Below are 72,089 nucleotides of genomic sequence, written 5' to 3'. Positions count from 1 at the left end.
GCCTATGTCCGTCCTTTTTCCTTCAGTTTGGTTCTGCCAATTAACCCACCTATTCCAAACTCCCCTTAGCACTAGCAATGATCCCAACACTAGGAGGTTAAGGATTTAACACACATCTCCTCCGATACATGCATAGCCAGCCACTGCCTCTACATCTTGGAGGAAAACACAGGGTCCCCAGCTGCACCACACTAGCTAACAGTCGCCTGTGGCAGCCAGCACTGATAAGGAGAGAGCACACCATCTACCCACCCATGAGGGTGTATAGTCAATTGTGCTCTCTCTGACTCCGGCCACTGATGGCAAAGCAGCATGGCTCGACCACACGGCATGGCGCTTACAGCTCGGTTGAGTACAAGTGAATTTTACTCCTATACTCCTATAACTTTAGGGGGAGCCCAGGAACAAAAAATACCCATTTTTACATTAAATAAAGCTTTTAAAGTCTGGTTAGTTTTGGCCATATTAATTTAGATAAACCTATATTAGCAGTAATTTCAATTTTTTTATAAATATTGCTCAGAAAATGTTCATATCGGTCTGACCCGACTCTCTGCTGGCTCTTTAACTGCAGCTTTCTGAGGGAGAGTGTAAGACGAGTGTGTCCTAATCTGCGTTTCTCCTAAACGTTCATTTCCCTACACTGCAGGTGCACCATGTGTCCCGTTTTCTCATGCTGGGAATGGCGAGCGTTTGTGTGTGAGTGATTTTTGCGCTCTGGATTTGTGCTCATCTCCAGGCGGTTTGACCTTGGAGCATGTTCCCTGTTAGCTTGCGTGCAGTTCTGCAGCGCCTGGCTCCAAGCTCTTTAGCATACTGCTGAGCACCTGCGTTCACTGACGATGGATTTACAGTGTGATAGGAAATCATTAGAACCAATATGTGGACCGAATTCATGAATTTGATCATTTAGGCTAAAGGAACACTGTGCGTTCGTGGCGTGTCAGGCCTAAATGTTATTATTGGGGGTTATTAAAGGGATGCTGTACCGGAAATCAGATGTTTTTATTAGGGATGCAAAGAAAGATTAAGCAAACCTTTAAGAAATTGTTTGCACATGCATTCAGCTAGTTGAAGACGGATTGCCAGTAGAATAGGACTCTCCAGAGCAGATAAACATCAACCTACTGTCACCATGCCCTAATGCCAGGTGTGAGTTATAGAGGGGTGTAAAGCCCCCCAGCATTGAGCTGTGGAGCAGTGGAAGGACTGTGTTCTCTGGAATGATGGATGGTGCTCCTTGCAATACTTCTGGGATGAGGTGAGGTGGTGATCATCCAACATCCTGGCCTCACTAACGCTCTTGTTGCTGAATGCAAACAAATCCTCACAGCAATGCTCCTCAAACTAAAGAATTTTAAGAATCTAAAGCTTTTGATTGGGCTTCATTATTCCTGTGAGTGTTGGTTGACACTTTCAGAACTGAGCCTAGCGCTTTAGAAAAGCAGCTTGCTGTTGTGCAGTGTGTCTTAAGAATGGCATAAATCTCTGAATAGCGGGGAGGTACAGTAGTGGAGCGTTTTCATGTCAGGCCTGCCCTGTTATGGCCCCGTCCACTCTATGAGTCCGTATCTGTGTGGGTCTGAAAGCTCCTGTCTGCTGTTTCACGTCTGCATGGGAAGTGGAGCATGAAAACGATAGTCAGTCAGAAGGAAAGTACTCTGAAAAGAAGAGAGGCTCTTTATGCATGTTATTGTGTGTGTGTGTGTGTGTGTGTGTGTGTTGGTGTGGGCTGGAATGGTTCTTCATGTTTTGTGAAGTGTGTTTCATGTTTGGGTGGGTTCGGGTGGGCTGTGTGGTTTATGGGTATACAGTTGTTGAGCGTGCATCTTTTTAATGCTCATTAGAATTAGATTGTGGTGATATTGTGCTAGTTATGCTTTCTGTGGAAGAGCATTGAGGATGGAGGTTAAGGGACGGAGGGAGAGAGAGAGAGAGAGAGAGAGAGAAAGAATTTGTCCATCTGTTTGGACGTCTGAATGACTTAGAGTAGTCTAGTGACTGAGAAAAAAAAAACCCCGAAAAAAAGTAATGGAAAGTTTTCCTTCTGTCTGCTTCTTAACGACTGCGGAAAGGCACTCTGACTTTCTGACCGTGTGAGATGATGGTTTACTTTTTATTGAATGAAATCGAGACCATATTTCCATAAATCCATAATAATCCATTGTTTTTTATTCATTGAGAGCTTTGTTGTGTTAGGAAAGGAGTAAAGAATTGCAGATATGTGGTGTAATGGTTCAGTAAATTGATGGGTGCTGTGGATATGCCTAATTATCCGATGCCCAATCCAGCTAATTTTGTTAGTATCACACCAATATCTGATCGTAGTATCGGATCGGATGCATCCCTACTACTGTTGTTTAATGGGTGATGATAGCCTGCCTCAGCCTTCTGTAATTGCTCTGAAAGTCTGAACCATCCAAAACACCACCATGCTTCAGTTTGCATGAGAGAGAGAGTACCTCTTTTTTGGCAGGCACCTTTCACACCTGCTATTTTGGTTTCTGAGCCCTGGACTGAAGTCATAAGCAAACGTTTGGGCACCTCTGGTGAAATTACCTTTGTTGTGCATGACCTGTATGACCTCTTATCCAGAGCTACTTACAGAAGTGCTTCACTGTCTAGAAAATATCCCTAAGTAGTGGCACTAGAGTCAGCTCATTTTTACTCATTTTCTGGTTCTTTTTATTCTCGTATTCAGAGATTCACTGACTATCCGGCTTGTCTCTGTTCTGATACCGATTCATAAACTTTGTGTCTGATCTGATACCGTTGTTAAATTACTAAACCATATACCATATACCGCACCATGTGGGAGAGACTTAAGACATCAGGATTGACTTCATCATTACCCACATTAAACATTAACATACCGAGTTTCTATTTATTTGTCACTGAAATTAATAACTGTGCTGAACCTTGGCACAGTGTTGTCTGAGCTCAGGGCTTTTATTATTATTTATTATTATTTAAGTCTGTGAGACTAAAGAGGAGCGAGCAGCTCCTCCCTTCTCCGTTCTCCATCATTACCCCTCCTCTTCGTTCTCAGCTGTCCTCCATGACAGGCTCAAGTCTCCAAACACCATATGATCGAGCAGTTCAGCTCTGGTCTCTCTCTATTGTTGAAAGATGGCAGGAAACAGCAAAGCGGCTTAAAAAAAAATGACGGGGATTAAAATCTGGAATTTACTGATATTTAATTAAAAGAAAACATGGATTACTTGCTGAGATTTGATGGCAGGTTGTGACCGGGCGCTGTGCTGTGCTGTTTGCTATGATATGTATATCATGTTTGTAGGTTACTCTGATCCTGAGATATGAAGCCTAGAATACCAATGGGCAGGAAGCAGGTTCAGTAAATTGATGAGTGCTGTGGATATGCCTAATTATCCGATGCCCAATCCAGCTAATTTTGTTAGTATCACACCAATATCTGATCGTAGTATCGGATCGGGGCATCCCTACTACTTTTGTTTAATGGGTGATGATAGTCTGCCTCAGCTTCCTGTAATTGCTCTGAAAGTCTGAACCATCCAAAACACCACCATGCTTCAGTTTGCATGAGAGAGAGAGTACCTCTTTTTTTGGCAGACACTTTTCACACCTGCTATTTTGGTCTGAACGTCTGCTAAGTCAGAAGGTCCAGACCAAACATGGTAGACCTGAAAGCACCCATAAGTGCTCTTAAGAGATGGGACTTCAGTTGCTATAGGTCCAAACCTTGGTGTGATCTGGACCGTGACTTTTGTGTACCACTGCACCCTTACTGTAGACATCAGCCTGTTGATAGTTCATATAGCTCACATATCGAGAGGTTTCTGAGCCCATATGCAAAAGTTTGGGCACCCCCGGTCAAATTACCGTTGTTTCTGATTTGTAAATAAGCATAAATAATTTGTAATATCATCTACAGAGATACCTCTGTACATTGTGAAGCACAACCACTGTTTATTTGCTTAAGTTCATTTAATGTAGCAAACATAAACATTAAAGATGGCCTGTGCAAAAGTAATGACGCATTACATAGGTTATGTTATAGGTTAAAACACGCAGTGGGGGTGAAGGGACCAAATTGGGGGTGAATTGCCCCTAGGTGTCAGCGAATGGTTGTGTGCGGTACCCTGCAAGGAACTGCCGCCAGGTATTCCTGCGTCCCATGATGAATGTTTTATTATTTTCCAACATGTTCACTTCAGAAAATAACTAGAAATTGAGAATAAACTGTGCAGAAAAACGTCTACAAATGTTTAATTTAAGTAGGGGTGCCCAAACTTTTGCATAGGGCTGCATTTCAGTGGGTGTTTCTGAAGAGTTCAGAAACAAGATAAAACAAAACACACTTGCTGAGCAGTCAGGTCTGTGGCCGGGGATACCTTTTAGTTTTTTTACCCTCTGGCTTGCCTTCCTGCCCCTTTAAGGCATTTTGGCGGAGCATGTGGAAGTCATTTCAGCCCCCGGCCTGCACAAGTGGGTACGAGTGTCATCATATGGAACCAATTAAGCTCTGCATAAGGGGACACAAGCCAGCTCTTTTTTTTCCCTCAATTTTTTTAAACGGCAACATCACTCGTCTGGCCTGCCAGCATGGCTGATCTGCCCACCATCTGACCTGTCCATACCACTTTAAGAACCCCCCCCTTTCCCGAACCCAAGTTTGCTCTTAGAAAAAGGAGCACATGTTTTCTGTCTCGCTCATTTCAATATCAAAGGAGCCTTTTTATTTCAGAAACATATTTACTCGGCCCTCCCAGCCCCTGCGGACTGCACAGCCCATTGAAGCTTGTTCTGGGCTTTCCTGTTCTGGGCATTGTTGTTGTTGTTATGTCACAGGGGCGGCAGCAGGCAGTCCTGAAGTGTTGGGATTGATCGGGCTGCTAAATAAGCGAATCATAACACGGCACGGACACACTATAGGCCCGACACTTTAACACACTGACCTACATAATCTACTCCAGACCCACGCAAGCACATTTCCTCTACTGAACTCTCCTGCTGAAGCTTTTAAAGCTCCAGTGAGAATCTCCCTTTAGAGCTAAATTACAGTCAAGTGATCGCTGCCTATTGAGTGTGTATTAATAAAACAGGCCTATCATAAATAAATCAGCTTCAGGTTTGGAGGTTTGAGAATTAGACAGTGATATTTCTTTAGACTTTTTGTGGCACTTTAGACAGTATGTGGCATTTTGTAGGATGAGCTAAAGGTGTCGGAAAACAGCTCTGAAGAGTAGGGATGCGCAATATGGGCTTAGTTAGATTCCTTGGTTCAAGCTTTATTTTGTATGGTTCTTTACCCAAATGGCCTGGATATTGTAGCATGTAAAGGTTTGGTCACCCCTGGTCAAAATATCTTTTACTGTGAAATATAAGGGCTGCATCGTCAGCACAATGTGGGCTTTCGCAATAGTCACATTTAATAGTCACATTTAATTATGTATTTCAGCTTTCTTCCCTTTGCTTGACATATCTACCAACGGTAGGCTATATCTCCTGTATTTTTAACACTGCATTATATATCCCAAAAAAGAAAATGATTGCAATGTCCGTTGTTTCCAATATTGTGTAGCCTTACTATAAATAGTCAAGCAAGGAAAGAAAAAGTATTTTAAGCAAGGTTAAGAACTGGGTATTGTCCAAAAGCTTTGGGTAGCCGGAATGGTCAGTAGCACCACTTTTTTCTAGTATCGAAGCTTATTAATGTTTTTTTTAAGGAGTCTTTCTGTTCTAGGTTGGAGGGCTTTCTAGGCTTGTTTCGCTAGGTGTCAGCGAATGGTTGTGTGCGGTACCCTGCAATGGGACTGCCGCCAGGTATTCTTGCGTCCCATGATTCCAATTAGGCTCCAGACCCACTGTGACCTTGACCTGGAAGAAGCATATAAGACAATAAATCAATGAATGAATGTTTTATTATTTTCCAACATGATCACTTCAGAAAATAACTAGAAATCGAGACTAAACTGTGCAGAAAAACATCTACAAATGTTTAATTTAAGTAGGGGTGCCTAAACTTTTGCATACGACTGCATTTCAGTGGGTGTTTCTGGCTTGCCTTTCTGCCCCTTTAAGGCATTTTGGCGGAGCATGTGGAATGGTTAGTAGCACCACATTTGGCTAGTATCAAAGCTTGTAAATGCTTTTTAGGAGTCTGTTCTAGGTTGGGGGGCTTTCTAGGCTTGTTTAGACTCTGATTCTTCTGATTTTGTTCTACGAAGGCAGGATAAGTTTGCTTCTGGTGACTCTTCCATGAAGGTCATATTTGTGCACGTGTTGCTGCACAGTAGAAAAGTGCACCACCACTCCAGAGACTGCTAAGTCTTCCTGCAGTCAGCTGGGGTTCACTTGGTGTGGTTTTCTTGGTCGTCCAGGCCTTAACTTGACCTCTACCTTTCCTGCTATTTCCTAATTACATTACAAACTGAGGCTACCCGAAAACTACGCTAGGCATATAATCGTCTGCTGCTTTATGGGCATCAGTTATTTAAATTATTACATTGTGCTAAACAGCTGCTCAGAAGGGGCCAATGGCTGCTGGTTGTTGAGAGAAGGTCAGACGTTCATAATTTGGTTCATCAGAACACCCACTGAGATTTAACTGGTGTGTCTGAGGTTGCTCAGGATGCTCAGCATATAATTAACCATTTACTGGTTGGTTAGAGGACTCATTTGCATATTACCAACGTTGCCAGTGCGACCAGTATTCTTTCTTGACTGAGGGTGTGAAACGACTGAATACCGTCTCACTGTGTTGGATTCTGTAATTAACACTCTGAAACACTGAATGCATTTCAAGAGCATCTACAACCAAAGTGTAACCTGGATCAGATGCCGTTGGTAGCATTCACTCCAGATTGGACCCTGATCTGTAAATAAATTAGCATAATGACACCGCAGTGGAATTCGTATCTTACTCCATTGCTTTTGATATCCCACTGAACACGTCTTCTTCATGTCTGGAGCTTGCACCGATGTGAAAATCATGGCAAAGTGTGTGTAGTATGAAAGAGCTTTTTCTGTATTCGCCTTCTCTCAGCTGTCAAAGAGGACCTCTCTCTAATGCTGTAATCCACCCTGCACCCAAAGCTTGTTCGTCAAAGTCAGCTCGTCAGGATTTGCATTTAAATACTGATATTTTCTTTCCTCTGCTGCTCTCGTTCCACAACCCGAAGTCAAGGAGAAGCAGTCTGGAATGATCAATGATGACTCCATATTGCTGTAATCTTTTAGATCTTGTAGACCTTTTTGTGGACTTTTTGAATCTAAGGATTTAATTTTTACAAGGTGTTCCAGTTCTTGTGTAAATTCAGAAGGTTAACATTAGGAATATTCAGGTCTGGGATTTATAATAGTCACAATAGTCTAAATTCTTTTTTTTTTTTAAATAATCAATAAATGTTTATGATGATTATCTGCTTGGTCACATTATGTAGTCGCGCTTAAAATCCTCTTTCAGTGGAAATCAGTATAAAAAGATTTGGAGCATTTCTATTGGTGCATTCATTAATGTTGACACAGTATAAAGAACAACTGCCAGATTCACATAAATTCACAAAAACAGATATACGTTTTTGTGCACCACTGATGATTAATATAACTAGGGAGGTCTGTGTTATATTAATTTAGTATTACAGTGTTCAATACCAGACAATGTTATGAAAAACCTTAGAAATACTTGTCTGAACACTGAATATTTCCTTGAAAATAGACATTAACCTACACTATGTAGGCAAAAGTATTGGGACACCTGCTTATTCATTGTTTTTTCCAAAATCGAGGATATTACAAGATAGTTTATCCTGCATTTCTGTGAAGATTAGACTGTAGTGAGGTCAGGATGTTGGATGATCATCACTACACCTTATCATCCCTAACTCAGCACCAACCATCATTTCAGAGACCACAGTTCTTCCACTGCTCCACAGCTACTCAATGCTGGGGGGCTTTAAACCCCTCTAGCCCACACCTGGCAATAGGCAACATGGTGCCAATAGCTTCATGTTTATCTGCTTCAGAGAGTCCTATTCTATTGGCAACTCTGCTCTACAGGGAATAGACAAGCTGTGTCTGTCTGTGCACTTGTACATTTGTGTCAGCAATGGGTGCAACCTAAAGTAGTTGAATGCATTCATTAGAAGGGCTGTCCACAAACATATGGATATATAGTGTATTGTTTTTTATGGCTCTTTCTTTAGAATATAGAACTCTTCAAATGCAGGCACAATTTATTGGCAGTCCCAGTGTAAGCTTGTATAATTAGGGTATTGAACTGTTTACCAACTGTAGCATTGGAAAAAGTATTGAAGGGCATACAAGAGCATACTTGTGCATTGCAGCCCTCAGAGAACGTTTCTCTAACAGGCGGATACTTCCATAGTGTCGTTGCCTTGTACTGCTGTTGTAAACGTGCGTACATTTGTCATGGAGGGGGACGTTTGTTGATTGTTAATAATGCCTTTTGTTTCTATGAAATTCTTAAAGTTAAATTGTCTCTCTCTCTCTGCTCAACCTCTGTTTCCCAGGCCCGTCCGCATCCAGTCCTCGGCTCCTGACTAAGAGTCTATCCCTGGAGCCAGGCCCCTGCCAAGGAGACCACGACACCCCTCAGCGCCTTTGCTCGGACCCTGGACCCCTTGGGCCGCAGCTCTGCAATGGCACGAGTGAAAACGGGCCTCAGGATGCACCCCCACCGCCCCCCAAAACACGCCCACCTTTACCTGGCCCCAAACCACAAGGTATGACTGTCAGCTTTCTTTATATTAGAGCGTTTTTTAATCAAACTAAGAAGTGTGGTCATGTGCAATAGTGCCCCAAGCATAGCCCACCATTCTGCATTCACCCTAATATAACACACTGTATATGCACACCTTACTAAGGTCTGTTTATTAGTTCCAGATGTTTTAGGTTAGTGTGGGTCTGAACTCTGCAGGAAGTTTATAGTAGGGTGGGGCGAAAGAATTCCTGTCTGTCAGTAACACCGCTGCATTATAGGAGTCCCTTTGTAATCCTTATGGGGCATTATGTGCTGTAGGTCATACAGTGAATGGTTTGACCTAATACGTGTATTCCCAGCGCATATACAGTATGTGTGGTATTTAATTAGCTATTTGTGTAATTAAACTCTGCAAGTAGAGCATGTTTAAAGCCTTGTAACATGAAACAGGGCCCAGCGGGCCTTTCCTGACTCTGATTGTATGTCTCACTGGTATATGGTCACATGATGTGGCCAGTCTGGCAGTAACGATTCCAGTATTGATTTTGTCTCGCTCAGTGCCCCCGAAACCACCGCATCTACAACAGCAGAGTGCTCGTCGACCCCGGCCCCCAGACAAGCCCCTCCCTCCACCCCCGTCCCGCCCACTCCCAGCAGATCCCCGCCAACCACGGGCCACACTGTCACAAGCTGAGGAAAGCTCCTCCCCTACGTGTGTTCTGTCACTCATCGAGCGGTTTGAGAGGTGAGAGAGAGTTAGTCCTAACCACACTGGTGACTTTTGCATTAGTTGCAGCTGTTCATTATGTCCACGTCGTAATTTGGAGCAAATTTTCAATGTAATACATATTTCTGGATGTGTTTTTTTCCTAATTGTAATCCTTTATAATATTATATACTTAAAACAGGGTAACGGAATTTCTTAGATAGCTGGGTAACGTAAGCCAGAAGTGGATTGTCCCTTATCTTATCTCTCATTGACCAAAATCCAAATTCTCTGGCTTCATTTCAGGGAGCAAATCATCGTGGTGCCCGACATCACAGGGGGAGTGATGTGTACCCCGCGGGTTCCTGAGCCACAGTCCACTGTGGGGGCTTCCACCCCACTGTCAGAGACCATCCTGCCCTGCACCTCAATTCCAGGGCCTTTAGAGGCTCCCCTGGCCAAGGAAGAGCAGGAACAGGAACAGGAGCAGGAAGAGGAAGAAGAGGAGGAGGAGGAAGAGAAAGAGCAGGAGCAGGAGGAGGATGAGTTGGGTGCCTCCTGTTCTGAAAAGCGCCTCTCCATGGAGTCGGGCTACAGTGCCTCCGACAAACTGCTGGACGCCATGGAGATGAGAGACCTCAACCAATCAGAGATCCCGTCGGACCGGTTGTCCCTCCCCCCACCACAGACGGATGGTAAACTGGCCAATAGGGACAGCGGCATTGACAGCATCAGCTCTCCCTCTCACAGTGAGGAACTGTGCTTTGCTGGAGATGAGGACCGCATCGGGCACGAGAGAGAGATGTGTCCGTGTAGTCCCACAGCCACTCTTCCACGTCTCTCCTCGTCTTCCTCATGCGGCTGCGTGGAAGGAGCCGTGGGAGAGGGAGCCGCTGCCGCAGAGGGTGGGAGGGACTCGGAGGGGGACAGCGATTTAGAGGAAGGGAGCGGGGATGAGAGTGAGATAAACCCCATGGCCCTGCAGCCTCTGCCAAAAGCAGAGAGACAGGACTCTGTTGAGGTGAGTTTTGTTGTGGAACTGTAAAACTTTAGGACAGATTTTGGATTTGAACCATATTAAGTTCGTCAACAACGTCCAACAGAAGTGCACTGTGTCATCAAATAATGTCTTCTTGCATTAGTGGCTATTTGGGTACCTACCTATGTAGGAAATTAGGAGCCATTTAAAATTGTATACACCAGTGTTTCTCAGCCCCAGGTCCTGGAGTCACCCTGTCCTGCACATTTTAGCGCTTTACCTACTCCCAACATACCTGATTCGACTCATTAACAAGCCCTTTGAGAGTTACAGAGGTGTGTTAAAGCAGGGAATACACTGAAATGTGCAGAGCAGGGTGCCTCCAGGACCAGGGCTGAGAAACACTGGTATAGACCATGCTATTAAATGGTCATTTCACATTTCATAAATCAAGTTCAGGGTGTTTACCATCATGTACATACGTCAATCAGCCATAACCAAACCAACATTCACAGAATAACACTGGTTATCTGGTTATAATGGCACCTATAAAGGGGTGGGGTCTACATATTAGACAGCTGGAAGGAGGGAAAAAAGCGAAGCGTAAGAATCTGAGACGAAAACTGAGATGACTAGATAACTGGGTCGGAACATCTTCAAAACATTAGATTTGGTCACCTACCAAAAGTAGCGCAAGGAAGGGTCATGCGTGTCTAATTTTGTTGATGTGCGTGGGGAGTGAAGACTAGCCCATCTAGTCTGATCTCACAGAAGAGCTACTGTAGCACACTGTGCACAGATTGCTACAACAGAAAAAAAGCTAATGCTGTCTCTGTGTTGTGGGGTCCATGCCTTAACGGGTCAGAGCTGTTTTGGCAGCGTGAGGGGAACCTACACAGTATTTAATATTATGGCTGATCGGTTTATTAAGAACTTTAAAGTAACTGGTAGTAACGGGAGAATTGTCAAACTGTCACAACCAATGTTAAACACTAAAACATAGACACTTATAAAACACATCAGTCTAGTCACATTATAAATATACTCAAATTAATTTATGGAGATTGTCAAAGCCTAAAGAGCACTGGCCAACTACACATTTCATTACAGAGAGTGTAATTAGTGCTGTTTAATTGAGGAAGAGCAGCAAATATTGACTAGAAATCACTGTACTCAGCATGGGAGAGTATTTGAATGTTTTTAGGAATCTGATGCTACTGATACATTTGAACTGCTTGTGAAATTGCCTTCAAATATTGTGAGGTCATATTTTTACTTTATCACCCAGTCCCAATTAACAGATTGAGGCATATCATTCCTGGGTTGTGTAGTTGTTTCCTGTTCTAATATTCAGAATGCCTGCTGAGATTTAAAACTCTTAAGCTCTACCTTTTATTATGTTCTAAAATTATTATTAAGTGATCACATAGAAAACCAAGCATACTGGTTATTCTTTAATTATGGGAGAGATGAATTTGAGTCTGGACCCAGTGGTGGTTTCATGGATTTTACGAGACCAGTATCTTGATTTAGTTTGAAGCAAGTGTGACTATTTAGACAAGCAATTGATTGGTCTAAGCTTGTAGCGCGGTTAGGATGAACCAGACAAACAAGAGAGTCTTTAATGAAGAAAAGCCAATCCACAGACACGGTAAACAAATCGAACCAGGTCAGAACCAATAATAGAGAAAGCAGATACATGAGCTAAGCAAAATCGTAGTCGAGAAACCAAGCAGATGTCCAAGATCAGATAAACAAAGCAAAAGGGCAAAAAGCAGAAAAGCAGGAGACAAAGGCAGGTCAAAAACACGATCCAGACAAGTAGAAGAGAACGATCGCTATGCTTGTGACAGGTTGACGGCAATACTTCGCAAAGAGACAAACCAGAGAGGGGTTTAAATATAAAAACATAGTGTGAGGCATACACAGGTAAGGGTCATCAGAATCGTAGGTAGTGTAGTCCAGAGTGTTCACTGAGCCCAGAGGTGAACCCAGGAGAATGACCAAGCTTCCATCACTTTACTTCAGTTATAATAGCTTTAAAGCTCCCACACAGAACCAAAGAAGTGAACGTCAGACACCAGACATGCCTTCATCGATCAACTGTATGATAATTGTTCAATTTGATGTGTTAAATTATTGCATAATTTAGTAAATTATGATTCTGAAGGTTTTCAATGTATTATACACAATAAACTATGTCAACTTCCCCTCACCGCCCGGTTACGACCGAGCATTCGCCACACTCTGAGCACTTCAGACAGGCCATTTTACGCTTGTCAGTGCAGATGTATGCCGACTGGCTTCACTCAACAGGAGTTTGTGTTTGTGTGTTATACTGCACAGCTGTCAGTCCAGCAGCGAGTGTTCAACATCGCCAACGAGCTCCTCCAGACGGAGAAGGCCTACGTGTCCAGGCTTCACCTCCTGGACCAGGTGTTCTGCGGGAGGCTAATGGAGGAGGCGCGAGCCCGAGGCTCTTTCCCCTGCGAGGTGGTTATGGGTATCTTCTCCAACATCTGCTCCATTTACTGCTTCCACCAGCAGTTCCTGCTGCCAGCACTGGAGAAACGCATGGAGGAGTGGTGAGTATGAGGGGGGGCGTAGCTAAAGAAACTAATCTGTGAGAGAAGAAATTGTAGAGAAGGCATAATAAGAGAGAGGAGAATGTGAGGAAAGGTAAAGAATGTAGAGGAGAAAGGAAATATGGCTTATGCTGTATATGATTTCAGTCCAGTAGACTTTTTGTGAAATTCAGCGAATGTTTCCTCATGGTTGGCTAGCTCTCTGGTCTGATTCTGGTCTGACTCGCTGGGACAAAGACTGATGTCGGTACTCAGCCCTGGCTCTGTAAGTGGGAAACAAAGAAAGTGGCTCGGGTCGAGCCACACAACACCATTTCAGCCATTTAGCAACAGGGGGGATTCATGCTTGTGTACAGGATGGGGGATAAGAGGGGCAGGGAAAACTGTATCAGGCATGATACTTGTTGAACTACACGCATTATCATGGAGAGGAAAAGGAACAGATCTGACGAACAAAAGCTGAGGAGAAAGTTCTTAGATCAGGCGATTGCGAAGATGCTGTGTAAACACTGGTGAGGCATTTGGACGGTGGAGAGACCTGTGAACATTGCAAAGCATTAAGAGGGATGAGGATGTTACTCTATTCCTGCTGGATAGGTGGGTTACATTGACTGATAGTTGCTGTTTCACAGAAATAGGTCAGTGGTGTCAGTATTGTTTTGTCCTGTTTGTGATGGATAATCGTAGCTGGTTTGCTTAGCATTGAGTTTCATAACCCACACTTACCTGCCATGATGTTCTCTCTGACATTTTCTCATGGTGTTTGATTGTGCAATCTGTGAAGGGTTTTATGGTCACAAAGATCTGAAAAGATGTTTGCTCGCACAGTGGAAGTATATGGATTCAGTGTAGAGATTCTGAATGAGCAGGGGTGTGTTTCTTTTGCTTCAAATATCAGTTCAAACATCAACAGTCATTCTTCAAAATTGTTTACAGCGCCAGTGAGTAAAAATAATCTAATTTAAGAAAGATGATTATAAATATGATACCTGTTACCTTTAAATGCTTCATTAAAAACCCTTCATGTTTATGCATAGTTGTTTTTGGACATCTTGGAAATTTCACATCATTCACTTTTTTTGGAATTGCTCATAATTGTAATCATTTGTGTTAGTTTTTATGTAATAATAATAATAACAATAGATACCATGTATGTTTTAGTGACCAAAAGGCATTTTATGTTTGTTTCCTAAATTATATACTTTCTGTTTGTATTTACAAACTGTTTACCTCATGATTTGATCACTTTTCATGATAAAATTATGATTAATTCTTGAAGCCATGCAGCTTTTTCAGAGCTTTTAAAGTCCTCTGCAACTCTTTTCATCATTCTGGACACATTAAGAATTGTATGGGTGGTTTTACAACTTTTGAGCTTCCCAGCAATTCCTTATTGTAAGAATTACTCAATAGTTTAAAACGCTTACAGGATTTCACATGCTAAATAAATTTCTTACATGTTATCTGTAACGGTCTGGCTTTATATTATTGTAAGCATTGGCCTTAGACCTTTTTAAACAGTGTACTTTTATGAGTGCAGAGTACCCTTTGTTGTTACTTTACTGCTAGATGTAAATCACAGCCTTTTCCATATTAAAACTGAGACATTCAGACAGAATTCAGACTTGTTAACTTCTGAAAACATGCCTCCCTGCCGCAAGCTGTAGAAAATGCCCACAGTGTCATAAATAGAGCACAGTGTTAGTCTTAACAAAGGTTTGAAACTGGAATTGGTTAAATGAAGCCAGTACTGATCTAGATTGAATCAGAACATCCCTAGCAGTTAGACTGTAAACAAAAGTGACAGTAAAAGAGAGAGCGAGAGAGGGAGGGAGGGAGGGAGGTGAGTCTAAGCCAGCTAAATCCGAACAGTGCTGTCTCAGGAAGAAAGTTTTCTCCAGTTCCCACTTGATCACCTTATTTCCTCTTCTCACTCAAAATGTCACACGGAAAGGGCCCCAGGCTTATGATGTACGGGCCGGTTCGTTTGTCCGTAGCTAGAAATATGCAGAGCTTGGATACAGGTGAGGGGAGGGTTTTCCGGCTGCTTGGCCCAGTGGGTGAATGGACAGACAGATGTGCATTGACCTTCTGTCTTCTGCCCTCAGGGATGCGAACCCCCGGATCGGGGACATCCTGCAGAAGCTGGCTCCCTTCCTGAAGATGTACGGCGAGTATGTGAAGAACTTTGACACGGCCATGGAGCTGGTAAACACCTGGATGGAGCGTTCCTCCCAGTTTAAAGCCATCATCCATGACATTCAGGTATGTTGAGGCTGGACCTGCTCACCTTTCATTTGAGCTTTTGGATGGTATATGTAGGGTAAACTACATGTCCAAATGTTTGTGGACACCTCTTATTAATAATGCATTTAGCTACCTTAAGTTGCAACTGTGCAATTGCTGACACAGACGTGCAGATTCACACACACGCAGCTTGTCTAGTCCTCGTAGAGAAGTATTGCCCGTAGAATAGGACTCCGATTACATGAGCAGATTACATTAACCTATTGGCACCATGCTGCCTAATGCCAGGCATGGGCTAGAGAGTTATAAAACCCCCAGCATTGAGCTGTGGAGCAGTGGAAGAACTGTGTTCCCTGCAATGATGGTTTGTGCTCCATCCAAAACTTTTTTGGCATGAGGTGGGGTGGTGATCATCCAACATCCTGACCACTGTAGGGCTATTGAATGCAATCATATCCTCATAGTGATGCTTCAGAATCTAGTAGAAAGTCTTTCCGAGGACAGTAGAGACAGTTACTCCAACAAAAGCGGGATAAACTATTTTTAATACCCCTGATTTCAGAAGAAACAGTGAATGAGCAGGTGTCCCAATACTTTTGTCCATGTAGTATATTTGTAACACTTCAGACACCGTATAGTGTTTCTCTAGTAACTGCAAAGCAGTAAGCCCTTATCTAAATTGTGTTCTGAATATGCGTGTACATGCTTACTCAAACTGTCACAGCACATCCAACAACAAAGATGCAAAGAAGCACAGAGCTCCTTTTATACAGTGATAGAAGTACAGTAGCGCACAGAAAGCTTCAGGTCTGCAAGCTGATCCATTTTACTATGAGCAGCATGGGCATGCAGCTTGCACACTGCTCTGGGAGCAAATTTTAATGAGCTAAAGAGAACAAAGGCTCTGAATGTACTGCTAATGATATGCTACGTAATAACAGTCTCTGAATGCTGAAGTGCATTACTGCAGTTCAGCTTGACTAACTCCACCAGATCACTGATGTTTACAGTATCTGATGTTGGTATAAACTAGTGTTGCACTGATACTGATACTGTATCAGTATCAGCGCCAATACTGGCACTTACACACAGTATTGGTATCGGCAATAGAGAGCACTGATACCAGGAAGCTTACTGACGCCCTAGATTAACATTTTTACATAGACATGTTTGTTTGCAAACTTTATTATGAAACCAAACATTTAAATAACCAGTAAAATCCAGTCATAAACAGTTATAACTATTCAGCAGACATTTAAGGAAACTATTACATTACAGCACTTTTTGTTTCCATGTGGTGTTTTTTTGGTTCTGAAACCGAAGGTTAAGCCTCAGCAGCTTGTTTAAAGGAACCACACTGAAGTTTAGCACCTTTTTTACACAGAGACCAGTACCTGAATGTGAAATTGCTGCACTTTTTGTTTCTAAACTGGCTCTTTTTCACTGCTCTGTAATGTGAATTTTTAACACCGGTTAAAGGCTGTTTGGTGAAGCTTAGTCAGATTTTGCTTCCCTACCTGCACATGTTTCTGCATTGTGGCCATTTTTTGACAGATGTGCAGTTCCTCAACCAGTAAATGCTGCGATTTCAAGCTTATTAAATCTTATTTGGAAAAAGGTATAAAAAAGTACAACCTATAAAAAGGGGAACACTGTAAGTATCAGGATTTATAGCCGTCTATCCGGTATCAGTACTTGGTATCGGCAGATACCAAGATTGAAAATCTGGTATTGGTATCAGTAAGGAAAAAGTGGCATCAGTGCATCACTAGTATAAACAATAAATACACAATATAAACAGAGAATTAGAACAGACTTTATTAGTCGTCTTTCTGAGTCTGTATTCAGTGTTTTTGGGCCCTTTTTTCAGTTTTTTTAATGAATCCAGTTTTGTGAGTCCGGTGAACATTCTTTCAGAGTTGGTCAGCTTGAGTTCCAGCAGGGAAAACATGCTGCTTTTGTGTGTGGGTGGCGAGCAAAGACACGAGAGCATGAATCCTCAGTGGCTTCTGGAAAAGACTAAATGTTTGGCTTGGATGAGTAAGAGTATTACACTTATCACAGATGTGTGAAAGACAAGGAACTCTTGCCAGCTGTCTCTCACACAGTTAGAACCGGTGTTAATTGGATCTCACCTTGCTAAATTCACACCACAGCACAAAAAAGTTAGACTCGAAATACACTTACACTTCTGATAAGAATACTCACACAACAACTGACAGCTAGACACCCATCAGGCGGCCAAGATAGCTTGCATTAATTAATTATGTAATATAATCCTTTTTTTAATTAAATGTTAATTTTGATAAAAAACAATAGGTGCACCGACAGCTCTGATCACCAGCTGCATCAAATAAAGGAGTCTGGACGTTTTCAGAGGTTTTCGGAGGCTATGTAAAGTAGCTCATGGTTAAGGCAGATGTCCATGTTTGAGAATAACAGTATTAACATCTTTATTTATGTAACACTATTACATTTCAAATGCAGCTTATATTGCTGGTTAGGCACAATAAAAAAAAACGAACTGTGATATAGCTGTTGAGAGAGTGTCAGGCAAACCATGAAAGAATCTAAAATGACAGCAAACCAAACCCATCTAGCAGTTCATGCAGGGAACAGAGGAATGATGAGCGAATCGTGTAAATCTTCTTATGAATATGAAGATAATGATTCGCCAAAGGATCAAATGGTTCCCATAGCTCCCTTCATAACGAAGGCTGTCTGGAGAATATCCAATCCAGGGGGAATTCATTCTGCAAGAGTGTGAAGTTTTATCAGTGTAAAGAAAGTGTTTTACTCCAGGCTTTGTGTGCATTTAGGTGTTTGTGATAAAAATGTATTTATAATGTGGTGTTAATCTATTCAAAACAAAGGTTTAATTGCACTAATCACAATTAATCCCAATTTTTGTGATTAATTATGATTAAGTTAAAAAAAAGATAGAAAATGGTAGCACGTCCTTGATTTTTTGGATGGGAGAACAAATAGATGTGTGGTATGCCTAATAAACTGGCTAGAGGCCTGGCGTTTTCTTTTAATAATATCTTGGGGTAGTTTTGAGAGCTTTAGCCTCTAACATGACGGAGCTCGGACACAGAAGCTGTAATAGAGAAAAGGCTTCAACACCTTTTGAAAAGATAAATGGGTGTATTAAGCAAGCTAGGAGAGGTTCAGCTGTGAGGGAGGGTAAGAGAATGAGAATTAGTTATGAGATTTAATCCATATTTCAGCATAAATTAAGTGTAATCTACCCTCTGAGCTCAACAGAATGCTGTGTTTAGTCACTAGGCTCTGTAAGCAGGACTTACAGGAGGGAGCGCTGGGGCTGAACTTGGTGAAATTATTAATTTGCATTACAAAAAATAAACGTGTTAAAGTTTGCAGATTAATCATGTCTGTTAAAACGTCAGTGTTAACTCATGCATTAACTCATATAAGATGTTTATTATATCTTTCATCACAGTTATGAAACGAAATCTTCATCAGTTTTCCATGTGTTGACTTCATTTTCAATCTGGCAGTTGTTCTTTACATTAATTTCATGATCAATTGACCAATAGAAATGCTCCATTCCGAATGACCTGGAATAAAATCCTTCTACATTGACTTTCATTGAAAGTTAAGGTTTTGTAGAGGGTTTTTGATGGCGTATAATTATATATCTTATATATCTAGCTTCTGTATCTGAACCTTTTCAAACGTAGCTTCTGTCCATCTTTGTGCATGAGTTTGTACATGTCTAACTCGTGACTTTGGGTTTCTGCTGCTGGGTGTGTTTCTTTGTGTGCATGTGGCAGAAAGAGGAGATGTGTGGAAACCTCACCCTGCAGCACCACATGTTGGAGCCCGTGCAGCGGATCCCTCGCTATGAGCTGCTTCTGAAGGACTACCTGCACCGGTTGCCTGAGGATGCGGATGACTTTAAAGATGCACAGAGTAAGTGTGTGAGAATGTGGCGTCAACAGACGCAGTTTAATGTCCATTTGTTTTTAAAGATGGCCTGTAGAGCCTACATCTAGTAGAGACAATGCGCTTTGAGCATTAGTCCAAGTATGTCCTGCACTCCTGAGGAAGGATACAAAGGCATTTTATGAGCAGTGTTCAAATGCAGTGCTGTGTTTTAGTTTTATATACTTTTAAAAAGTTCTAGTATTATTTAGAGTTCTCCTCAGATCAACACCTGGTTTGGTGGTAAATCAGGGCTTAATGATGGTAAATCAGGTGAGCTGCTGCTGCTGCTGCTGTTGATGGAGTTGAACACATCCTCCACGCTGTGCTGGCTGGACTGGGGGGCGTCCAGGAGAAACCTGGAGGAACCGAGCTCTGTTCTTCAGACTAGCTCACAGACAAGATCTCACTACTTTCCTTATATTTTCTAAATGAGAAATGTGTGTTCATTTTTACTGTATTTATGTTCAACTGCATCTGTGGGATCTGGAAAAAAACTCTTACTGCTGAGAGAAATAGCTTAAAATACCATGCTAAGGTACCTAAAACATTTGTGTATTACCTCAAGCGCAGTTTTTAAGGAACTAAAATGTTCAATTTAAAGAATAGGACTTCTGAAATGTAGAACACTGAGGTTACCATCTCTGATAAATGAATACCCTCCCATAAAGCATCATACATTACTGTAGGAGCAGTCCTGATGCTATGATGCCTGCTGCAGTATTTCCTAATCCAGCAAAAAAAAGGTAATTCTTTATTTCTTTCCGTCAGAATCTTTGGAGTTGATTGCTACAGCCGCTGAGCATTCCAACGCAGCCATCAGGAAAATGGTGAGTGTTTTTTCCCATGAGACTCGAAAAGCCCACACAGATGCAGCTGCCGAAGGCCGTGTCTGTGCTAAACTCTGAGGTGATGGAGGTCTGTGTGTGCTACAAGCCCTACAACTGCACCCTCTTATTGCACTCTGCACTGCTCCCAGCCCAGGCGAACCCCTCTCAGCGTTTGTGAAAAGAGCCCACACTGCCACTTAGCTGCACCGCTTTGTAATTAAAGACAGTCGCCTTTTCCTTAGCAGGGGCTGCCCAAAGTCTGTCATTTAGAGCTGCTAATTGCCAGTGTTTTTGCTTTCACAGTCTCTGCTCTGTGAGAGAAAAGCTTAGCCAAGTGTAATTGACCCAAACAGGCACCGTCAAGTGTGAACCACTGATTAGCTAAACGTGTCTCCTGAGTTTCTCTTTCATGTAGATGGTTTTAATTAGCTTGTTTGGGTGGAAAGAGTAATGCATTTCTCATATCTGTATTACTGCATGTTACAAGCATATCTGTGTGTGTTGTGTGTTGTGTTCCCCAGGAGCGCATGAGAAAGTTGTTGAAGGTGTATGAACTGCTTGGGGGGGAAGAGGACATTGTTAACCCGACTAACGAGCTCATTAAGGAGGGACACATCCTCAAACTGTCAGCCAAGAACGGAACTTCACAGGACAGATACCTCATACTGGTGAGAGGCTTTCATTTCAGAGCATTAGAGGTGTAGATCTCGGACTTCACAGCCCTTGTACTTCTTTAGGAATGTATAATGAAATCAGTGCATAATCTACAGTTCATAATGAAATCAGTTTGAATACATTGGATACACAGATGTGACTGGAAAACTATGCTAGTTGCACAGAAGTGTAATATAGACAGCAAAAAAGAATATGGTCTCATGGCCTGATAATTTAATTTTGGCCAAGAAATGCTTGCAGTGTTTGTTATTTCTTTTATATATATATTAATATATATATTGCTGTTTTAGTCTTAGAAATATGTGCATTGTTGTATGCAATCATGTGTCTGCCTTTGTATGTGACTGTTTTTTTCATATCTCTCCAAAGTTCAATGACAGGTTACTGTACTGTGTCCCCAAGCTAAGACTGATTGGACAGAAATTTGGAGTGCGAGCGAGGATTGATGTAGATGGCATGGAGGTCTGTCACCAGATATTTTTCATCCACATGCCTTGTTATACCAACAAAAACTTTTTAAATGGCTCTACCAATACACTGATCAGCCATAACATTAGTACCAGTTCTAGTTCCAGGTGCAAATCCAGGTTCCAAGTCCAAAACATTGCTTATCTTTATCTACGGTGGCATCTGTATGGTATTAGGCAGAGGTAAAGATGATAAGCAGTGTTAAAAGCAGGAAAATGAGAAGTGAACAAGCATAAGAATCTGAGCCACTTTGACAACTGGGTCAGAGCGTCTGTAAAACATCGGACCGGTCTTGTGTTTTTTTTCTGGGATGCAGTGATCAGTACCTACCAACATTGGTCTAAGAAAGAACAGCCACTGAACCAGCGACAGGATCATGGGCACCTAATGCGACCCCACCTCACAGCTTACATGGCTTAAAAGATGTAAGGACATCTTAAGAGGTCTTGTAGAGTCCATGGCAGGTGGTTTTAATGTTATGGCTGATCAATGTATATCCAAGTCATTGACATTGTTGGATACTGTCACTGTGGAGAAGAACTAACTGGCCTCTGTATTTTACAGCTGAAAGAGACGAGCAGTATAAATGTGCCACGGACATTTCTGGTGTCAGGAAAACAGCGTTCTCTTGAACTGCAGGCCAGGTGAGTTAATGAACATACTCTCAGCAGTAAGGCCCCCGTCTACATCTGGTATTAACATGCGTCTTGAGGGGCACAAGAGGTCATTTGAGGTGCATCTGTCAGTAAATACACTAGAAGTTCCTCAGGTGCCAGGAGAAATGTTTCTTAGGTTGAGGATGAAAGTCCCTCGACAGGCAAATAACTTTCCATCTGTGATGAAAGTTCAAAAGCTGGCGATTAACAAAGTCCACAGCTGTGCTGAAAGCCCCATAAGCAGTGCTGGGCAAGCTCCTTCATCGCTGAGAAAGTTTCTCAACCGTTTTAAAAGCTGGAGGTGGGCAGACTCCCCACTGAAGTTTCTTAGCTATTAGTTTTGCTGCCTTTTACTATGTCAGTATCTCTGTCCTGCATACTCTCTGGCATGTACCTCTGCAGGCTTTTTATAATGTCTAGAAAGAACAGACAAAGCCAACTAGTGCAACTTGTAAACAAAAAGAGAAGAGAGAAGACAGAAGATACAGGGAAGAATAGAGAAGTTAAGCTGTGGGTTCGTTCTGCTCGAGGTGGAGAAGAATCATGCTCAGCTAATTCACAGATAAATAATGGCCGGTTCCTTCATTGTTATCTGAGACACATCAACATTACAAGCATTTAGACCACAAGTGCAGTGTGTGCGCCACCACTACCTTTTGTCTAGTATGGAACCACTCACTCATGCTTAGATTGGATCACAGTATGCTTCTGGTATGTACACTTAGCACTGACCACTTGTCGTCTAATAACTTGACATGGATTAAGTGCTAATTCAAGCTATACAAGGGGTCTAAAGCCCTATTTGGACAGGAATAGTTTTCAGTGGGGATGTGGGGTAATGTAATGTTACTGCAGGACGTCTGTAAAGTTTATGACTGATTCGTACGGGATAAGAAATCTTGGCATAAAAGATTTACATAACTAGTCTTATAACCCATTAATAGTAATAATAAGTCAAAAAAAATCTGAACATGGCTAAAAGGGAACGGAAGCAAAGTTATAGAAGTCCCTTCACTATTCTATCATTGCCATTTCTGAGAGAACTGCCCCTTAAAAGATGTGCTTATTGTGAATCAAGCTTGAAAAGTAACACAGTGATTATTGTTGTTCATTACAGAACTAATGTTACAGTGCTCTAGCGGTAAATCCCAGCTAATGGCACCATGTATTAGAACCAAACTAGAAAATAATAATAGACGTATTGTGAATGAAAAGCAGCATTCCAGAAAAAGAGCTCAGCAGCTTAAATATAATTACCAACTTAAATATAATTATGGTGAAAAAATCTTTTTTTTTCTTGCTAGGACCGAAGAAGAAAAGAAAGACTGGATTCAGGTAAGCACACAGTCTATTGATTCTCTGTCCTGCTCCCTATCCTTCTCCCTGTTATTCATATATCTCTGTATATATTCCTCCACTCTTCTCTGATCTTCAGCAATTCAAGATTGATCTTTTTCTGATACTCTATTAGCAGCATGTCTTGATTTCATCTCCATTCATCATGCTGTCTCTCACTCTCTCGGTCTCTCACAGGCGATCCAGGCCACTATTCAGAGACACGAGCAGAGCGTTGAGACGTTCCGGATGTTGAACTGCTCGATGCGTGAGGAGGACTGTACGCCCCCCAACTCACCGGTGGGAGCCCTTCTTCTGCTCCGCATCTGTCTGCTGTGTGTCTATGTATGTGTGTGTGTGCTGTGCTGGGTGTTTATTTGACCACTTGTTCTCTCACTGGCCCAGAACTGCACAGAGCTGGGAAAGCGTGCCCCGACTCCTATCCGGGAAAAAGAGGTGACGCTGTGTATGAAGTGCCAGGAGCCCTTCAACTCGATCACTAAGAGACGGCACCACTGCAAAGCGTGTGGCCACGTGCGTGTAACCATAAACACACCCAAACACACCCGTTAATTACCAAATTAAACACCAACCCCACATTCTTCAGAAGACATCAGCAAGTCCAAACACTGAGTAGGATGATTCACACCTGATTAAGACTCCTTTGAGGTCTTCTCCATTCACTGCAGTTCATTTGCCACCTCGTGTTTGTTTTCCTATGGTTCTAAAGCCAACCGTAAACATCAGGAGGTTTGTGTGTGTTGGAGAATATTGAGAGCCAAGGGCCGTAGAGACACATAATGCAGTCTTACCACCCTACAGTGAGAATACATGTTTCAGCAGAAGGAGGCTAACGTAAACTGTTTTGTTTCCAGGTGGTGTGTGGGAAGTGCTCGGAGTTCCGCGCCCGGTTGTTGTACGATAACAATCGGGCGAACCGCGTGTGTATAGACTGCTACACTATGCTGGTGGGAGTGCCGCCTTCTCCAGCCAGCCTGACCAGTAGCACTCAAAGAAGACGCTCCATTCTAGAGGTAAGACACTTAACACACAAAGGGTACAAGCACCATTATACCGTTATTGCCATTTGTTGCCAAGTTAATGGCAACATCTGCTGGTTGATAGCATCAATCCCTCAGCATAAAACACATGATAATAGTCATGATTCGAGATCAGTATTCACTGTGCATTTGACAACATTTCACTATGGGGTCTGCAGCTTAGTATTAGCCATCATAAACACATTCCTCAAGCTTATTCCTCAATCCAAACTTCACTTCTGCTAATACAGGGATGTGATGGTATCCTGATCTTGGCACTTTTGTGTCCTGTAGAAACAGGCTTCTGTCGCGGCGGAGAACAGCGTGCTCTGCAGCTTCTTGCACCACATGGAGAAGGGCAGCGGGCGCGGCTGGCAGAAAGCCTGGTTCGTCATCCCTGAAAATGAACCACTGGTGCTCTACATTTATGGTGCTCCACAGGTGGGAAATGAGCTGAACTATTAATTAACAAGAAAGGAATATTTAATATAAGGAATATAAGTCCCTCTTGCTCTGTCCTTATCAGCTGATGTGGTCAGTGAAGGCTGTTTCACACTTACTGCTTGTGTGTGGTGTGAGCGATGGAGACCCTCTTGGGGACCCTGCTTTTTATTTCAGCACCAGCAATAGAGCATCCCAGACATGTCCCAAAAGTGGTGCGGAATTCAGACTGCTATTTTGTTGTTGTACAGTTTATTACACTTTATTAAAGGTGCCATAGAACTGAGAACTTTATTTATACGTTCTCTCTGCCAGAAAATCTGGCATAACCAAAACAGTACTGTAAAACAGGTCAATTCCAAAGCCGCAAAACTACATAACAGTCGTGACTCGTTTTATTTACACCCCAAAAATTCACAAACACTCAGGCCACTTGCGAAAGCCTTAACACTTAAAGCTGTGAGTCAGTAAAACCCAATGGCAACCTTCAGTGTTTTTGATGTTTTTAGTTTTTGAGTTTTTTAGAGGCTAAAAGCTGTGCTGGGCTAAAAGCTAACCCTAGCCGGCTGGTTTTACCATCTTTTTTCGTCGCAGGAGAAAATATCAGCACTATCTGGTAAGATTTGGGAATAATAAAAAAAATGTTATGCTACATTATGCTAAAAAAAGCTATGCTTTGTGCCTTTTTTATGCGGCAACAGAACTCATGAGTTTATTCACAAGCCCAACATAAAAGCAAAACCAGCACGTGTCATTCAGAAGGTAAAATAACAAGGTGGGAAATAGACTTGCTAAATGGCATTTTTGCTCAAAAAGCAAATTCACATACTTACATAATTATTTATACATCAGAGAACAACTAAAATACTCAATAAATGCATTCTCTGGCACATTTAATCTAAATAGTTGACTGTTTAGTGCTGTGTACATGGTTTTTGGCAGATCAGCAGACTAGTCACTTTTTTTATGAATTATCTTATTAAGCAAAACATATATACACCTAATTATTTGATTGTTTACCTATTTGGGAAAGCCTGTGCCTGTAGAACTTGCCTACAGCAGTGATATATTCTGGTGTAATGCCCGCTGTACCCCACCTCAGCACACGCACTGTATATGTGCATGACCAACGGGTGCAAGCAGTCATGCTGCTTCATTGCTCATGTCATACAGCAGTAGTATTTGTAAAAGAGGCCTATTGCATCCCTGGAGACCCAGTGTCCTACACTGCTTATATTTCCTCTGTCTTTATTCCCTGTGCATATGATGAACAGGATGTAAAAGCCCAGCGCAGCATCCCCCTCATCGGCTTCGAAGTCTCCCTACCCGAGGCATGTGACCGTCTGGAGCGTCGCTATGCCTTCAAAATGAGCCAGAGTCACCTGACGGTTTACTTCAGTGCAGATGGGGAGGAGCTTCAGCGGCGCTGGATGGAGGTCCTCTCAAGAGCCGGCAGGGGGGAGGAGTTACAAGTTCATGGCCCAATCTCTGAGGCTCTGGAGGAGGAGGGGGAAGAGCCAACCTCTCTAGGGGAAAGCACATGATTGGCTGATAAATATATCTTTTTTTTTTTGCACACATGAACTGTACAAATGTGACCACAAGGACAGAATCTGGCATACAGACACACATACACAAACACATGCATACACACACACACACACACACACAAACACACACCTACCTTCACTTTTACACACACATCTGTTCTAGTTGTCAGTTGTAAGTTGCATGAAATATCTACCGGTACGTTTCTCTGTGTATTGCTCATCTTCTTTGAGTGACAAGTGTTTGCGAATACCTGCCAAACGTGTGCTCGCCTACACACACCCGCGCGTCTAAGGACATGTCGAAGATGGTCACCATGCTTAAAATCACCTTTCCTCCGCAGCTAGCGATTTCTGTGTTAGATAGGTCCACTCTTTCTGCCGACCATTGCTGTGTCGTTTTAAAACGAGTGATTTCTTGCTGGGCTTTTTCAGTGCTCGTAAGCTCTTCCGTGTCGTTCTGGGAGAAGGCCTGGGGTGGGTTTCTCAGAGTGATTAGGCAACTCAGCACCAAACACCACAATCAAGTTCAGTATTCAGAGTTCAGATGTCAGGTGGTGTGAAAGGCAAGGCTGTGCACAAGTTTACTGTTATGGTTTACAGTTTTATAAAGGGTAAACAGGTGGTTTAGGCGAGTCTGGAAGCTCTAATTTTCTCTAGCTTGGATAAAGTGAAAGATTAAACATGATATTTCAGTGGATTTGTGGTCAAATATAGGAAATTGTGAGTTCTCTTAAGTACTGAGAACATCACAGCACACAATTTTGTAACCAGGCTTGAGATCCATATTATTTCAACCAATACTACTCACAGAATTTCGTCTCATACACTATATGTCCAAATCTTTGTGGACACCCCCTCTAATGAATGCATTCAGCTACTTTAAGTTGCACCCATTCCTGACACATGCAGATGCATACAGACACAGCTTAGAATAGGACTCTATAGAGCAGACAAACATGAGCCTATTGGCACCACGTCTAATGCAAGGCATGGGCTAGAGGGGCATTGAGCTGTGGAGCAGTGGAGGAACTGTCTTATCTGGAATGATAATGGTGCTCCAACCAGTACTTTTGGGATGATGAGTTTAGGTCATCCAACATCCTGACCTTGCTTATGCTCTTGTCCCTGTCCTAAATATAGGAGAAAGTCTTCCCTGGAATCAGTGAATGAGCGGGGGTCCCATTACTTTAGTCCATATAGTGTATGAGGAAGCGTAAAACACTGGGAGCAAGCATTGCTGAGCTTCAGCTCGGCTCACTTCTGCCACCTAGTGGGGATTCACCTCATTGCATCTTAATGCTGCCCAGGTTCTGTATTTGGCTTAATACTATTGAAACAACAGGAGAATGTGTGCTGAAGTGTGTGGGAGCTGGAAAACACACTAATCAAAAGACAGGGCTCTAGACCAGGCCGCAGCATGTGTGAGCGAGTCCCCTGCTGAGAAAACGAGTGACTGTTCATTTTGTGCTTGTAGGTTGGATGCAGGGGGACTTTGGTTTTAGATAAGACTGTAGATATTGGGAGACTTTATAGAGTGAGAGCGAGAGAGAGAGAGAGAAAGAGAGGGCCGGGTATGTGTGTATTGGGCTGGTTTTTATCATTATAACATCAGTGATATTTCTGCCTTATTCAGAAAACAGGGGTTTTGATAAGAAAATGAAGAATATATATAAGATAAAACATGGTAAAGGTTTTGATGAGGATATTAAGCGTTTTAAACCGTGTCGTATTTGTGTATGAAAAGTGCTGAAAGGGTAAAAGACAGTTGCATTTGTAAATATAATTTATTCCTCTGAACCCAGTTTTTGTGGGTTGGGTATTATTGACGAGCTCGGTGTTCCCTTTGTTATGTGCCGTTTCGATGGACGTCAGAACATCCTGTGGAGAGTCTCTGAAGCTAAACTTCTCTTTTTTACCACTTTTATGAGTCGAAAAAGTTGGTCTTCAGTGTTAAAAGGTTTTTTTTTCCACTAAATCTGAAGGCAGAAATGTTAGGTTAGCCAGTGTGAAGGCCCAGTCACTCACGCTCTGCTATTTGTGTTGGGTATTGTTTTTTGATATAGCTCTCTGTTGTTGAAAACACTTGCTTGGTTAAAAGTGAAGGTGGGCCGGTCAGTTGTATTTTCGCGTTCCGTGGCCTCCGCCGTCCCGTTCGTCTCTCGTTGGAGTGCCAAAAAAAAAGACGTCAGAAAACGAGTCACATGAGTAGAGTAGAGCTGAAAAGGCTTAATCACTATGGAGTTGATGATCATTTAAAGAGAAATGTGTGTACGTAGTCATGGCTGTGGATGTATGTACAGTACTGTGCAGAGGTTGAAGGCACTTTAGTACATTTATTTACATTTATTTAATTTTAAACAAAAACACTATACACTACATGTCCAAATGTTTGTGGACCCCCCATCCTAATGAATGCATTCAGCTGCTTTAAGTTGCACCCATTGCTGATGCACACAGATGCACAAACATGTGCACACGAACACAGCTTGTCTAGGCCTTGTAGAGAAGTACTGCCAATAGAATAGGACTCTCAAGATCAGATTAACACAAACCTACTAGCACCATGACTAATGCCATACGTGGGCTATTGGGGGAATAAAGCCCCCCAACATTGAGCTGTGGAGCCGTGGAAGAGCTGTATTCTCTGGAATTATGGTTGGTGCTTCATTCATTACTTCTGGGATGAGCTGGGGATGATGAGTTGGAGTGATGATCATCCAACTCACTAACATTCTTGTCCACTTCTTCCCTGGACAGTTGAGAGAGTCACTCCAACAAAAGCAGCATCAACTCTTTTTTTAATACCCTTAATTTCAGAAGAAACCAATGAATTAGCGGGTGTCCCAATACTTTTGTCCAAATTGTGTATTTTGTGAGCTAGTCTGAAGAACAGAGCTCAGTTCCTCCAGGTTTCTCCTGGACGCCCCCCAGTCCAGCCAGCACAGCGTGGAGGATGTGTTCAACTCCATCATCATCATCATCATCATCAGCAGCAGCAGCAGCAGCAGCAGCAGCTCACCTGATTTACCATCATTAAGCCCTGATTTACCACCAAACCAGGTGTTGATCTGAGGAGAACTCTAAATAATACTAGACTCCATGAGAGAGGAGAACTTTGGAGATGTTCTAATGATGAACACAGTGATGGAGAACCACCACCACTTTCTGTAGGGGTGTTATTATTAGTGTTTATTCTAATTTCAGTGATGTACTGAGGAACTACACAGCTTTTTTATTCTACAGGTGCTTAAAACATTTGCACAGTACTGTATGTATGTACATATGTGTATGAGTGTGTGCGTGTGTGTGTGTGTGAATGTGTGCGCGAGTGTGCGTGTTCATGGGTTGTAGTGATCATTGTCCAGCCTTCAGTTGAGCCTGCCACTCGTTCACTCATGCAGACCCCCAACATAACTCATCACCACCCCGACAAAAAAGCTTGCATTGTGTTTACCTGCTGTAAGGCTTTCTCCTCATTCTGCCGCTTCCTGTCATGCCTTACATATCGACGTTTCTGCATTTCTGACTCTCGTTTTTTACCTTTGCTTTTTTGCCAAAGTATACTGCAGGAAATGATGTATTATTGTGTGTTGTTGTGTTTATGTTCCATTTTCTATCACCCATATTTATTATCTTTTTTTTTGGTTTGTTTTTTTTACTTCATGAGGTTTCTTGCCTGTAGTAACTCAAAAGCAGGACTTACGTGTGCAGCACAGATTCAAAATACAGAGAGCAACACTTAACAAATACAGACAGACATGCTTCATCAATCATGAAGACTCTTAGGAGAGTAACAGGCCGCTCCTCACTCTGTCCCATGTATCCTTTAGTCCTACAGAATATTTCAAATTGGTGCATGAGGTTGTATATTAACGGAAAGTCCACCACCGTTATTACAGTATACGCTCCCGTTCTATTTCTCCAGCTTCTAACCTTCCTGGCATTATTTAACACTAAACCGTCATGCCAGCTGTCAGGAAGCAAGATTAGATTGTATAGCATGCTTCAGGGGACACAAATACTGGCTGTTTTTTTGTGACAGGCAGCAGAGCACAATTGCACCATTTGCATAATTTACCAAAAGCTGTCGGAAGACCTGCCGTTTCAGTGCTTTCAGACTGACGGGATTGCAGGATCACTCCAGTAGCTTTGCTGAGCAAGTGTTCATAAATAACCCGCCGTTATGACAGGACCAATTAAGCCTTCTTGCATAATAATACCTTATCTGACTAAATAGGTACCAAAGGCAAAGCTGGAGAGATAACATGGTCATATCGTTTTATTTTTATGGCATTGCGTAGGGTTATCTGGCAACATCCGTGCTGAGGTCATTTTGGTGTATTTTTAGAAATTGCCCAATGATGTGTTGCTTTCTTTTACAAGGAAACACTACTAATGCTGTAGCATAAGAATATGTGTATGTATATATATATACATACACACATATATATATATATATATATATATATATATATATATATGTATATATGGAGTTATGTAATAACTGAAAGTTTGGGAGAACACGCCCAAACTCCTCCCCTCCATTACTAGGCACTATAAAACCGTTCCTCTCCCTTCTCGTTCTCGTGATGAAAACTTGTACCCCACCACCGCCCCTGCTCCTCCTGATGATCCAATTATACTCAACCTCTACCTGGCAGGGGGGGGTCTAGCTTCGGGTTCCATCCGCTCAAAGCCCCCCAGAACTCCAGCTCAATTTTTTTTTCTCTCCAATGTGGTCTGTTAATTACCCAGCCCATACATATTCTCCCCCATTTTATGCAATGCTTTCCCGAACTGCCGCCGATGCCACGTCACCGGGCAGCCAACGCGCTCGAAGGAAAGCACCGTATACACGGCTCTGATGCATCGGCCAGTGTTGGCCAGCATTGCACTGGAGTGATATGGGGAGTGATATGGTCCACTCACCCTAGAGAGAGCAAGGCCTATTGTGCTCTCTCAGGGACCCGGCTGCCAATGGCTAGCATCAGACCAGGATTCAAACCCTGATCATAGTGATAACGTCTTATTCTGCTGGACCACTCTGGGCCCTCATTAAACATGCTTTACAACCATTAGGGCAGTGGTGGGCAGCCACCATAAGCAATTGGGGGTCAGGTCCCCTTCTCAAGGGCACCTTGGCTGGGGATGCCAGTCCAGTCAGTCCTTTCAAGCCCAATTTTCTAAGCTTTTCTAACCTTTAGGTCAGGGCTGCCCCTCTTCCCATTTGGCGAAATGATTCCAGGGGATTTCGACATTGCAGTTCATTTTACATTCCACAGTTCCCCATTTCTGAAACCTCCAAGCCAAGTGGATTTCTGATCCGATTAGATCTGATGGATTCATTGTGGAGATCCTGCCTGTCTGAACAGGAATGCTTAACTTGGCGGAAAGTTGCAGGAGTGTGTACTGAGGTTGAGCTTCATTAATGATTAAGCACAGATCATTGGCTCATTTGCCCCAAGCTATAAATGTTAATCGTTATCTATGATCACACCGTCATTGCAGCTCGGACCCCAGCGTGGGCGCAGGTGGGTCTCACCTTTTATCCGACCAGTGTCAAAGCTGCCTTCAGTATCAAGTTGCCAGTTAACCCACGCAGAAGTGCGTACAGATAAAAGGTATAACTGTTCACCTGGTCAGGTCTGATGACATTACGCAAGCGAGGCCTTGACCTACTTGTCTTGCTGTATAAGCCGTACAACACAATCTGTGGAATCACTTCTCATCATTTCTCCTCCTGTGTGGAATCTGTATAGATTTGCTGTACACATGACGAGTATTACTGTTATTACAAGTACTATTCTAATTATTATCGTTAATTATATTAGTGGCAGGCCACTGGGTACCATTGTATGTCGATAACCCAATGAAATCTGTGCAAGATCATGAAAATGTTTATGAATTAAAATAAATAAAAAAAATGTTTAAGAATCTCAGTTCATTTCATATCCCCAAAATACCATAGTGTTGTAACATGTTTACGGATGATCTGTGATTAAACACAGCTGTGATGACCTTAATATTTGACTTTACCTACAGTGTACACAGACAGTCATCTCATAGATGGTCGTTAATAATGAACGAAGGCTTAAGGGTTTGCCATAAAGCGTTTGTTTGTTTATGACAGTGGTCAGCAGCCCTCCTTCTGGAGATATTATATCATATCAGAAGAGGAAACACACATTAAAGCCATTGCATATCAGTACAGCAGATTTCAACCTGCAGTTATCCAGAGCAGTGGGAGTAGCCACCTTGGCACCCAAGTAGCAATTACAGGTTAGGTGCCTTTCTCAAGGGCACTTCAGCTGTAAATAATGAGGGAGGAGAACCGCCCCCTACTTCCTGCTGGTTCAGGGGATTGAACTGGAGATTTTCCAGTCCCACGCCTGCTTTTCTAACCTTCAGGCCACTGGTACCTCACCTCAGGACACGGTTGATCTTAATAGTGGGGTTTGCCCCCTGTTTCCTGCTCCTCTGAAGGGTTTCCCCTGGATGTTGGATGGCCTTACACTTGATTGCCACAGTAGCATTACTAAGGTCATGTTCTGATGATCAGATCTGGATCAAAAATGCTGGGCTGAGGGGCTTCGTACATCTTCTCCTCATCCTCATTGGGCAAGCTGACCTTAGGCTTATGTACAGCTGCCCCAGAGCATCTCATTATATTGGCCATATGTTTAAAAGTGGTGTGTAGATAGTTTAGAAGTATAGTCCAGATCCACCATATCAACCAACCAGCGTCTTTTGAGGAACCTACTGTAGAACGCTTTGTTGGCCCATCTTCCTGCAGATTTGGATCCAACACACCAATCACTAACCAGTGTCTTCTGAGGACCTGAACTCCTTTAGAAAGGCTGACTGGACTGGTCTATCCTCTTGCAGAGGGAAGATCCAGCACATACACTAAAGAATGTTTTATGAAAAACTAAGCTCCTTTTAGAGATAATTTCCCTCCTGCAGAGTTCAGACCCAACATACAATGGATCAGGGTCTTCTGAGGACCAAAACCCCTTTAGAAAGAGTTCAGATATAACACACCAACGAATCAATGTCTTTACAGTACCTAAACTCGTTTGGAAGGGGTGTCTGGATACTTTTGGATACAGTATATGCCTCGTTCTGCTGAGTCCCCATCCAACAAACCATATAATCAGTGCATTCCAATTAAAGTCCTTTACAAGGGGTGTCTGGATACTTTTGGACATAGTGTACCTTTAGAGTTCAGATCCAACACACCAACAAATTAGTGTCTTCATAGTTACCAAACTCATTTAGAAGGGGTGTCTGGATACTTTTGGACGCAGTGTAGGCCTCGTTCTGCTGAGTCCCTATCCAACAAACCATATAATCAGTGCATTCCAATTAAAGTCCTTTACAAGGGGTGTCTGGATACTTTTGGACATAGTGTATCGTCATCTGGTTCCCAGTTGGGCTACTCATACAGACTCCACCTAGACATATTATTTGGGCAGTGTCTTCAGAGGAACTAGACTCCTTTACAAGGGGTGTCTGGATACTTTTGGACACAGTGTAGGCCTCGTCCTGCTGAGTCCACGTCCAACAAACCATATAATCAGTGCATTCCAATTAAAGTCCTTTACAAGGGGTGTCTGGATACTTTTGGACATAGTGTACCTTTAGAGTTCAGATCCAACACACCAACAAATTAGTGTCTTCATAGTTACCAAACTCATTTAGAAGGGGTGTCTGGATACTTTTGGACACAGTGTAGGCCTCGTCCTGCTGAGTCCCCATCCACCACACTATGTAAGCAGTATATTCTAAATAAGCTCTTTTACAAGGGGTGTCTGAATACTTTTGGACACTTGATTCTACACCAGCAGAACAGATCACCACAAAAGTGCGACGAATTGCCCCCTTACCCCCACCCCCACCCCTGAACCCATGAGCTCATTCTTTTACACACCTCTGATCCTCAAACCCGGCTGAGGGTCATCAGCGGACGGAGACGGGGAGACGGGGAGACTCCAGAAGCGAAGCGTCGCAACCGCTGAAGTAAACAAGCCGCCCTACTCGTCATCCTATTGGTGCGGAGAATGTCCCGCCCCGCCTGCTCCGAACGCCTATTGGACACGTCCGCTGTCAGTCACCCTCTGGTGATCAGCCGTTTCTAGGTAACAACGTCACGTCGGGGGTTTTCCCACTCTCGAGCCGAGCTCGAGCTAACGGTTGCGGGGCTCAGCACGACAGGGCGCTGCGCACTAGCTTAGCTAGCGAAGTTCGGGCGGTGTTTTGACGTGTGAAATAGTACGAATTCGGCTTACGAGGCCGGCGAAAAGGCTGGGAGGACTCGAGCAGACTGTGAGCGTGTTTTTTAGATACCTTTTTTCTATTTATCTGTTATTATTTTGCGCGCGAGTCTCGTTGACCGGGGCGAGATTCATAAAAACAAGCGGTGCTGAACTTCTGACTAGCTAGCTAGCTAACTAGCCCACCCCGCTCAGACCCCCAGATCAGCTACGAGTCCAGCAGACTGTCTGGAGGAGTAGTATTAGCTAGCTAGCCACCTGTACTCGGATTATTATTGGTTTAGCTAGCTAGCTAACCAACTATACCTAGCTACCCACCTCTGTGGAGACATGTCTAGCCTGTCTGTCCCAGCAGCACAGGAGCAGGGAGAAGGAAAGGGAAATCTAGGTTCCTCATTGCCCCAAAAGAGCATCAGCCAGGTTGTGGTGCCTGGACAGCAGCCCCAGACCGTCTTCGTGATCCTGGATTCATCAGCTGAGTCCCTAAACCTCATCAGGTGAGTCATAAAAGATATAGATAGGCTCCTATCCTAGAGCACAGGGGGTCATTTTCACCATGGACCTTTTCTAGACATCTCAATCTCATGTTGTTGATGATGTTAGGACCTTATTAGTCCTCTTAGTAAAGCCTGAACCTTCACATAATTGCCTGAAAGTTCTAGATACTTAGCTAGCTGTCTATCTATTTAAGCTATGTTAGCTGATGGAGATCACCATGAACCTTCCCTAAAAAGTTTTATTAGTTTTCCTGTATTTCTGCAGTACAAACCTCTCCTCTTCTATGAAAGCTTTGCATTAGGTGTTTGAAGACCTTACACTAGATTGCTGGGATTGCATTCAGCCACAAGATCAAGCCGCAAGATGTGTGGAAACACATACTGATGGTCAGACCCGACTCCGACCCTCACTCGAGCACTTTAAGCGCTGGCAAGACGTCTCAAGTTGATCACTTACATTAAGACGGTGATCTTTTACATTGCAAATGTTCAGAAAAATGAGGCATTATGTAATTATGTATGCGCTCATGTGCATAATGTTCAGCTACAGACATTTTAAGAGTGGGGAAAGTCAGGTTCAGAATTCCTGTTTCAGTTTGTTGACACATTTAAAATAAAAAAAATTATGTTTTCACCTCGTTTTGGGGCATTAAATGTTATATGACTCAGGCTATGAATGATATAATAAAGTATAGATCAGGATAAAACTGGGATAAAACTGGTTAATGTAAGCGATACTGAATTTCTGCTGATTTCTAGCTCAGGCTGTGAGAAGAGTTTTATTTAATTTCATACATTTGGATGAAATTTGGAAACGCCTTTTTTTCTTTCAAGATTGGTTGCTGATAAGGAAAGGACCATATTCGGAGCCTGTAACATTTGCATATTAGTTAGAAATACTAACTAATTTCTGAGAGTAGTATGTAGCATAGATACAAGTGTCAAAAGTTGAGTGCACAAAAAAATGCACAATGCAGTTTTTTTATATTGATGTAATTTATCATTGATTTCATTCATTATAAAAGGTTATTTACATAGTATTTGATAATATTTTAAAATAATACATATTGAATGATCATACTGATGTGACTGACTGCAGAGGTCTCAAAAATCTAATCTAATAGAGTCAGATAAAAAGCTGTCAGATAAGAACGTCAGAATGCAGCCTGGGAGATTTTGGGAGAGCTTGTTTGCAGACAGGATACTCGATTTTCTTCACTGGAGATTTGCTGAATTGCTTTCTGACAACAAAGACAGGAGTGCACTGTTTGACTTGTTGAAGATAACCCAGCACTGTGTTAGCTGGATGCTTGCAACACAGTTCAAAAAGGGCCACTGTTTGAGAATTTCCCGACTTGCCCTAGTTAAATACGTTTTTGGACTTGGATTGTATGCGTTTCTCAAAATATCTGAATATGTGAACACCCTTATTCAGAACGGGTTTGGTGTAAATTGTTTCATGATGGAGAAGACGACCTACTCTCTGACGATTGCTTTGCTTTCAGTGGTGGTGATAGCAACCAGAGACCAGAGGTGCAACATAAAGCCTTTAATTAGCAATCCACAACAAACAGTGATTTGTCAATACTCTGCAAATACTTTCCTGCCCTGTGTGTATTTTAAAAAGGTCCAGAACTGTTGTAGGACATTCTCTCCAGCATCTGGCAGCACATTCATAGCTATTTTAGGCAATAGTTTGTACATTTCTGTTAGGATTCAGACGTCCAATGGTGGTTCCACTTGAGTTGCTTCTCTGGACCACTCTGAATGACTGCAGCCAACCTAAATCTAGCAAATCACCTTCATTTGTTCGCGCCTGCTCGAGGCTCTTTTCAAGGCCTTGCCGTCCTTGGTGTCAGGGTATATATATATATATATACGTATATGGTGAGCAAACCATTGACTTTTAGTAGTTGATTACAGCAGACAGCCTGTCACACTGTCTCATCTGACTTCACTCAACTTTGCTGCTCTCAGCAGCCTTGTCACGTTTTTCGTTTTATGTCTGTGGTATTCTGTATGACCCCCTTGATAGCTCACTGAGCAGAGTGCAGAGTAAGCTCTTTGTCTTTACAGGAAAACGGGAACCGAGTTTGTACAAAGAGCTGATTTTGCCTTTCCCTGTCCTCGCGCCAATGAATGGGAGGAACTGATCCCAGATCCAAACTCTCACTCGCAAGGACAGAGATGTGCAAGAATCCCGGCAGAAAAGAGGCTTGTTTGTGCAGTCAGCTGTCAGTACATATAATTCAGGAAATTACAGACCACAGTTGTTTAGCCAACAAATCTCTAAATTGTTGCCAGATTTGATCCCAGGCCTGATTCTGATCAGAGCTTGTTTGCTCATCCTTTTGGATAAACATTGTAAGGGGTTGTGTATTGACGAGGTATGGAAACAGTACTGTGTGTGGAATTAACAGCAATTCTTTTGTGTTTAATAAACACAACAGCCAAGATAATACTGTTGCTCGAGCCTGGTAATTACACCAGTATAGGGGTGTGTTATTACACAAGTGGAGCTAATAATTAAGCCTTGTGCTCAATATCTATGGTCCTGTCAGCAGTTCTGACCTCATTATATCTGGATTCAGACTGTGGTTTTGAGTTAACACCATGTAGTCATCAACGTATTTATATTATGCAGAAGTAAAGCTGTAAATGACTTTGTGTACTTCTTAACTATTGAATAATATTGATGTAAAGAAAGTCATTCAATAGGTATTCCTCTGTTTACATCGTAATTACATTAAATAATATAGATATGATGTAAACAAAGTCATTCAGGGTGCTTTACCATGAGCCCCTGAGAGCATATATATATATATATATATATATATATACAGTGAGTCCAAGAAGTATTTGATCCCTTGCTGATTTTCTTTGTTTGCCCACTAATAAAGACACTATCCTTCTGCACTTTTAATGGTAGATATATTCTAACATGGAGAGACAGAATATCAAGACAAAAATCCAGAATATAATTTTAAAGAATATATTTTAATTAATTTGTATTTCAATGAGGAAAATAAGTATTTGATCCCTCTTGCCAAACACACTCAATACTTAGTGGCAAAGCCTTTGTTTGCAAGCACAGCGGTGAGACGTTTGTTGTAGTTAACCACAAGTTTAGCACACACACCAGGGGGAATTTTGGCCCACTCTTCTTTGCAGATCCTCTCTAAATCATGAAGGTTGGTGGGCTGTCGCTTGGCAACTCTGACCTTCAGCTCCCTCCATAGATTTTCGATCGGATTGAGGTCTGGCGACTGGCTGGGCCACTCCATGACCTTAATGTGATTTTTCTTGAGCCAATCCTTTGTTGCCTTTGCTGTATGTTTAGGGTCGTTATCATGTTGGAAGACCCAACCACGGCCCATTTTCAGATCCCTGGCAGAGGGGAGGAGGTTGTCCCTCAGGATTGTGCGGTACATGGCTCCATCCATCTTCCCAGTGATGCGGTGAAGTAGCCCTGTACCCTTGGCAGAGAAACACCCCCAAAACATTATGCTTCCACCTCCATGCTTGACGGTGGGCACAGTGTTCTTGGGGTCATAGGCAGCATTTTTCTTCCTCCACACATGGCGGGTGGAGTTGAGGCCAAAAAGTTCAATTTTGGTCTCGTCTGACCACAAAACCTTCTCCCAATAACTTGGTTCATCTTTCAAATGATCATTGGCATACTTGAGGCGCGCCTCCACATGTGCTCTCTTCAGCAGGGGTACCTTTCGGGCACTGCAGGATGTGAATCCATTGTTGCGCAAAGTGTTGCCAATTGTTTCCTTGCAAACTGTGGTCCCAGCTGCCTTCAGGTCATTTGCTAACTCCTGCCGAGTGGTTGCAGGACGATTTCTGACTGTTCTCAGCATCATTGCCACCCCACGAGGCGAAATCTTCTTTGGAGCACCGGGCCGAGGTCTGTTGATTGTCATGTTATACTCTTTAAACTTTCTGATAATTGCACCAATAGTTGTTACTTTCACATCCAACACCTTACTAATCTTTTTGTAGCCCATTCCAGCTTTGTGAAGGTCAACAATTCTGACTCTGAGGTCCTGTGACAGCTCTTTGGTTTTACCCATGTTGGAGACTTGAAATCTGTGTGATCTGTCTGATTCTGTGGACAGGTGTTTTTCACACAAGTGATTAGTGAGAACAGGTGGCTTCAGGTCAGGTAACAAGTTGATTGGGAGTGTCTAACTGGTCTGTAAAAGCCAGAACTGCTAATGAATACTAAGGGATCAAATACTTATTTCACTCCATGAAATACAAATCAATTAATATATATTCCTTAGATTTATTTTCTGGATTTTCTTTTTAATATTCTGTCTCTCCATGTAAGAATACATCTACCATTAAAAGTATAGAATGATCATGTCTTTATTAGTGGGCCAACGAAGAAAATCAGCAAGGGATCAAATACTTCTTGGACTCACTGTATATATATATAAATATATGGCTCAGATATAGACACAAGCTCAAGCGTCGACTGCTAGATCGGCTGCCCCACCGCCCGTCGCGTCTCTCTCTGCTTCTCTAAGCATTTAGCAGGGGGAAGAGCCGCACATCATGACGTTAGGGCGGAGGACGGGTGTGGGTGCCGGACTACGGTGCTGTGTCGAGCCTCCCGTACACCCCTGGCACGCAGCTGCAAAATTCCGCGGTAAGGCTGAGAGGCGATAGATGCCAGCGGGAAGGGCAGCCGGGGCCTCGCCAGTCATGGCGGTATAGCTTTAGCCTTACCTCGCCAGGTTGCCCAGACTCGGAACAGAGGACGGAGCCATGTTAGCCTTGTGATTGGTCAGGGTTTCGTTGACGTAAGCCTGACCCACTTTTCGGACCACCCATTCAACATGGAGAGGAGAGCAATACTGGTGAAACACAGCAGAAGCTTCATAAGACGTACTTTGTATTTACACCTTTACACTGGGGGCCCTGAGGAGCCAGATTAACTTCATTAGAAAGAGAACTCAGATTTAGGTTCTCAGGGATTTTAAATAGAAGATTACCCACTGGAATTTCTTTATAGAGGTGGTGATTGGATCCATGTGTCAAAATTCTAGCCTTTTATTAACAAACCGCACAGATTTCGCCGCACTGTGTGTATTTTAAAAAGGCCCAGAACTGTTGTACGACATTATCTCAGGCATCTGGAAGTGTCTTCAGAGCTGTTTTATGTCAGAACCTTCTGTGAGGAAGCTTCAGACATCTGGGTCCATTCACCAGCACTGCACACAAGTCCACGTTTCACCACCAAACACACCAAACTGCCCAGACCTAACTCTATCTTTAATGTTAAGCAACTAAAAGACATATCAGTTCACATTGAGTCCTTGGAGCGAGTCCTCAGACATATAAGCTACACCAGTACAGTCTCATACCGTGCCATTTGTTCTGCAGTGCTTTCGGAGAACGTGGAACCTCCTGGTTTTTGTACCGCTTGAAATTGCAGCTCTGAAGAGGTGCTTCAAAACAAATGGCTGACTTTCCCAGAAGTGAGAGCCCTGTTAAACAAACAGCCTTCATTTCACTACCTCCATCCTGAACTTGGATTTCACAGGAAATGACTCAGCACAGCTGCCCACGCACCGCTCCGGTTTCCAGAGAACGGCATGCTGAATGAAGGATGCAGACTTGCCGAGTCCAGGGAATGGCGTGCCTCGAGGAATGTGCCTGCCTCGACATGTGCTATCCTCATGAAACAAACCCAGAAACCAAGAAAAACACTGTTTACTACTTCTGCCTCCTAGAGGGCAACTGACCTGCTCCACCCGACAGCCGCTCATCCAGACGCCTGTCTAACCCCAAGGACATTAATGGGAAGCTAGCCCCTCTTTTTGCTGCAGCAGCAGCCTCTACTCCTCTGGGAAGGCTTTGCACTAGGTGTTGGAACATGGCCATGAGGATTAGATGGCATTCAGCCACTAGTGCATTAGTAAGGGTCAGGTACTGATGTTGGGCGATTTGTTGTGGACACTCCAACACCCCTAATTAAAGTGGGCGTTTAATAAAGGCAGTGGCAGCTGTGTACACCGCTAGCTGACATACACTGTATATCCAGATGTTTGTGGACACCCCATCTACTGAATGCATTCAGCTACTTTACGTTGTGGGCTGACACGGGTGTGCAAAAAAGAAGTGTTGCCAATAGAATAGGACTCTCTGAAGCAGATAAACATGAACCTATTGGCACCATGCTGCCTAATGCCAGGAATGGGGGGTAGAGGGGTATAAAGCCCCCCAGTATTGAGCTTGTGGAGCAGTGGAGGAACTGTGTTCTCAGGGATGATGAAGTGGGTGGTGATCATCCAGCATCCTGACTTTACTAAAGCTCTAGTCCTGCTGAATACAATCAAATCCTCACAGCAATGCTCCTCCAAAATCTAGTAGAAAGCCTTCTTCCATGGACAGTAGAGACAGATACTCCAACAAAAGCAGGATCAGCTCTTTATAACACCCTTAAATTCAGAAGAAGCAGCGTATGAGTAAAGAATGAGTGGGTGTCCCAATACTTTTGTCCATGTGGCGTATTTAAATACATGGGCGTCTGATCTTCATTTGAACAATGTTGCTTTTGATTGTTGAAGATCTGAAGAGCCAGGTCACGTCCGGCATGGCCAGGTCAGGCCGTCCCCTGCAGGTTCAGCCCAAAAGGAGACCACAACAATCCCGAAATGTCATCGCAGGACCTAAAGTCACTATATTAAGTTCTACTACACCATTATTATCATATTATGATTATGATCAGAGCAGTTTAACAGTATAGATGGTTTGGTCGGTAACTTTTATCAATAATTTATAAACAGTTCTGACCCGAGGAGGATGGGTCGGGTCCCCCTTGTGAGTCTTGGATCCTCCCAAGGTTTCTGAGGGAGTGTTTCCTTGCCACCGACGGTGTTGGCTGCTCACTGGGGGTCTTTTTATGTTATTGATTTTTCCTTTTTTTCTCTTTTACTGATTCCTGATTATGTAAAGCTGCTTTGTGAGAACAGCAGATGTAAAAAGCCATACTATAAATAAACTTGACTGTGGCTGAAGTGGGCTGATCCATCCCTGTTTGGATGAAAGTGGGGCAAGTGCGCCCTCTGCTGGTGGAGACGTGACACCAGCCCCTCTCCCTTCCACTCCTTCCTATTTTTAGTAACTATCGATGTGTGTTTGATTAGTGCGCAGCTCAAACGATTCACGGGCGGCATTTCCAACATCGAGGGAACTTTTCCTGCGTTTGGACTCGGCGTTTATCGCACGTTAGAAACGGGGCATGTGGGAGAGCAGCGCGGCGATGACGTTTGGAGGCGTTAGCGCCGAAGAAGAAGCCCAGCCCGGCGATCGTCGCGTTTAAGCACCTCCACCAGGACATGGCAGGAGCCTCTGTGGGCCGGATCGGCGGGGAATGGGGCTGTAGACTGGCCGCAGCCGGGATCACTGTAGCTTTACCTCCATCCCGTCGCTTGGATTAGCCGTAATGCGGGTGTGTATGCTGTGGGTTTCATTGAGGTCCGCTCCAGGGCCCTCTGTGCTCCTTCATGGGGATGGGGTATGTGGACGTGGGGCTGGTTGTTGACACTTCTGTCATCTGATCAACTGTGAGGCTGACCTTATGGATCAGTATATACATACATATATATAAGTGTGTGTGTGTATATATATATATTAAGAGAGAGAGAGAGACAGTGGTTGTTTGCAATTGTATGTCATACATATACCATTGATGTCACATATATATATGTGTGTGTGTATTGAAAGAGAGAGAGAGAGAGACTATATAAACACAGTGCAGGAAGTGTTGTTTGCAATTGTATGCCATACATATACCATTGATGTCTCCTTTACTGGGTTAGTCTGCTGTTTATTATGCTGCTCAAGGTACTTTTAGGCCAGTAATGTAACCTCCCCCCCCCACCTGATTTTGGTTACGGCAGTACGTGACGGGGTGGAAAATATTAAAAGCTAAGTCAGTTCAGTCAATTATTCTGACACACTTATGTATATACACTTATACACGCACACTTATATATATATATATATATATATATATATATATATGTGTGTGTATATTGAAAGAGAGAGAGAGAGACTATATAAACACAGTGCAGGAAGTGTTGTTTGCAATTGTATGCCATACATATACCATTGATGTCTCCTTTACTGGGTTAGTCTGCTGCTGTTTATTATGCTGCTCGATGTACTTTTAGGCCAGTAATGTAACCCCCCCCCCCCCCCCCCCCCCTGATTTTGGTTACGGCAGTACGTGACGGGGTGGAAAATATTAAAAGCTAAGTCAGTTCAGTCAATTATTCTGACACACTTATGTATATACACTTATACACGCACACTTATATATATATATATGTGTGTATATATATTGAAAGAGAGAGAGAGAGACTATATAAACACAGTGGAGGAAGTGTTATTTGCAATTGTATGTCATATGGCAGTACGTGACGGGGTGGAAAATATTAAAAGCTAAGTCAGTTCAATCAATTATTCTCAATCTCAGCATAATCAAACGCATTAGATGCAAACCGGTTCATTCATTACCCGTTCAGAATTGTTCCCAGCGGTGGTATGAATGAAACCAGGCGTGGAAACGCTCCCTGATGCCTGAGACGTTGCTCTGCGATACTTTTGAGAGTATTTTGGCCTTGAGAGGATATTTTGCATGGGTTCAGGTGCTGAGTCAACATCGGCATGCCAGGTGCAAGACTGCAGTCTTACGAAGGCCAGGTTTTGGTCACTATGATCACCTGGAATTATCAAGGTCAAACGTCTGAGGTAGGAGGACAGGGGCCAGGACAACTTGATGAAGGTTGATGAGGTTGGCTGTTGACATTCACTCAACTGTAAAACTGGAATGCAAGAATGTTTATGAGCAAAGAAATCTTCTTTTATTAACTTTTATGTATTTTTATTTATTAAAGTTTAGTTACTGGGTGCTTTACTGGTTCCTGGTTTCATCTGTGGTGTTTTATGATTGGTCTCCAATGTTGGGTGGTGTGGTGCAACAGGTAACACTACTGCTTGGGAGTGAGCTTCTATACCATGTGGGAAACCAGGGTTCAATTCTCGGTCTGGGTCACTATGCTGCACTACACCAATAAGAGTCCTTGGGCAAGACTCCTAACACTACATTGACCCTCCTCTGAAATACGAGTAACCTTATTAGTTGCTCTGAATAAGAGCATCAGCTTAATGCCATAAATGTAAATGTCATCATATCCAGCTGCGTTTTAGAGTATAAGTGTAGCGAATCTACTCACATCTGTTGTTAAGGGACGTAAACAAAGTCTCCAACAGATTCAGTACTCTAACTGTGAGGAGTTTGATGGATACAGGCCCAGGACTCCTGATATGAATAGCGCTTGTGTTTTGGGGGCGGTTCTACAAAGCTGGATTTTCTGGTTAGTTAGCGACCCGGCTCACTTTCGGGATGGAGACCAAGTCTAAGTGCTAAGTTGAGCGCTAATTAGCTCTCTACTCCCTGAGCTCATCATCATTATGTCGCGTCTGCCCTGTTGACCCTAAAGCGCTGGTCCCTCTTTCTCTTGGTTTAGTCATGTTTTTGTGTTCTCCTCAGTGTGGAGCCCCTTTTACCTGAGTCTGGAATCGTGGCGGATATCGAGGTGGACGGCGTCCTCACGTCTGATTCGGACACGTTTTACCAGCTGAAGAGTCAGCCCATCGCACTCAGGTGAGTTCCAGTACACATCAGTTTAATATGATGAGAATCATATTGAGGCTGCTCACACTTCGCGTTAACAGTGTTTGCAGTGACCACATGAAAAACTAAGAGTGTATTGTGATCGGAGACACATCTATGAACGGTATCCGGATACAGTCAAGCAAGCGGACATACATAATTACTAGAGCAAGTAATTATTACTGGTACTGGTCTCTTGCTCCTTCTGTCTCTCTCGCTGTGTGTGTGTGTGTGTGTGTGTGTGAATATTCATGCTCGGTAGATGATCGGCCACAGCTGGCAGAATTACAGAGCGTGGTTTATACAGTACTGATAAGTAAATTTCCTGATAAAGCCGTTATGGTATTATGAGGACCATCTGTTGTTCCACCACGGTGTGGAACTCCCACTGTTCCTCATAACCATTCGCATTCTCCCAGAGCCAGACCACCTCCCCGAGAAACCATCGGTTACCGGAAGTTGATGAGCTTTTTGTCCTGATCTGATCCAGTGGCTGAGAATCAGCCGATACGATTCAACCCGATCTTTGTGTTTATGTAAATAATCCAGTCCCACAGTTTAGATCAGAGGAGCTGCTGATTAATCCGTTCAGTAAAATCCCTTTATTTTCAGTATCAGTTTCTATAATCAGACTTTCTGGACTTACTGATTTAGTTTAGTCGAGACTTTTCTTAAAACCACTGTTTTATAGTGTTTAATATCTGATAATCCAGTCTGATCTCCTCCCTGACCAATCAGCTCCCAGCTCCTTTACAACACTGCAGTCTGATCACTTCCTGTGTGTGTGTGTGTAGTGGTATGGACTCTATCTGTTATTGTTGGTCTACTGGTGTGTAATAACTGGTTTATAGTGGGTGAATGTGCTGTGTGTGATTGGGGTTTCTATAGTGTGTGTGTGTGTGTGTGTGTGATAGCATTAGCATTAGCCTCCACTCGGTTCTGAATGGTTTCCTGGTTTATAAACAGAGAAAGGTGAGCGGTTTTACAGTTCTCCCGCTGGTAACAGAGCGTTTCAGTGAGAGTTTTATAAAGGGGCAGGTATTATGGTCTGTTGTCAGGTTCCACTGTAAAATAGCTCCACACTGCAGAACCTCAGCTCCTTTATTTACCTTCATAGAGCGTCCACACTGCTGCTGCAGCCAGCTGGGTAATTATGTCCATTAATGGCATCTTGAGGACAACACTGGATTGGATTGGGACGTCCCTATAAATAAACGTCCCTTTCTCAACAGGGTCTGGACATTTAAATGGTATAAGCCCATCAATATCTCCTCTAAGGGTCTCTCATTTGCTGTCTTGTATCCAAACGTGAAAATGTAATCTGCAATTTCATTCTATTGTTCTGAGCCAGACTGTGTTTCTGTGTAGTATATAATTAGATGTGGAATCAAGACATTTTATCATATAAAACGTGGAAAATTGAATTGAGTCTTGACTTCACAGGTAAAGTCCTATTAGCAGGTACGGGACAGAGTACCTGCTATGAATTCTTATTGTTATTAGTGCATCAGAGGCATTTCTATCTGTAAACAGTGATACTTTTTTAAGCGAATGCTGAAGAAATACAAAACTCTTTGTTTGAGGCACCCTGACCGTACTGGTCAGTCTGGGATATTCCTGAAAACTGGTGTGTAATTAATCACATGTGCCCTTTCAGTTTCCCAAACAGAAAAAAGAAAAACGGTTTTCTATTTTCTGGTCATTATCATGAAACCTTCCTAAATCTCACTGAACCACATCAGCTAATCCTCAGTTCAAATGTACTCTATTATAGCCAGCTTATCTGTCACCTCCCCCCGATACTCAAACTCCAACAGCAGGTCAAAATCCAGCCGCATAACAGGCCGAGTTCTGCGGGAACTGCAGGCATACTCTTGCCAAATCTGGTGTAGCCATAGCCATTTATCAACAATTGCAGGTTTCTCGTTTCACTATCAGAGTATATAAATACTTAAATACCTAATATTAATGAATTAATGAAGTCTTACATATACTACACTCTATGTCCAAATGTTTGTGGACACCCCGTCTAATGAATACATTCTGCTACTTTAAGTTGCATGCATTGCTGACAATATGTTCACATGTGCACACACACACACACACACACACACATTTTCTCTAGTCCCTGTAGTACTGCCAGTAGGCTAGCCATTGGCTAGAGGGGTATAAAGCCCCCCAGCATTGAGCTGTGGAGCAGTGGAAGAACTGTGTTCTCTGGAATGATGGTGGTGGTGGTGCTGCATCCAGTACTTTTGGGATGAGTTGGGGAGTTGGGGATGATGATGTGGGGTGGTGATCATCCAACATCCTGGGTCTTATTGTTGAATACAACAGTACAGACAGTTAAACAGACAGCCTGATAAACTCTTTTTTTATTCCCTTGATTTCAAAAGAAACAATGAATGAGCAGGTGTCCCAATACTTTTGTCAATATAGTGCATGTGCTTTGTAAAAGAAGAGAGTCTTGGACTTTCTGTTCATAATGCAAACCAAATCATGTTTCTAGGGACTTTCCAATGACTCAGCAGCAGCTAAAACAATGTAATCATGCTGCCCCGCTGCCTCTTCCCCCTACCTGGCCTTCTGAAAACAGCCCTGCCCCTTCAGGCCAGGAATGTTTTTTCCCCATGACAGTGGGCTGTCAGACTGAAGCTTTGATTACAGCAGATTGACTGCAGGCTTGCGCAAGCAGGCAAGGTTAAAGCAGCAGTTACGAAAGGGCTCCAGAGTCCACAGGCTGAACTCTCTCACAACCCGGCCGCTGTTATCTGCCCGAGTGATCTGTGTGGCACACTGCTCTTTGGCTCTGCATGCGCTGTCGCCGAAAGAGAGCGTAAGCGTCTTGGATGGTTGTTGTTGTTGCTGCTCGGTGTGGTAAGCACTCAGAGCTGTGGGACTTCCCACAGTGACTCAGCACAAATTCAGAACATGCAGCGAGGTGACGTGAGGGGATTTCATGGGTAAAGCTAGACTGAAGACATTTCAGACGTTGAGCTGTGTTGCTTATTAGTCTTCACTGGGAAAGTAGTCTCCACTCTTGGGACTGGGGGTATCCAGGATTCGTTGGGAGATATTTCCTCACAGTGATGTAAGGGCAAAGCTGTTTCTTTATTTTCACCCACAAGCAGAAAGCGTAATTAAATATACAGGCTGAAGGGTATCAGAGTTGGTTTCTTGGAGTCTTGTTTACCAGCTTCATAATAATGAGTATTCTGCTCATTCTGCTGATCTCATTACTGCAGAACTCAGTAGTTAAACATAGACGGGGTGAGATTGTAGGCCAGGGTGATTTGAATAAATAGGCCTAGAGGTGTGCTGTTGGATTTGAACGCTGTGTACTTTGAACATAGTATTATATATATATATAAAGTATGTATATATGTGTATGTATATATATATATATATAATGTGTGTGCGTAGGGCTTGGCGATATGGTAAAAATACTATATCACAATATTTAAATACTTTTTTGCAATGCAAGATATTGATCACAGTACATATACATCACAGACTAAATACATCAGTAGTGACGGATTCTTATAAACTACTGTTCAGAGACTCTCCAGTACTGAATATACTGATTTATACTCAACATCTGCTGCTCTTCGTCTAATTACACTATTAGTAATGAAACCTGCAGCTGATCAGTGTTTATTAAGCAAAATTAATAACAAAATTTATCACGATACAATAAAATATTTTCATATTGCCCAGCTCTCTCTCTCTATATATATATATATATATGTGTGTGTATATATAATGTTATTTACTATTTTAGTTTGCCAGTGCTAAGGGGAAGCTAGTCTAAGCCATGAATTTGCTATTTAAATGTGTTTTACTTTGTTGGAGAGATCATCATTTCTACACTGATCTTCATTAAACAAATGGCTACCCCCTTATTTACTGTATGTTAAGTACCTAGTATTAAATGAGTAATCATATAGTAATTATGAGTAGTTTTCTTGTGCAGTGGAAGAACTGTGTTCTCTGGAATGATGGATGGTGGCGCTCCATCTAATACTTTTGGGATGAGTTGGGGAGTTGGGTTTGAGGTGGTTGGTCCTGACCTCACTAACTCTCCTGTTGCTATATGCAATTAAATCCTCACATCAACGCTCCTCCAAAATCTAGTAGAAGTTCAGAGAAGAGTTAGTTTAGTATTTTAAGGGTATTGAATTACATAGTAATTACAAAGCGGCTCTCTTATCATTATCCTGTGCAGAACAAACTCACACACACTACCAGGTACCTACTAGTATGTTGTGTGTACTGTAATGGACTTTATTAGGTACTTACTGTACCGCAGAATGAAGGCCAACCAGCTCCTGCTCCAACATTTGTATTTTTTTAGCTTTTTATTTCATACACTGTGAGATATATCAGCAGTCTCATGGTCTGGTCGTAGTAATGCGAATAACACAACCCAGAGTGTTTTCTGTTTTCTTACATGCATATCGTAAATCTGATTTATCCTTTTGCCCTTTTCCCAGCGGCTCAGTTGCCCCTGTTGACCCCGTGGTGACCCCGGGTGCCTCAGCGATGACGTCTCGAGTGTTGATGAGGCAGGAGCTGATGCGGCAGCAGGCCCAAGACCAGGAGAGAAGAGAAGCTCAGCAGCAGGCATCCAGCGCTCAGCTACGGCCCACCGAAGCCTCACCTGCCATATCCGTTTCCTCCTCGCTGCCCTCGGCCCGTCCCACGCCCACCCAGGTCCCCATGGAGGTGCTGAAGGTAGGTTTGGAGACATGAAGCAGTTTAACTGCATCCACTGTTGTATGAGTGTTAGAACTGCAGTTTTTTTGACACCTGGATTAGATTTGTAGGCCTGTTTCACACATTCTGCCTCTGCGTAACATAAGTCATGCTATTCTGATTGTCTGCAGAACAGATGTAGAACAACATGGTTTTAGTATTTCGTTTTTATGATTTTGCATCATTTGTGTTCAATTTTCAGTGTTTGTTTCATTAACACTGTGTAGTGTGTGCAGCATGTGGATAAAATGGGCACAGTGCCTATATTTGAGTTTCTGTGCCACTTCTGGGCATCTTATATTTTGTGTGCCAGTTTTCTGATTTTGAAAAAGAATTAGAAAGCGCATATCAGCATCGATTGGGGTGTAAGAAATATCGATATATTGAAGTATTGTGATATTATGTTTCGCAATACTGGATCGATTCTCTAACACAGTATTGATTTTTAAGGAATATAGTTTAGATATTATAGTTGATGGCAGACAGTGGTTCATTTAGTGTTGTGTATAAACCCTGACCACTAGATGGCAGTGTTGTACTCTGTCTTCAGGTTACATAAACTTTACTTTTACTCAGATTTTATGCATTTATGCTGTGTATAGACAGGGTGCAAGTGCGAATTTTGTTTATTATACATTTTTAGAGAGTCTAAAACTGAAGCAGAACTGATAAGAGTAGCTGTTTCCCTACAAGAAGAGCACAAAATAATGCAAAATAAAAAAACTGAGAATAAGGCAAGAAAACCAAAATGACAGAAATACAAAACTAATGCTAACACAGAGAACAAACCACATTAAGTGTCACAAGGCACAAATCGGAACATGAGAGGGCAGGGCTATAAAGAAGACACAAGTGGGAACACTAATGACTAGGCGGGGCTAGGGTGGAGACAAGGGCAGAGACAAGAACACAAAACAGAGCCATGTGCTGAAGATCACATTGGGAAACCAAACCAAACCAAAACAAAGACGCAGGCACAGAGACCAGGAAGAGAAAACACAGGGGCAAGACAGAACCATGTTACAATATGATGGTGTGCTGTTTATCTAAGACAGTTTTGCTAAATTTTAATAAAAATAATATATAGTCTTGCTGATTCATATCATTTTGCCATGTTCTTTCCAATACACAATACACAAGTCTAATATTGATGAGTATCAGCATCAGTCCAATATCAGCAGACAGTGCTAGATTGTAGGGATCTAATTCTGTTTAATATCTATCCCATCATAGCACACAATAACTACAAATAGCACATTATAAAGTCTCGTAGTTTTAAAAAAACAACTGTGTGAATTGTTTATCTGTTCTCCACATAGAAGGTTTGCTCATGTCTTGTTTTTCTCTTCTTCATTCCTCAGGTTCAGACTCACCTAGAGAACCCTACTAAGTACCACATCCAGCAGGCCCAGAGGCAGCAGGTCAAACAGTACCTCTCCCACACCCTAGGCAACAAGGTGGCTAGTCAAACGCTGGCCACATCTCCCTCGCCTCAGTCAGGCTCCGCCCCCGAACTAGCTCCGGCCGCCAGCAGCACTCCCAGCAGCCCCCTGGCCGTGCTCAGCCTGGGCTCCAACAAAGAGGAGGTAAGAGCCCATCCAAGATGAGCGTTGCCTTCTAGTGGGGAGTCTTGTGGAGGTTGTGGTAGGGCAGTATCTGCTAAATTCCAACAGGGAAAAGTAAACAGGGGTTCATTTAGCTGTTTCTTTGGTCACTGCTTGGTTTATCAGCCTGGAAGCCATGTGAAAGAACAAGTAACAACACAAGCACTTGTCTGTAGTCAATTTGAGGATGTTTGTGGTTAGCAAAAATGGCTCGACATTGCTGTGCCATTTCAGAGAACTTCAGGGTGAGCAGGTGCTGCATGTCCCTTTAGCAAAAACCTGTAAATCAACTGTTGAATTTTTGAACTGACTGCATCGTGTAATCAAAATATAGAAGGATGTTCCACCACTCTGGTGTGAGAGGTGTATTAAAACCCAGGTATTGTTCTAGATTAGCCTCTTCATTCATTTAATAGTGTGTGTGTGTGGTGTCCGTATCCCTTATTTGAAGATGGCAAAGCCCATGTCATTGTGCTTGCAGTTCTTTCTCTGTATACTGTTCTGGATGACTGGTGGGGAACCTGTTGTCTGATCAGGGCTTTTGGGATTTATAATTAGCCAGAAGTTTGTTTTTTTTGCACTGTAGTGCCACCACACATGCCCTATATGGACAAAAGTATTGGGACACTTGCTCATTCAGTGTTTCCTCTGAAATCAAGGGTATTAAAAAGTTAAAAAGTTTATCCTGCTTTTGTTGGAGTAACTGTCTCTACTGTCCAGAGAAGAAGGCTTTCTACTAGACTTTGGAGCATTGCTGAGGATTTGATTGCATTCATTGACCAGATCGCTAGTCCCCAACCCCAAGCACAGTTCTTCCAATGCTCCACAGCTCAATGCTCAGGGGGCTTTATACCCCTCTAGCTCACACCTGGCATTATTAGGCAGCATGGTGCCCAAAAGTTCATGTTTATCTGCTCAAGAGAGTCCTGTTCTACTGGCAAAATGTAAGTTGCACCCACACACTGGTAGCTGAATGCATTCGTTAGAAGGGGTGTCCACAAATATTTGGACATAAACTCTAGGGTTCCTCGCTCAGTCTGTGGTTGTAAAGCTTCTATAGCAGATGTGGCTGGATTTGCAGCACCATGACTTGCCTGATCATTTCACAACCAAGAATTTAGCAGAACTGCTCTGCAATACGCAGGGAGGTCACTGTTGGTAAAGGATGCTGTTAATCTTACTCGTAGTCTGCAAATGTTCTACACCGTATAATCTCTAATTGCTCAGTTTTTAAAGCCGTGGAACGCTAAGCTATTTAGACGTGCGTTATTGTTCCAATAAAGAACCAGGCTGTCTACCTCAGCGGTATGCCTAGGTCCTTTTGAAGTGTGTTCAGTTCCCTCTGTAAATACAATAGCATGCTTTGTCGAGTCCCCGCGAAGTCGGCCAGGCCCTCTCGTGCGCTCGATGTGTTCAGCACCACATTGTGCTGGTAAATATCACACTACCACCTCAATGGGCCCCTCCACACTTCACACACTGTGTGGGTTTGGCCGTTGAAGCTACACAGCATGTGTGAGTCTTCCTAATCATCCCTAATAAGCTGAACAGCCACAGCCCAGCCTGTCTGCAGTACCATCCTGCCTTACTGGAGAGCACCATTATGAAGTACTCGCTGGCCAAGGTTTATTATGTTTACTTTTGTACGGATTTAGCTGCTGTTTGTAGTGAATGAGGCTGGCTGCCTGCATGTCTCATGGCAGGATGACCAGTGTGTCACTGTGAAACTGCTGCATGGTGTGCTTTTCTTTTTTTTTCTTCCTGCTGTCTTATGAGTCACCATGGAAAACGGCCACCTCAGACACATTTGTATTTGAAAGATCTTGCAAGTTCTGCAGTTCCCCCACAAGTCCTGATAATTATCTTGTTTTTTTTTCTTTGCTTGTTTTTGTTGCTTTTGTTTTTTGCTTCGTCCAGATCGAAGACGTCATCGATGACATCATCAGCCTGGAATCCAGCCTCAACGATGAGTTTATGACGCTGATCGACTCAGGCCTGCAGCTTCCCAACACGGTATGTATACTACATGGATATGCAAAAGCATTGGGACACTTGCGCATTCGGTTGTTTCTTAGGGAATCAGTGTGTGTTGGTTTTTGGCTGGCTTTTGAATACTAGATTTTGGAGCATTTCAATTGAGCGGGTGTAGGTAAAATCAGGCTGTTGGATCAACAACACCACCCCAAAAGTACTGGATGGAGCACCACCATCATTTCAAAGAGCACAGTTCTTCCAATACTTGGGGACTTTACACCATATACAGTGTTTCCCATCCCTGGTTCTGGACATTGCACATTGTAGTGGACTCCCTGCTTTAACACACCCCCTGCAATTCTTAAAGAGCTTTCTTAATGAGGAAAGCACTAATATATGCAGGGAGACACTGGCATTAGGCAGCGGGGTGCCAATAGGTTGGTGTTTATCTGCTCTAGAGAGTCCTATTCCAGTGGCAGAGCTTCTCTACAAGGACTAGACTAGACTAGCTGAATGGATGTATTAGAAGGGGTGTCCACAAACATTTGGACATACTTTAAAAAAAGCCTTATCTGCAGTCTTTTCAGTTTCATAGAGGTTAAGACTTTCTTATCTGTGAGGTCTCAAGCTGAGCAAGCAAAAGTGAGAGAAGGAGAGTTGTGTAAATTAATGCAGCTGATTTGCTCCACTGTTTGCCTTATTGGTAACACAGGTAGACAGTGAAGACTGGTTTCCTGTGAACACACACGATGCCACATGTATTCCTGTTAGCCCTTTGTATCTGGAAACCTTCTCATATCCAGCACCAGGGTTTCATATGAACTCTAATTCAGGCAGCACCGGTTTTAATTCCTGACATAATTGCTCAAGCAGGGTTGTGGTCTTAGGTTTCGTGCTCCGGCATGTCACAAGTGAGCCGTTTGTTCTTGGATCGGCGTGGCTGAATTTGTGTGGGAGCTACTGGAATCCAGAGCTGTTCTAGAAACTAACATACACTTCTGACACATGGCTACCAATGGGCGGTGCTGGGTGGGGAGCGCACGCTGGGTTACAGGGGGAGGGGGTAAACACACACACACACCCATACACACACACACACATTCAGGCACTGACCAGTGAGCAGTGTGTGTGTGTGTGTGTGTGTGTGTGTGTGTGTGTGTGTGTTAAAGCTGATAGCTAACAGTGAAAGGTTTTTCCCTCTGAAAGATATTTCCCCATTCGTGACGTTCTTTTCTTTCCTTTTTTTAACTGTAAGAGAAAGAGGAAGAGTGTGTTGTGTGCCGTTGTTTGGTAGGACAAGATGAGGATTCTAGTTTTAGTGCCGGAGAATGAAAAGAAAAGAAGTAAAGCGGAGGTAAACTGCCCACATTTTAAACTTCTGCATGCTTGACTTTCTGAGTTGTGCTGGTGAAATGTCCCGAGCTTGTGTCTGAAGGGTTATGCTGTAAGGGCTGGTTGCTGGTTGTTTCCAGCTGGGTTGAATGCAGGTTATGACCTTATTGTTGTTGTAAAGTGAAGTTTGCTGTTTGCTGTTTGACTGAACCTTATGAAGTTGTGTCTGAGGGCTGGGTTTTACTGCTTTTGGAGATAACGTGCTTTATGTTCTAGAGAGCACATGGCTGGTTTTTGAATAGTGAAGGCCTGCAGGTGAATAGGAAGCTCTTGAGGAAGTTTTTCTCTGGGCTGTTTTTTAGTATCTCCGTGTTCCCGCTGAATCTAAAAACTGGCTTGGAACATTCATTCATACATTGAGACTTAATGCACGTTGTGTTCAGCAACACATATTTGGTCACTGTCACACAGAAAACTGTTTTCCATGTAATTTTGACGTAACGTGAATCTGCAAGTTGTTCTTTACAGTGTATCAGAATTTCATGATGAACGGACCAATAGAAATGCTCCAAAATGACTTAGAGTAAAATCTACTTACATTGACTTTTATTGAAGGTTAAGACAAATCTTTCTTCTCCTGTCAAGTTGCTGTTTTGGAGATGCAAGGCTTTTGCAATGGCAGTGACAGTATTTGCAATTTACAGTAGTTACGTGTTCATATTTATCAGATACTATCTCCAATGTCCATTAAATTTTGGCAAATACAGTGTGGTCTTTTGTGCATTACAGGTTATTCTAGTCAATATGTAGTAATTCATCCCACCTCTAATCTAGCTGGGATTTATTTTCTTAGTATTAATAATAGTATAATAATTATTATATATTTACTACAATAGATATGTTTTAGGCTGGACTGTTAGCTGTTAGTCCTCTGCCATAGCCTTTGTAAGATCTCAAGATCTCAAGTTTCAGTGCAGGGCTGTCCACGTGTGCACAGTAACGTTATGCAGCTCAGAAATGTAGTACACACCTTGGTTTAGGAATATTCCCTGTGTTGCTATTAGTGGTTTGAAACACACATTACACTGCATTGCTAAAGACAGCTGGATTAAGCTCGTCTAAACTCATGCAGTTAGCTTTTAATGGGCTGCCAGTTTAATCCTGGAATTCCTAAAGACCTGGTTCTGTATACATGTAAAATGACTAAATGGTTCTTTAAGGGTAAAATGGTATTTCATATACAGCTTCCACAAAGGCTTATGGTTCTTAAAGGCTTACGGTTTCCTTAGTAAAAAGCTTGTTTCTATGGACTATTTGAGTAACACCTGGTAAGACGGTATTGCATATTGGAGATGGTTTTGCTGGACAGCAACGATATGCAGGTAAATCCTCTTCAACCCTCAGTTTAGGCAGATCAGACATGCAGTACACACCTTGGCTATTCGTGGAGTTATTTACACACTTTGGCTATTGCAGTTGTTTGAACCGTAGTTTGGCTATTCGTGACTTCATGGCTTCACAGTTATATTGTTTAAAACAACTGGATTAAGCTTACCAAACCTGAAAGTGTGCAAATGGCTTTCAGTAGGCTCTCTGTATACTCCTAAAACAGAGGTTCTTAAAGGTTTCTGTAGTAAAAGCTTGTTTTTAGGTTGAACTATTGCAACTCAAGAACCACTTAAATGCTTAAATGTCTCTTTAGCTGGTAAAACGGTTCTTCATATACAGGAAAGTACTCTGGATTCTGTGTAGCATCAAAATGTGTTCTGCTGTTGTTGCAAGTCAAAGAAGACTCGGAACAAGTGTGGAACCTTAAAATAGAGGTTCCTTTGTTTCTTTAGAAAAGCTTTGGTTCTATTTAGAACCATGTCAACTCAAAGAACCATTTGAAGCTTTAATGTTCTCTACCTGGTAAAATGGTACTTCATATGAATGCTCTATAGAACCTGGTTCTAAACCATTTAACTTAAATCTTCTTCATATATATATATATACCATTGCAACTATAAAAGCCATTTAAATACTTCAATGGTTCTTTATCTGGTACAATGTTTCTTCATCAACAAGAAAACCATCTAGTAGAACCTTTTACAAATGGTTCTGTAGCATTTGAATGATTATTAAAAGGATATTTCATGGTATTAATGGTATTATTAAAGTAGTATTTTCTATAAGATCTATTTAAATACTTCAATGGTTCTTTATCTGGTACAATGTTTCTTCATAACCAGGAAAACCATCTAATAGAACCTTTAAAATGGGTCTGCAGCATTTGAATGATTAAATGGTTGTTTAACTGGTAAGATCTTCTTCATATGCAGGTAAATTATCTATAGAACCTTTTAAATAAGGAATCTGTATCGCACCAAAAACGCTTTTACTGTTGTTACGAGTTAAAGAAGAGGTTCTTAAAGGTTTCATTAGTAAAAGTCTTGTTTCTATGGATGTACAGTTTCTATGAAATACAGTTCAGTGCAGTTTAACTGGCGCCGGATGTGAGTAATCCAGGGATGGGGTGGCAGTGTTCCTCAATGCTAGTGCTGACACAGATTTCCAGACTGCAGGCTAGTTCTGGTAAAGCTCTTCAAATAAGTTGGAACTGTTGCATCATGTGTTCAGTCCACAGGCAAGGCAAACCATGACATGCCCCTGGGGTGTATGTAGAGATATGTATTATACAGGGCAGGTCCTCTTTTCAACCTGCATTCTCATTGGGTTGCAGCTGCCAGTCTCAGGAAACCTCCTGGATGTGTACAGCAGTGCTGGGATGGCCACGCCCACCATCACCGTCAGCAACTCCTGTCCTGCAGACCTGCACAACGTCAAGAGAGAGCTGTCAGGTACTATAGCATATATCAGTGTCACTTCTCTGTCATTTGTTTTCATCTCCGTCCAGCTTTTCGTCTCCCTCTTCCTTATTTCTGCGCCACCCCACCCTCGCAGTTTGATTGAGTCAGTCCGAACATGCCTGTCTTGTATAGATACTTCCTGCTATGTCTGCTTCCCTTTTACAGGGCCCTGGCTTCAGCACATTCTGGAAAAAAGTTGTTCTAGGGCTGAGATGATTCAAATCTAAATTAAGTGTGCATTACTGATATGGTGAACAACGGGAAGCTTCCAGATTGTTGTGTTGTGAGAATTTTAAAAAGCATTTACTGTTAATGTAATAATCTATAGCGGTTTTACCTTAAAATAGCACCTTCAGAATCATGCCGAGGCTCCACTGACTGTAACAGGGGGAGAATAGCGTCTCCGTCATTCCCACTCCGGGCCGGGAATGCTGCCACTGCACAATGGAGCTTTGGTGGTGCTACGGGAAAGAGACCTCTCTCCAGAACTGCTGTGTATCGCTGCGTAACCCGAGTCATATTACTGTAAAGTCCTGTAGTATTACTCTACCGCCTTAGTCCACATGCTTCTCTACCTTCAGATGCTGCTCTGGAGCTCTCAGCTTGTCCAGAAATGCATGTGTACAGCTGTCTATATGCGTGGCTTGTATTTACAGCAGTGGAGTAAAAGTGAATTACACTCCATACCTGTAGGGCATCATGTGACTGGGGGAGAGACCCGGGTTACGTAGCGATACACAGTTCTGAAGAGATGCTATCCATGAGGGGGCGCTCAAAATGATTTGTATGAACTGGAGTAAAAGTGAATTACACTTCCCGGCTGTAGGGGGAGTACCAATTCTCACATAGTTCTGCTTTAAATATAAATTATTCCACTTTTTCCTTTCCAGTACCGATACTAACGCTGAAATCTTATGTATGTAGGCCGATATCAGTATAGATCTGAGCTAGAGCTGGGCAATATGACAATATTTTTTTGTATCGTGATCAATTTTGTGATAACTTTATGCTTTTCTAAGCACATGGAGGAGACTGTTAGTGCTTAATAAATACAGATCTGCTGCAGGTTTCATTACTAACTCTGCACTTAGACTGGGTTAATTAGATGAAGAGCAGCAGATATTAAATAAAAATCACTCTATTCAGTACGGGAGAGTCTCTGAACAGTAGTTTATACGACTCTGTTGCTACTGATGTATTTAGTCTGTGATTACATGTATCATGAAAAATATCTTTAAATAGTCTTTAAATAATGTGATATAGTATTTTTACCATATTGCCCAGCCCTAATCTGAAATTTCTTTTATTGGTTTATTGACAATTGAAGCTCTTTACTTAAAATGAGCATATTAAAGTAGGTGCTCAGATTACTCAGAGCTGTCCTGTCCCACAGGAAGAAACACACAGCTAACAACATCACACCACACAGTGTGAGTGTGTGCTCCGGGGCATGGATTTGTTACAGGATCAGATTAAATTAGCTCTTTTTTCCTTTCAGTTTTCTGCTGATGTCATCTCAGTACTCACTGATATTAATACCAGTTCTAGTTGTAGTTCTGTTACTCTGTTATTCTGCAAGCAGAGCGATAGAATCAAAGTTTGTCAGGTGCAGATCGGATCACATTAGTAGTCATGTTCATGCAGTGTAAAAAGTTTGAGCACATGCTTCTCTTTCTGCCCAATTTTAGTGGCAGTGGTGGCTCAGCGGTTAGAGCGCCGGGATATCGATAACAGGGTTGTGGGTTCGATTCCCGGGCTCGGCAAGCTGCCACTGTTGGGCCCTTGAGCAAGGCCCTTTACCCTCTCTGCTCCCCGGGCGCTGGAGTTGGCTGCCCACCGCTCTGGGTGTGTGTGTGTACTCACTGCCCCTAACACGTGTGTGTGTGTGAGTGTGTTCACTACCAGATGGGTTAAATGCGGAGGACACATTTCGCTGTACAGTCCACACTGTACAGTGACGAATACGTGCACCTTTTACCTTTACCTTTTTTGAATTAAACAGTTGTATCTCAAATGCTGTTTTCAGATGCGGAGGCTAAAGCTCTCATTAAGGAACGACAGAAAAAGGACAACCACAACCTCAGTGAGTTTCACTTGCACATGCTGAAATTTTTGAGTTTGGTTTCTTAATACAGTTAAGCTTTCATTTCCATATTCCCATGAGTGGTGGAAAACATTAAACTATGTTAAATCGACATGTTCTGTTCCTGGTTCTGAGAAGATAATTAGACGTGCGGATGTGATTTGATAAAGTTGGTTTATGTGCGTCTTCAGTACATTACTGCCAATTGCAATTGTACATCCGAAGAGACTGAAGTTGTAAAAGTGCTATAAAGTACCCTTAACTTCACTGGTTTGTATTAATGGGATCTAATAATTAGGAAATCCAATACACAGTCATGCAGATTAATTGTGTAAAAAAACTGAAGCTGAAGAGGAGGTGGGCTATGCAACATGACAGTAACCTAAAAACACCCCAGTAAATATATCAAATAATGGTTAAAAAGAAAGGAGTTGAGTGTTCTTGTAATAGCCAAGTCAAAACCTGAATGTTCATCCTATTGAGATTTTGGGTGATTTAAAAGCTGCATAGAGGAGTCAGAAACACTCCCAGTTGATTTTAGAGACTGGTAGACAGTTATCGGAAACGGGTACTTTAGGTAATTTCAACCAGTAGGGGTAAATTTTAGAACTTAGGGTATTGGGTGTCCTAACTTACAAGATTTTTCTTCTGTGTCATCTTCTGTGTCATCTCTCAAAGTTCTTTAAGAATCAATGTAAAATGGGGTGCGCTCATTTTTTCACATGACTGCACATATTTCTGTGACTGTAGGGATAATGTTGTCAGTCAAAAAACCTTTCATTACCACCAAAACATCAAACAGGTTAGAAGTGAAGTGTTCTGTAGGGGCTGCAGGTATACTGTCACTAAGTATGTTTATCCCTCCACAGTTGAGAGGCGGAGAAGGTTCAACATCAATGACCGAATTAAGGAACTGGGAGCACTAGTTCCAAAGTCCAGCGACCCGTCAGTATCCATTCTTTTTTTTCACATCTAATAGTCCTTATCGTCACTGTCCATTGAAAAAATGTGTATCTCCAACATGTTGAGTTTACGTTCTGAGTTTTAAGTAGAAGTCAATGTAAAATAGGAATTTATTCCAAGCAATTTAGAGCATTTCTATTGGTCCATTCATCTATAATTATTTACAAAGTGTACCGACGCAGCTACTGGGTTCAAACAGTGGAGAAAACTAAAAACAGATGAAAATGGAGATACATGTTTTTCAGTGAACAGCAGCGATATAATGTTGTATAGTGATGTTTCAGAAAAAATACACTCCACTAACATAAGGCAGTTTTTTCTGTAATAAACTACCTTATGATTTCTGATGTTTTGGTAGATAAATGCAGCTATTTAATGCTCTTTAAAAACTGTCTAAACTATTACAACTTCAACACTGTATGACCTCGGCTTTGGTGTGTGTAATCATGCTTGTGTGCTTTCTTCCTTTCTGTTACGCAAGCAGTGAGATGCGCTGGAACAAGGGCACCATCCTGAAGGCGTCGGTGGACTACATCCGCAAACTGCAGAAGGAGCAGCACAGGGCTAAAGAGATGGAGCTGAGGCAGAAGAAGCTTGAGCACGCCAACCGCTCACTCCTGCTTCGCATACAGGTCTGCTCTCTTCCCGCCTTGTAGGATTGGTTCGTCTGCCTGTTTAGAGCCAGAGCTAGGGATGGGACGCTTACTGGTTTTAATGATACAACGCGGTGTAAAAATTCTGAAGCCTGGATCCATACAATGATAAAATCCACACTGTTTCAAATTATTTTTTTATTATTAATTAATTTTTATTTAAATGTTTACTGAAAATTACATGTATAATTTGCTTCCTGACAAAACCTTTAGATCAGTAAGTAATGTTAACAAATTTAAATATCGTTACACCATTAAAGTCTAATTCCATTGTCCAGTATCATATGCATACACGTAACACACACATAAATATATATACGTACATTCACACATACAGACATCCACTTGCAATATTTCCAATTATCATAATAATAGAAACAATGTCCTTTCTGAGTGTTAAGCTATTTCTTGTTGAGTTTTAGGGAGATTTCTATAAAACAAATATGTTAGGATAAGTAGAATTACCATTTATCCATTTTGCCTAGTATATGTTAAATCTATCATTTTGGATTTTTAGAAGAAGTTTTTTTTTCCATTATAAAAACATCTTTCAACAAATACAAAATTAATCCAGTCTCCCATCTGTGGTGGATTTGGTTGATACCAATTTCTTGTTCATGCCTTGTGGTGCAGTACTGTGTAACATTTGGTAGGTTGAGACAGGATGCAAGTGCGAGTGGCCTTCAGTAATTCTTTTAATATCAACCCTGACAGAATCCACAGAAGCCAAAATGACAAAACAAGTAAACCAGAACAATATCGACAATTCTAAACAACCAACAAAGAAAACACAGGGGTTTAAGAGCATCAGACACAAGCAGGAACACCTGGGGAAGATAACTAGGGCAGGGTTACAAAGGAGACACAGGTGGGCAAAATAATGATAAGGCAGGGCTAGGGTGGAGACAAGAAAAAAAAACAGAGCCATGTGCTGATAAGCACATGACGGTGCAAAACAGAGACACGGACCAGGAAGGGAAGACACAGGGGCCAGACAAAGACACCAGTTACATACAGCACAATACAGTGCGCTGTGTTTTCAAAGCCCCCAATTTGGGGCTCTAAGTACCTGTGCCTGACAGTGATGTGTAGGTGGCGCTGCAAACAGTACAATCAGCACAGTCATTTAAACACATCAAGAGTCTCGGCACTCGAGTCAGGCAGACGCCACTCTTGCTTTAACTCTATATATTTTGCAGTTTATTTCCAACACCCCCCAAAACCAAACAGTCAGTGGAGAAAGAGGAAGTGTTGGCTTCTGTGTGCTCAGAGTAAAGAGAGAGAGTTCCTGATTTGATTATAAGTCAAATAGGTTTTATTTTAGTTAGTTCTCAACTAAAGTACTTCTTTTTTGTTCCTGCTCCAGCGTTTTGCACCATTTTCTCATCATCCCATACTCTGTGCTAGAATGAAAGAACTAAGACTAATGTCTTAACTCCATCATTTAGCTTAGCCAGTTTACCCTGATGTACTCTCATAATTAACTAATGTCAATAATATTTTATAGACCCTACAATAGAACCCTGTGGGATTCCACAAAAGGTAGTTTCTGCATTATGATTATTAATAGAATAATAAATCTAAGGTTCAGAAGGCTGAACACTCATGATATGTCTACAGATACAGTGTCTCTGCAAAATACATGCCAGGACAACATTTAGTTGGAAATCTGATTGCAGAGATAATTTAATACTTTTTCCACTTGCTTTTTTTTTACATTCTCACTATATTGTAACAGTGCTGTTATACTGAAAATCATGATAATGCATAATAACCACTGTAACATAAATAACCACTGAGGCCATACATCCAAATAAGAATAATGAGCTTTAGTCATTGGTGCACTCAGTTAAAGCTACAGTAGCAACATCAGTAAATGTACAGTACAGTACAGTACAGTTTTCAACACTCTGGCGTGTACCAGATTTTTTGCGTATCTTCGTAAATACGACCTTTAAAGACACTTGCATATGAGATAATACCCACAAGGTTTATATCAAAATTTTCAGAACAATCTCATCTCAATCTCACCCCATGTGACCTAGAGCACTGTGTGAAGAGATACTACGACCCTAAACCTGAAACATTACAGTCAGATTTATGACATTTTTCATATTTCCTGTAAGAACATCCCATTACTCCTGTGGACAAATTGTTTGGTTGAAGTGGGTTTACCAGAGTTCACAAAAGCTGAAGACCAGTGTCCATTGGTCAGTTTCACACAAAAACATAGATGGATGCACAAATGCACCAATTACAGATGAGAAGCAGATGGCCGACACACAGATCCACCAGTTAGACACAGCAAGAGGCAGAAGGCGAGTATCTAAACACCTCTTCATAGCCTCGTAACTCCAGATGTTAGTCACGTTTTGTTCTGGCATGATGTGCAATGGAAGGAGCAGGCTCTACAGATTCAGGTAATGTTTGAACTGTATCTCTGTGCAAATATATTAATAGAAACTACATATTTTGACGCATCGGCACATTCATAGACTTCAGAGGGTTACAAAAGAAACTAGACCGCTGAGAAGAATGGGAGAGTTTATTATTGAATGCTCTGTTTGAGGTAAACTAAGGACATCTTGGTGCTCCTTTGTCTGCCTCTGTGACGAGTTATGATGTGCTCATGAACACATCCCTGCCTATTACCTCTTAAAAGCTATATCTCAAGCTAACGATGCTTCTCAACTACGCTCAGGGTCGTGTTTAAATATTCATGTGATGTTAATATTGATTTTCTCGGGTTTGTTGGGAACAGGAGCTGGAGATGCAGGCTCGTGTCCACGGCATCGCCCCGTCCCAGGGTTCTGACTCCACCCTCGGCCAGCAGCAGCAACAACAGCAACAACAGCAGCAACAACAGCAGCAGCAGCAGCAGACCACGTCTCTGGACTCCAGCAACGAGCCCCTGTCTAAAACCCTCCTCACTCTGTGCGGCCCGGGGCTAAACCAAACCACCATCTCCACTTTACTCTCTCCTCCCCCCTCTGCCTCTCCAGTGGGCGGGGCCATGACCGTCCCGCTGGACCTCGGAACTCTCAGCTTTGGCGAGCTGGATGACCCCGCCACCTCCATGTTCAACTCCACCCTAATGGGGGACATCGGCCTGGGGGATATTTTGATGGACGACGGAGACACACTGTCACCAGTGGGGGGCGCCGACCCCCTGCTTTCTTCGGTTTCCCCCGGAGCGTCCAAGACCAGCAGTCGCAGAAGCAGTTTCAGCATGGAGGAGGATTTGTGACGGACATGATTCCCGATCGGCAGTCTGACGTTGAGCTTGGTCTGCAGGACTCTTTTTACTGAAAACAAAGAGCTGTGTCTCTGTTCTTGCTCGTACGCCTCATGAAGTGGCCAGTAGAGGCCAGTGTTTCACAAGGTCAATTGTTTTTAATCATAGTACTGTAAAAGGCTCACGTACAGCGTGGCTTGCGATTCACTACTCAGATGCTTCAACACTCCCTAATGTTTACCTCAACAAATTCGAGGTACTGGGGGTTAGAAGTGTGTGTAGGAGCTGAGTTGCGGTGATGTCAAGATAAGCCATGTTTTTTAACAGGACGTATGATGCAAGTGGATGAATATGAGGCAGATTTTGAAATTTGGGATCACATTAAGCACCTCTTTTTTGATTTTATGATCTGTTATCGAAGCTATGCACTGCAGAATAATGATATCTTGGGAAGTGAAATCACCTTTGATTCTAGTCTAGATATCGAATATTATTGAGATTATTGTATTAGAACTTATTTTTATACAATTTCACAAGTCATTTTATGTAGTAAACATTGTGTTCTAAAGAAAAAAGAAGTCTAGATTTTGTCTTGAGATGAGTTCATTTAAAAGTCAATATGTGATATTCTTACAATAATCTCAAACATATTCTCAGCAGGTATCAGATGTCAGTTTTACATCAAAAAGACGTTGGACTCTCATCCGACAGACTATGAATTTTAGTTTTAGTTGAGTTAACATCAAAACTCCACATTGTTTTATGTTTTACCTACATTCAGATAATAGCATCTATCGACATCGGTGGCCAAGTGGGAAGAAGACTTAATTTCACAGATGGTTTCACTTGCCAAGATGTGCTTTTTGCAGCTTAGGACTGTAGTTCTGGGCACACTGACCTTGAATTCTCCACCTAACACAGCTATTAGAAAAGCTGACAGAGGGACTGACATGGTTCCTAGAAAGAACTGACTTTCCAAAGCAGATGCAATGACCATGTTCACACCTGTTCACTTCATGCGACGAGTATCTGTATTGTATCCTGATCTGATTGTAATCACACGCACTTACACTTGGTAGTCGAATGCGTCTCTGGTTCGCAGGGGCGAAAATCCGATTGCTGTGTGGGACACTCGTTATGCATCAACCAGTTGTATATCTGTTCAGGCTCTTCCTGCGTCGTTCTAAAGAAAACTGCATGGGGAGGAGTTGTATTGGGAGGAGTTTTGGTTCAACTGGGAAGAGTTTTGGTTGTGGATGCGTCTTGGAGAGGCAGATGTGTTTACACTGCTATAACGTGGCTCAAATGCGTCTCAGACCACCTCCTGAAGTGGTTTGAGTGAATGGATTGGCGTCTTGGGTTTGTTTACACTTGCGTTTTTTATGTTGCCCAGCCTTATCTGGATACATCGGCTTTTAGATGGCCAAATTCCCAGGCCACGTGTTAGTACTCCCCCCCATCACGTGTAATGCTCCTGACACTAGGAGGGCGAGGACTGACGCATGCCTCCTCTGACACATGCACAACCGGCTACCGCCTCTTTTCTAACTGCCGTCTATGCAGCATCACTGGGCAACCAACGCGCTCAGAGGAAAGTGTCGGGTACCCAGCTCAAAGAGAGATAGAGAGAGCGTGAGACATCTACCTACCCAGACAGAGCAAGGCCAACTGTGCTGTCTCTGTCTCCGGCTGCTGATGGCAGTCAGCATGAGTCCAGATTCAGTCCTGATGTTGACGACACATTAAGTGAGCAGGTGTAAACGGGGTCAAACTGTTCTGACTTAGCAAATGTGTATTTTGTGTTGGTTGAAGCAGAATGATGGGTCAGTGAGGCGAAGAGGCTCAAACAGGGTGTGTTTCTACCTTTAGATCATCGCTCAGTATATCATGTAGCTCAAAATTTTAAAGGGATAGTACCGCTCTGCTTTTCTGTTGCTGTACGCATTCATTCAGCCATCATTTGGGGTGTGCTTGTGTTTCTGCATTTTGTATGAACTGCTGTATATGTGTGTATATGTGTGTGTGTGTGTGTGTGTGTGTGTAAATGTGTATGTATCATTGTTATGTAAGGAGGCAGTGAGCCTTTAAGGACAGTCTTGTAAGCGTCCCTGTGGGAAAATGATTGAGCTGATTGAAGCATCCTGTTCAGATTTGTGTTGACTTCCTGCTGGGTATGTTCTTTCACCCCCTCTGCGGAACCAATGATGACGATACTGGAGAGTGTTAAAGCTGGTTTACTGTCCAGGTTTTAAAGGCTCTGACAGATGTGTGTGTGTGTGTGTGTGTGTGTGTGTGTTTTTGTAAAGTTGATGTGCTAATGGCTGAGCTGTTGTTGTGATTACTGTCCACTGTCAGACGGCTCCCGGGGGGGAGGGGGGTTGCCACATTGGCCTGTTTTTATTTTAACGTTGTTTACTGATGCAGATCTTCCTGTTTAATTGCCTCTTTATATGCAGACAGCCCGAAGACAGCATGCTTATTTAGCTGGTGTTCTTGCTGGGGATGCACTGATGCAGGAATTGCTGGCCGATGCCGACGATAGCTGATCTTTTCTGTGTATGAATTTCTGCTCATACTGATATTTAAACAGTACAGAGAATTATAACGTTTATCTGTAGAGGCTTAGACATACAGTAAAACTGGAGCTCAGAGTGGCTCGGCGGTCTAATTTGCTTCCACTATAACCCAGGGGTCGCAAGGTAGGATCCCGAGCCATGCCGCTTTATCATCAGCAGCCGAAATCCGAGAGAGCACAGTTGGCCATGCTTTCTTCCCTCATTGCTCTTAAGTGATGTTGGCCGGCACAGGCATCTGTCTGCTGGGGCGGGAAAGCTGGGGACCCGGTGTTTTCCACTAAGTGTCGGCTGCCCAGCAATATGTACAGAGGGGGGGGTTAACAGGCGGCATCGAACTGGTAGAAAAAGGGAAACAAAATGATAAAAACATGCAGCAAAATGAATATAATACACACCAGCAAATATAGGTCTGATATATTGGTCATATCCTAACATCTGTCCGATGTTTTCGCACCCATTACTGACACAGGCATTTAGCTGCTCATGCACAGCTTGATTAATCACCATAGAAAAGCATTGCCAATATAACAGGATGCTCTGGAGCAGCCATGCCCAGTGCCATCTGGTAGATAGACTGGTATAAAGCCCTGCAGCACTGGGAGCACTGGGCTGTGGAGCAGTGGAACTGACTTAGCTAGAGTGCTGGAGCTACCAGCTTATACCGGGGATAGGATACGTTTGAGTGGCATTTCTGATCTACAACTAATGATCTATTATCAGCACCTGACCTCACTGACGCCCTCATGGCCTAATGCTATCAAATCCTCACAGCAGCATTTCAAATTCTAATCTAAGACATCAATTGCAGAAGAGTAGAGGCTGTTACTGCAGCAAAGGGAAATCAAACTTCTTATAATTAACCCTGATTTCAAAAGCAAGGCGGTGGAGCAGGCGTCTACAAACTTTTGTACGTATAGTGTATCTGCTGATACCGTTAAAATCATGCGTCCCTGGTTTGGGCTCTGCAGTTTTATTGCTCTGAGTGAGGGCATTAAAACCCTATTGTCATTTTATCCATTTCTAAACAATTTGGGTTTCTGCTGCTGATTATGTATATTAGTCTGGAAGTATCCTGTTTTGTACGGGAGCTTAACTGTGCAGGATGTCCGGTGTTTAGAGGCTGTGAACTGCTAAGAGTCGATATGCTGATCCCTCTGAACCCAGGTACAGCTGGGAGCCTAATCCTACATCTTTGTCAGCTTTTTCAGATGGGCTCCAGTGTCTCGAGCGGCCTTGTAGCACATAATGTTGCAATAATCCCAGAAATATTAGGTTTGATAACATTATTAACCAGCTTAAGAGCTTAATTTAGTGCATTTCAGGGTGGTATTTACACTTTCTGCAAATGTTTACAGCATTAAGAGCTACATATCTTCAGGGTTTCTTTTGCAGAGTTTTAAGCATCCTTTACAAAACTACTTCACAAGCACTTGATCACTCTGTACTGCCCCCTGTTGTTACTTTCATCATTACCGCACCACTCTGATCCATGTTTATGGTTTGTTTTTTGTGGATGTAACCTACCAACACCTGATACACACTCACATTGTCCCTTATCTCACTGTAGGCGTCTCAAATCTGTGACCTGGCAACCACTAGATTCGGTTACATTAGTTTATTGAAGATCAGTGCATCATTTAATATAATTATTTTGTTATAATTCATTTTCTTTTCCCTCAAATGCACTGAATACACAAGTCAGAGTCCATATAGGAAAGTCTGATCACTCTGTGGCCTGCTCTTGGCAGCCGTACAAGACCAGTCCTGTCTCTTTGAGTGTGGAGAGACCTGAAAAATCCTAAATGATGGGTGCATTAGCATGAGAAATGTTTCACATCACTGGAAAAGCTTGTGACATTTGCACGTACATTAAAGCAACATTATGCAAGAATTGCAAATGGATTTGTCGCTTTTGGGCTCCCCCTGTAGTTGGGGAGTGTGATTCATTTTTACAAAAATGCAGTAAATACGAATCATGCTTTAAGAGCCCCCTCATGGACAGCTGTACACATGCATTTGTTGACAAGCTGAGAGATAGGTAGAGAAGCATGTGGACGGAGGCGGGAGAGTAATACTACAGGATTTTACTCTAATATGACTCTAATATGCAGTTATGCCGCATTACACAGCTGTTTCTCTCTCCTGCAGCTCCACCAAAGCTCCATAGTGTAGCAGCAGCGTTCCAGACATTCTCCCTTTTACCATCAGTTGAGCATCAGCATGATTCTGAAGCTGCTGATTTAAGATGAAATGCTGCATAAGGTTGCTTTAATAATGTGTAGCATTTGGCTTAAACACCGGAGTGCTCTGGCCTTTTCTTGCACTCAATGAGAGAGCTGGCTGGCCGTGTTAAGAGATACGGCCTGTCTCGTTCATTTCTCAACCAGTAAAGCGTCTCCTCCTGTGTAATATCGCTGGTGGACTAAAAAAACAGTGAGTTCTAGAAGATTTTCACATTTGACAACAGCTCAACCATCCTATTTTACCAATATTGATTATAATTCGAATATAATTTCACCTTCAGCTGCAGTTTCTCACCCCAGTCTGACCATGTCTCAGCAGACTATTAAGGCCTCTAGGTCTGAAATAGAGGAAAATAGAGGACGGCAGCTTTGCTGTTTTGTTGCTTTCCTGAGCGTTTCCTTGTTCTCACTGCTACAGAGAATGACCACATATTAAGGCCTGTCCTGCTGGGTCAGCAGATTTCTGCTGCAGTCTCCAAACCGCCAGATCAGGTTCAGCACGTCCTGTTTTGGGAGGCGGACGGTGCAGTGGAGAATTGCGGGTTTAGTTATTTGATGCAGAGGAAGTGCGAGAGCAACATGTAAGCTGGGCCAGGAGCAGAGGCTTGCGTCTGGAACCCAGTCTGCTTTCATAGTCTCTGAACTTGGTTTTCGCGTGGCTCCCCGACGTGTAGCGATCACTGATGCTTTTGTAGAAGAGCGGTGCTCTAATTGAGTTTTACTGGTTAGAACTGATGTAAGAGTGAAGCTGTTTTTTAGGAGTGCTGAGGTGTAACAGATGACCGTTGACCGTGCTCGCTGTGTGTGGTAAAAAATGTGCAGATTGTGGAGTGTGTAAGCTTGTGTGTAAGATGTATACAATCCAGAAGGATGTTAAAGGCTGGTGGAAGGCAGTGAACACGCTTGGCCAAGTCCTGCTGGTGCAGTGATATTCAATGGATCCTGGTCTGGTGGCCTGAATGTGGCATTTACATGCAAATGTATATTTTTATAAAAGTAATTGAGTAAGAGTAATTGTGCCCCAAAAGTAATAGATGGATAGAGGAGAGCTCACCGTCACTGCCATGCAAAACCTCAATTTTTGACATTTGAGGTTTTTTGACATAATCTAAATCCAGCAGTTGTTCTTTACATTGTGTCCCAATTTCATGATGAATGGACCGATAGAATCGCTCCAGAATGACTCTGAATCAAATGTTTTTAGACTGACTTCCATTGAACGTTAAGAAGGTTTTTTCTTGTTGTGGTTTTGGAGGCAGGTTTCTTGCCAGACAACCTCAGCCTTGACTGAGATGTGGTCAAACTAAGGAACCTCTTAGATGAAGCGAAAGTGATCCAGGGTGCAAAATCTAGACGACTAAGCAATGTCAGTCGCCTGTGGTGTGTGAGCAACGTCACATTCTGTGTGTCTTTGTGGATTTGTGGCTTTTTCCCAGAGTGCACTGTGTCTGTAGAACGAGGCTCTCTTTATCCTCACTAGGCAGAAATGCTTGCATGCTTTCAGCAGGTCTGTAGCTGTACTGCCACACACACACACACACACACACACACACACACACACACACACATACACACACACACACCGCTGTTAGACTCTGTGTTCTTCAGTGTATTTGTGTTTGCTCCTACACTCTTAAAACTAAAGGTGCTACAAAGGGTTCTTTGAGTGATGCCAGAACCTTTAAAGAACATTTAAAGAACCTTTAAATCTGGAAAGACCTTAATGTCAAGTGATGGTTCTTTAGAACTTTAGAAGGTTCTTCACACTTCACACTTCTTCAACCTTAACATCAAGTGAAGGTTCTTCACACTCACACCACGTTTGTAATAGAAATGTTCAAGGTTCTTTAGACCTTTCAGAGGTTCTTCACATTAATAATGTAATAGAGATGTTTGTGTGAGTGGGAAGAACCTTTTAAAGCTCTAAAGAACCATCACTTACTGTATAGGTTCTTCACACTCACACCATGTTTGTAAGAGAACCAAAAACCTTTACATCAAGGTTCTTTAGACACTTCAGAGGTTCTTCACACTCGCACCATGTTTGTAATAGAAATGTTTGTGTGAGTGGGAAGAACCTTTTAAAGGTCTAAAGAACCATCACTTAGTGTAAAGGTTCTTCACACTCACACCATGTTTGTAAGAGAACCTTTAACTTGGTTAAAAAAAAAAAACATTTACATTAAGGTTCTTTAGACCTTTCAGAGGTTCTTCACACTCACACAAACATCTCTATTACAAGCACAGTTCTGTATAGACCCGAACATGGTTCTTCTACGGCATCGTTTGAAGAACGCTTTGTAGCACATTTATTTCTAAGAGAACAAAACAAGAGCAGGGAACCCGTGTCCTCTGTGTCCTCTGTGTCCTCGTGTTTCTGCTCATTTTTAAGAAAACGAATAAAACCGTGGCATTTTTGTAGACGTCCCTCCGAATTCCCCCTGAATTCCCCTGAATCCAGTCTTTTAGGAACAGCAATAAGGTCACTTTTCTAGCTGCTTTTTAAAAATACTTGATCTCATTTTCACTTCTGTGATGAAATGTCCTGAACCTGCTTCACCTTCTTACCTGGTTATGCTTCATCAGGGGATCATCGAGAGTTCTCTCTGTTCAGAGGTTCAGAATTCTGAACGCAGGAGAACAGAGCCGTGTTTACTCTGGCCTGCAGCTTCTGCTCTGTTCTTCTGATATGTGAATCTAAAGGAAAGGGAATTAAAGTAGAGCGTCTCTCTGACTCTCCTGCTCCAGTCTGAGTTGTATTTCTGTATTTTCGTAGCTCCAACATGAACAAGCAAGACAGCTACTCCTGTTTCAGTCGCTCCATTAGAAATGTAGTTTCTATTTTTTATTTACTTTTAATGGAAATGTATAAATACAGTTTAAAAATAAAACTATAAAAGCTGGCCTAAAATTGTGTGCATGATTTACATGTATATTTTAATAAGTTCAGCGCTCGGGCCCTATCTTACACCCTGCGCAGGGCGCGCTGCGATGCTCATTGCTATCTCACGCCCCACCAGCAGTCTATTTTCACACCTTTCACCTGCGTCGTTTACACAGCAGCGGTGCTTGTGAGTATATCTACGCTGATGGTCGTGGTGGTCTCGAAATGAGGGGTGTTCAGGTCATACAGGAGGTGCGTCAACAGGCAGACGTTCGTTGCTATCTTGGCAGTGAATTGTCATCACAGG

The 72,089-nt window shown here is 42.6% G+C and overlaps 2 protein-coding genes across 7 annotated transcripts in view; both read left to right on the top strand.

Annotated features, from left to right (window-relative positions):
- fgd1 (FYVE, RhoGEF and PH domain containing 1) overlaps positions 1-32,098 on the top strand; it is a 69,239-nt gene extending 37,141 nt beyond the window's left edge. For both annotated transcript variants that reach the window (XM_072681404.1, XM_072681405.1), the window contains exons 2-17: positions 8,514-8,726; positions 9,263-9,449; positions 9,717-10,431; positions 12,736-12,974; positions 15,083-15,239; positions 19,019-19,157; positions 19,941-19,999; positions 20,521-20,667; positions 21,044-21,136; positions 21,707-21,786; positions 23,103-23,133; positions 23,332-23,433; positions 23,539-23,667; positions 24,009-24,167; positions 24,468-24,614; positions 25,889-32,098. In XM_072681404.1, coding sequence (XP_072537505.1) covers positions 8,514-8,726; positions 9,263-9,449; positions 9,717-10,431; positions 12,736-12,974; positions 15,083-15,239; positions 19,019-19,157; positions 19,941-19,999; positions 20,521-20,667; positions 21,044-21,136; positions 21,707-21,786; positions 23,103-23,133; positions 23,332-23,433; positions 23,539-23,667; positions 24,009-24,167; positions 24,468-24,614; positions 25,889-26,158 — 2,867 coding nt within the window. In that variant the 3' untranslated portion in view covers positions 26,159-32,098. The remainder of the gene's footprint in view (positions 1-8,513; positions 8,727-9,262; positions 9,450-9,716; positions 10,432-12,735; positions 12,975-15,082; positions 15,240-19,018; positions 19,158-19,940; positions 20,000-20,520; positions 20,668-21,043; positions 21,137-21,706; positions 21,787-23,102; positions 23,134-23,331; positions 23,434-23,538; positions 23,668-24,008; positions 24,168-24,467; positions 24,615-25,888) is intronic.
- A 2,255-nt stretch (positions 32,099-34,353) lies between these two features.
- tfe3a (transcription factor binding to IGHM enhancer 3a) lies at positions 34,354-71,809 on the top strand. Of its 5 annotated transcripts, none has more exons than XM_072681399.1 (10): positions 34,354-34,934; positions 44,509-44,622; positions 49,125-49,365; positions 50,748-50,972; positions 52,908-53,003; positions 57,019-57,136; positions 59,172-59,228; positions 60,098-60,173; positions 60,676-60,823; positions 63,606-71,809. In XM_072681399.1, exons 1-10 carry the CDS (start codon positions 34,768-34,770, stop codon positions 64,089-64,091), a joined length of 1,728 nt encoding a protein of 575 aa, XP_072537500.1. In that variant the 5' UTR covers positions 34,354-34,767; the 3' UTR covers positions 64,092-71,809. The 5 variants fall into 5 exon arrangements, with proteins under 5 accessions (XP_072537500.1, XP_072537499.1, XP_072537504.1 ...); XM_072681398.1 differs by having other exon boundaries at positions 60,673-60,823; XM_072681403.1 differs by having other exon boundaries at positions 34,479-34,489; positions 60,673-60,823.
- The last annotated feature ends 280 nt before the right edge of the window (positions 71,810-72,089 follow it).

The sequence above is a fragment of the Salminus brasiliensis genome, chromosome 6, assembly GCF_030463535.1.
Source record: "Salminus brasiliensis chromosome 6, fSalBra1.hap2, whole genome shotgun sequence".
Taxonomy (NCBI): Eukaryota; Metazoa; Chordata; class Actinopteri; order Characiformes; family Bryconidae; genus Salminus; species Salminus brasiliensis.
The sequence above is the reverse complement of the archived record's forward strand: the minus strand, read 5'-3'. Positions and strand labels throughout refer to the sequence as shown.

What these genes read in the sequence shown, in the direction of transcription:
- tfe3a (XM_072681398.1), top strand. Translation starts at nt 34,768, where the DNA reads ATGTCTAGCCTGTCTGTCCCAGCAGCACAGGAGCAGGGAGAAGGAAAG. An exon ending in TGGGCTCCAACAAAGAGGAG is followed by an intron (nt 50,973 to 52,907) that starts GTAAGAGCCCAT and finishes TGCTTCGTCCAG; the next exon opens with ATCGAAGACGTCATCGATGA. An exon ending in AAAGGACAACCACAACCTCA is followed by an intron (nt 59,229 to 60,097) that starts GTGAGTTTCACT and finishes ATCCCTCCACAG; the next exon opens with TTGAGAGGCGGAGAAGGTTC.